Raw genomic sequence first — 57,708 nt, forward strand, 5'->3', positions numbered from 1 at the left:
ATCAACATCTTTTAAAGCGTCAACCTTTTACATATAAAAGATTGAGTGAAAACACTTGGGATTGTATGTTATATGGTATTTATTTAGTCTAGAAACATGGTCACATGAGTGTATTGTTGAGAGGAGGCAGTCTGGGCGTAAAGTGGTGCTCCACAACCAGGAGAAAGGTCATTTACTGTGACTCAATAACAGGATGCCCTGTCCTGTCCTCAACAGGCCCTTTGAATCAAGGAGGGCAGGATGTTGGCACTGGATTCATCGATTGTATTTTAACACAGGGATAAGCCTGCTTGTGTCACTTTGGAGTTCATGTTTTTTCCAATCTATTTTGTATATTACAGAATCAGTTGAATTTGGAAATATTGAAAAATTTAATCGACAAATTCTCTCAGCTGACAGTTGTAGAGACTCAGTAGTTTTTTTTCAGATTGTAAAATAATTCACAACTATTATAATGGCAAGAAATGAAAACAGGAGCAGGGAAAAGCATTAAAAACAGTTCTTTAGTTCTACAGCAGAGGTCTCCCTAAACTACAAATAATAACAGCAAGTCAAGCTTCAAATCAAATCAATCGCATTTTATTTCTCACATGCTTCGTAAACAATAGGTGTAGACTAACAGTGAAATGCTTACTGACGGGCCCTTGCCAACAATGTAGAGAGAAAAATAATAGAAACAATATAATAACACAAGGAATAAATACACAATGAGTAACAATAACTTGGCTATATACACGGGTACCAGTAACGAGTCGATGTGCAGGGGTACGAGGTAATTGAGGTAGATATGTACATATAGGTAGGGGTAAAGTGACTAGGCAACAGGATAGATAATAAACAGTGGCATACGTTATGAGTCAAAAGAGTACGTCCAAAAAGGTTCAATGCAGATTGTACGGATAGCTATTTGGTTAGCTGTTTAGCAGTCTTATGGCTCGGGGGTAGAAGCTCTAAAGGGTCCTGTTGGTTCCAGACTTGGTGCATCGTTACCGCTTGCTGTGCAGTAGCAGAGAAAACAGTCTATGACTTGGGTGGCTGGAGTCTTTGTCAATTTTTAGGGCCTTCCTCTGACACCGTCTGGTATAGAGGTCCTGGATGGCAGGGAGCTCGGCCCCAGTGATGTACTGGGCCGTACACACTTCCCTCTAGTCGGATGCCAATCAGTTACCATACGAAGAGATGATGCAGCCAGTCAAGATGCTCTCAATAGTGCAGCTGTATAACATTTTGAAGATCTGAGGGCCCATGCTAAATCTTTTCAGCCTTCTGAGGGGGAAGGGGCATTGTCGTGCCTTCTTCATGACTGTGTGGATGTGTGTGAACCATGTTAATACCTTAGGGATCTGGACACCGAGGAACTTGAAGCTCTCTACCCGTTCCACATCACCCCCGCCGATGTGGATGGGGTGTGCTCGGCCTTCCGTTTCCTGAAGTCCACAATCAGCTCCTTTGTCTTGCTGATGTTGAAGGAGAGGTTGTTGTCCTGGCAACGCTGCCAGGCAATTAACCTACTCCCTATAGGCTGTCTCATCGTCGTTGGTGATCAGGCCTGCCACTGTTGTGTTGTCAGCAAACTTAATGATGTTGGAGTCATATGCAGTCGTGTGTGAACAGGGAGTACAGGAGTCAAACTTAACTGAAATGACATGTGACTTCAGGTATCAGGCTGATTCAGCTATCAGATATATTGCAAAGTTAGCCGTCAGAATTCTGTTTGACAGAGGTGTATACTCCTCTAGCAGTTTCTTTTACATTTAAAAAGTCACTCTCAATCTGCTTGCTCACCTCTTTTTGATCTCTGACAAGTCAATGTGAGTAAATTGATCACATTTTCTCTGTCTGGTAACAATATTCAGTTCTTCCTGTTTTACTTTGATAGCTTATCTAACGAGATCTCGCTTTGCTTCTTGAAAAAGCTCAGATGATTTAAAAAAAGGAGCGGGCAAAACCTTCAGTTGCACTTTCCCTTTCCCAGTGCATGTGAAGTTACAGAGTTGCATCATGGGGGTAACTTTTGAAAAAGGAGCTTATCAATCACAGTCACTGTCACATAGATATGTGTAAGATGGTTCTCAAAGGGGACAGAAGGGCTCTTGCTCATGCTCACAAGCTGATGCACTCACTCACATGTACAGGAGTGACGTATCAACCCATGAATCAAGATATTGGGGAAAAGTGTGAGCTGAAAATGATGAAAGTTGTTCAAATGCAATACTTGGTGACTAATAATTTAGGGAAGTATTGGAGATTTGAAAGGTGCTACGGGATATGAGCAGTGTGGTACAGATGTAAGATCTTAATTGGATCACTCTTTTGTTGCTGAGAATTTTCCTGCTAAGCAGAAAATGCAAACTTGTAGTGTATTTGAGTTTTTAAAAGGCTTCTAAAGTTTGTAATTTCCACTTTCAAATGTCAGACTTGATTTGCCCTAACAAAAAATGTATCAACCCCTACTAAAACATTCCATTAATTATAATCCACATAATAATTCACATTTCCTGTTGCTGCAAGATAATTTTCCTGCTGGCTTAAATGAAGATCCTACATCTGTGTCCTATTTATAGATCTAAACATAACCCTGTGGGAAGTCATATATACTTCTACTGTAAATGTAAAAAATGTAAATGTACTGACTAACAGGAGGAAGTATTTTTATTATCTGGGAATCAATGAGCATGTAGAGAACCTTCAACAAGTTGAAAAAGGAAAGGATCTAATCAACCCCTAATCAATTGAATGTGTCAGTCTTCCAAAACTAAATGTTCAGCTAGGTGAAATCATTTACTGTATATTTGATTGGTTGAGCATCAAGGTCTAGCAATTTCATGTATGGTACGACTTGTCAAACTTCCTTTTCCAACATTTCGTAGTAAGTTCTTCTATTTAATGTGTGTTCTGTGCTGCTGTGTTTCTTGTGTTCTGTTGTAGTTTGTCTTGTTTACTGGGGCCTCCCCCAATGACCCCTCTCTCACACTGAGTAACTAACTACCTTTGGGTTCTGCAGAGTTAACCATGTGCCAAACCTTGAGATTGCAGACACTTTACAACACCAAACAGACATAAGGAATTTACAGCTCTGCACCACTCTCTAGAGAAATAGGGGGCAAAATACTGTATGTCTGCTTGGTTTAAGACGCATATGTAAAAATTGTGTTCAAACCACATTTTAATGCAACCTTCTTTCAAATGTTGTTCGCCTCATTTGGCTTGTTGGGTGTCTTGTTTGGTGCTGTCAGACACACGGCTGATAAATAAGACTTGATTGCACTGTCTAAGCTGTGTCACTTGGGTCAATGATTAAAAACGACTATAGAGGCTTGGCCCCCTTCTGAATATTAACCCATGGTTTTAAATTGTTCTGTTATATATATTACTGTGTTGCATGTCTGTTGGTGCCTACTCACTGACATCAGCTAAATATATACATTCCATGGATTGACGGAAAAAGAAACTAACTCATTTGCCATTCAGTTTTATTTGGTAACAAGAGAAATATTAAGAAAATAACAAATCTACAAAATGTGCATTGATAAAGCTAAACGTATTACACTAAATAAAAGCTATGGTAGTAGATAGTTATTTCGATTTCCACACACCACATTTGTAATGATTATTTCAAATAAAATAAGATCAGAAAATCATGATTTATGGTTTTAAAAGACACGATGAAAAGTAAAAATTACCTTCTGTGTGTAACTGACAAAAATATGTTAAAACACATGCAGCCAGTGACCCCCATGGGCTAGGTAAGTATGTTTTATGAATAATTCACCAACTCCTGTTGTGTCAAGACAGTCACAGCTTATACAGCTAAAGATCAATAGAGGGTTGAGTTCAAGTGTCATTTACTAGTAGGTGGAGGACTTGGAGGATGAGAGTTCATTGTCATCAAATAGATTGGGTTTATAATCATCAAGCAGACTGTTAACACCCTAATCAATAAGAATTACCATCACAAACACTATCCAGGGAATGTTACAGTGAGGTACAGTATGATACGCACACAGTGAACAGTGCAATGTGGCACAATGACCAGCAGAGGTCACTGAGATGCAATTCATTTCAGCAAGCATAGCGAGAGATGAGACAAGACATCACCGGTGTCTGGACAAAAACTATGCCCAACATGACTTGTTGTATAACTGTGGAAGAGAATGCAACAACAGACAGACCAACCACTGTCTATTCTGTCACCCCCCGCCCTGCCCAAACAAATGATCTTCCAATGGAAACATGTCATAGGGACCTAAAACTAATCAAGGCAAAACACAGGACACATCTGGGGAGAGCAGGGGTTTGTGACAAACAAGAAAATGAGCAGATAGAACTAGGTATAATCTACATGACAGAGTAAGTAGATCACAATGAGAGCCTGAACAAAATATAAACAGTTAAAAAATCTAATCTCATATACAGTAGAATGATCGAAAAAGGACAGTACCTTAGCAACATGGTATAGGCTAAATTACTTAAAGTAACAGCTAATTCTCCCCAAGTCTATAGTTATTGACTTTGTACATATTCAGAAATTATGATCCATTATTTACTATATAATACAGTATAATAATTATACTGGATAAGCTTCAGATCTACGGTAAACTAGTAAGGTTGAAAGGTGAGTCGGAGGGGAACTGTATATCTGTGACAGTACTGGACATGTTGACTGGACGAGCCCAGTCTGGATAAGTCTCCAAACTGAACATGGCACGACCCCAAGTGTTCATGGCCAGAGAAACCGATAAAATGCCCAAAATGTTCATCACAAAGCCTGTTTTCACCTGTAAATAGAGAAACCAAACAGATGTATATGCTAGAATACAGTACCTTTAAGTTTAGGAACAGTCTGACATATGGTCATACAGTATATCGGTGTAAGGATCTTACCATGTCCTTTACCAAAAGATGGCCAGATGCAAAGGCAATGGAGTTGGGAGGGGTGGAGACTGGCAACATGAAGGCAAACGAACATCCTGTTGTCGCAGGTATCATAAAGTAAAGAGGGTTCACCTTGACAAACATAGCCTGTCAAGAGGAGACAAACACATTTGTTGCTATTCTTTTGACAAAATTGTATTAATGCAAAAATAATAACACTTTTAAACACTTTTCTTCAGACAAACACAAGGAGCACACACGTTAGTAAAGAGTGAGTGAGTGAATCCAGCTCTCATTCAATAACTGGCAACGATATTCCAAATTGTTAGTAGTAATTCATTTAGCTTAGGAATTTCACTGAAGATAAGTAAGTATGGTGTACTTGTCATGGTGATACTGGATGATACTGGGTGGGTGATACTATTGCTTAGATTGAACGATACTGCAGGACATTGTCATTCCCAGCCAAAGACAACTGGTTACTGATAACTGTAGTTAATGTCCAACAGACATACAAATAGACCCAACAGCCATGGTGCTACACTGACAGATCTGTTAACCCCATGGCAAACACTAAAAAGGTCAATTGCTGTGGGAGATTAGAGTAGAGAGCACCTATTTCCCCATCATCTCATACTAATCCATGAATTAGTAATCCAATGTAGTTCAAGGCTTTATGGTAGATAACACGGGATATTCAAATACTACACACAAAATACATGTCTTCCTTCAAAATGATTGCCTACTACAGTAGGCCTGTCCTTTTCATACCCACAGGGCACGTCAATCTCAATAATGGAAACATCGAACTAAACGTTGAATGTTGTGGTCATAGATGACAGCTCACCAGTTCAGCGATGACGGGCAGGAATATGATAATGGTGGCGGTGTTGCTGGCAAACTCTGTGAAACAGGCCAGGAAAGCTGTGATGAACATGACGGCCACAGCAGGGGGGACCTGGGCAATAGGCTGGAGGTAGGCTCCTATCCACGCCGCCAGTCCTGACTCCTATATTATACAACAGGGACAGAGCGTCAACAGACAGCCCCCCATCTCAGTAGTAGCAGAAATAGGTAAAAAGTATATAAATCACCACACAATAGACATTTGAATGTGTTAAAGGGATGTGCATCATTGTGTGCATCATTAAACACCAACAGGTTTTACCCATAGGGCATATTGATTCTATATGTAAATTCTATGGTTTTACCTCACATCCCTTGGCCATGGCAAAGCCTCCACCCAGCAACAGAATGATATTCCATGGGACACATTCCTGTGCTTTCTTCCATGATAGGAGAGGAACATATGGAGTATTTGATGCTGTGGAAAACATGACAACATGACAATCAACCTCTGCCCACCAGCCAAATCCAGGTCAACCACTGAAATATCAGAATATCTAACCTGCAAGGGGCCTTGAAAAGGGGTAAGAAAGAAAAGGCTGAAGGTAGGGGTTAGGGGTTAAAATAAGGGTTAAGGGTCAAAATATGGCCATGGCTGGTGTTTTGTTTTTCCCTCGGGTACCGCTGGGCCAGACATTTTTCCATCCCATAGAAAGTTTGTGGGCAGAACTGAAAAAGCGTGTGCGAGCATGGAGGCCTACAAACCTGACTCAGTTACACCAGCTTTGTCAGGAGGAATGGGCCAACTTATTGTGGGAAGCTTGTGGAAGGCTACCTGAAACGTTTGACCCAAGTTAAACTATTTAAAGGCAATGCTACCAAATACTAATTGAGTGTATGTAAACATCTGACCCACTGGGAATGTGATGAAAGAAATAAAAGCTGAAATAAATCATTCTCTCGACTATTATTCTGACATTTCACATTCTTAAAATAAAGTGGTGATCCTAACTGACCTAAGACAGGGAATTTTTACGAGGATTAAATGTCAGGAATTGTGAAAAACTGAGTTTAAATGTATTTGGCTAAGGTGTATGTAAACTTCTGACTTCAACTGTAGAGCAGAGTAAACAGAGCAAACCAAAGTGTGGCGACACACTCTTGAGAGATTAATAATAATCACACAAACAAAGGGGCTACAGTCTTACCTCACAACAGAATGCTGCTCAGACTAATCTACGTCATTAACATTCCTCAGGTGATTTACAGTACCTAACAACAGAGCCAATACAAGTTCTGTACTTCAGAAATGGACTAATGAAAGAAAGAATATTCTACTTTGATAGTAGTCAATGATATAGATGTAGGATCTTAATTGGAGCCAGTTGGCTACAGCAGGAGAATAATCCTGCAGCAACAGGAAATGTGAGTTATTATATGGATTATAATTAATTGTCATTTTTTGTAGAGGTTGATACATTTTTCATTAGGGCAAATCAAGTCTGAAATTTTAAAGTAGAAATTACAAACTTTAAAAGCCTTTTTAAACCTTGAATACAACTACAAGTTAGAATTTCCTGCGGTGCAGGAAAATTCCTGTAACAACAGCGTGATCAAATTAAGATACGACATCTGTACTGTAATTTATTTCTGGTGAGGCATGATGTAAGGGATAATCAACAAAGGCCTCTGCATTCTATGGAAAATAATGAAAGATGCAGAAGGTGTGTTCAACAACGTGCTAGCAGAGTGGAACTGACCTTCCAAGGAGTTTCATTATTTTCCAGAGAATGCATAGAGCCCTAAGTTGATTATCCCTTTTATACCATGGCTATAATTTAAAGAAATATGTTCATTTGCTGGTAGAAATGTGTTCAACATCCATTGAAGTAGCTAGCAAGTGCATTAGTAGTTGCCGTGGTGATCAAACAGGCTCACTAGTTTGGCTAACCAAACCATGAGTTCTAGCTTGCCATTATGAAAATCGAATTCAACAATGCCAATAATGTTTCCAATTCGACTTTTGTTTTCAAAAGCAGCTCAAATATAGAACATGGAAGAATGAACTATAGCCATTGAATTCTACCGTGCAAATAAACCATGCGTTATAGGGAAATAATGCACGCTCTAGAATGCCCTTCAAGCCAATCAGGAACAAGTATTCAACAATGTCATGGTATAATGAATATTATAAACTGGGTGGTTCAAGCCCTGAATGCTGATTGGCTGACAGCCGTGGTAAATCAGACCGTATACCACGGGTATGACAAAATATTGATTTTTACTGCTCTAATTACATTGGTAACCAGTTTATAATAGCAATAAGGCACCGCGGGTTTTTGTGGTATATGGTCAATATACCACGGCTAAGGCCTGTATCCAGGCACTCCGAGTTGCGTCGTGCACAGCCCTTAGCTGTGGAAAATTGGCTATATACCACAATCTTCAGGCATTATTGCTTAAATAATGTGAGTTTAAAACCTTTGATCTACAGTATATGCATACAGCTGCTTCACTCCATCTAATCTTTTGATTCGAAAACATCCAATGTGTCCTCTATATCAGTACAGAAAGGCGATATGACTAGAGGCAGTGGTATTTTCCATCTACATATTCCGAAAACATATTTCTTATTATTTGGGACATGTCCTTTCAAGTACTGACCTCTAGAATCAAACCACCAGCTAAGAGAGGGCTTCTGGGAAGGGAAGAAAAATAGGATTGACACAATGATCACTCCAGTGGTCGCATCTGACACATACCTACAGTAGGAAGAGAATCAGAGAAGAGGAAGTCATGATGCGGCTGGTTTCCTCATGCCTCCAGTGAATTATACAGACATTTCTGAGGTAACGGGCAGTGCCTTGTTAGCTTGTAGCAAGCTTATCTGTCTTACCCTTTGTTGAAAAATGTGGACCATCCAGTTACAAATTTGGGATCTCTTGTGAACAGGAGAACGGCAAACAAAATGAAAAAGAATGCGATGGATCCTTCTGCAAAACTAAAATGGAAGATGGAAATTGTTGTCACTGAGGAATTCTACATTACTCCTGACTAAGTACAGAGGGTCTAGAACAGGGGTCATCCTTAGTCTTGGAGGGTTGTAGCAGGAGTTTGTTCCATCCAACTGATTAAAATAAACAATCTAAAGCATGCGAACAATGTGGCCCTCCTGAACCAGAATTGGCCAACCCTGGTATAGGGCATGATTTAAGATTAGAGCATGTTGCCTGTGATTTAGTCTAGAGATAAGGCTAGAGTCCCTTACTTTATGGGGCCTAGTTTTCTGTAGTCTTCATCAATAACAACCTCTGCTTTTTTCTCTGCTTGTGCTCTTTCGTCCTGTTTCTTCACACATAACCTGAACACAACAAATAGTATTAAAATAGTGTGAATGTATCTGACAGGTAGAAGAATGTATTACTTCAGTTTATTTTAAAAAGTGTACAGGCAAAAATCCTAGAACTCTAGCACAGACTGCCTATGTGATCATCTATGGTCACGTTTTTATATTACACACTTCTGAGGAACTTAGATTTGATTTGACCACCATACCGCGTATTCAAGCCCCCGTAGAGGAAAGAAATCCACAGCCATGCCAAGATGAGGAAGAGCACCATGAGAGGAAAGGCGAATGCAAACCAAGAGCCAAAATTTATCAAGTCGCACTCTGGGAAGTAACTAGGACACAAATAAGCAACTGTCAAAAACGGTACAGCAAACATGAAAAAAGTAGTATTTTATGGTCTAAAACGTAACATGTTCTTCAAACACAGCTATTTGCCAGTAAAATCCTAACTCAGGTTGTCAGGTTGGTGTCATATGCCTTTAAAGGTCCTCAATATCATATCATTTCTGGGTAACAATTAAGTACCTTACTGTAATTTTTTTTCAATTAAAATGGTAGAAAAAGAAACAAAAATAGCCTCTTAGCAAGAGCAATTTCTCAAGAAAGAATTTAGCTAGGACTGTCTGAGTAGGGTGTGGAAAACTGAAAACTAGCTGTTATTGGCAGAGAGGTTTAGAACTCTCTCTCTTATTGGTCTATTGATTAATTTACCACCTGGTGATGTCACCAGGCAGGCCAAAACTCCATCCCACCAAAACCGTCTGAAATTTCCAGCAGTCTTTTCAAACAGCTCTTACACTAAAACTGCAATGCTGCTGAGTTTTTCACACTCAACAGTTTCCCACATGTATCAAGAATGGTCCACCACCCAAAGGACATCCAGCCAACTTGACACAACCGTGGGAAGCATTAGAGTCAACATGGGTCAGCATCCCTGTGGAACGCTTTTAACACCTTGTAGTCTACGCCCGACAAATTGAGGCTGTTCTGAGGGGAAAAGGGGGGGGCTGCAACTCAATATTAGGAAGGTGTTCCTAATGTTTGGTATACTCAGTGTATATATAAAGCACAGGAAAATCTAGTTTTTGACTGCACTGGGGCTTTCAGAGGGACTTCTGAAGTCTGGAACAGAACAGTACTCATCTTTTTCATAATGGTTAAAACCCTTTCATAGACCTTCTCAGGGATACCTTTTCTCCTTACATACCTTTATTGTTCTATCTGATGTGCCTGTGAGGTCTATGAGAGGGTATGTACAGATGCAGTAGGAGAAAGAGAGATCAGTCAAGTCCTTAACTTGGGTACCTCTTAAGTTGTCCAATGAGGATGAGGTTTGGCGCCGTGCCTGTCAGGGTGGCAGTCCCTCCGATACTGGCAGCGTATGGGATACAGATCAGGAAGCCTTTCCACACCTTCATCTGGTACTCTGACTCTGTCCTGATCTCCTGTGCAGTCCTCCCATTTGACCGCACCATCCCATCAGTTCTTAAGATATAATATAGGGAAATGTAACCAAACAGATTGTAACAATGCTAGTAAACAGCTACATGATAACCATGAATCCAACATGAGAGCTAAAATTGTCCTTTCTTACCCATCTATAGACAAGATCTGTTTTTCAGAGGGCAGTGAATGCAGCTTTACTTGTGATTGACCTGATGGATGTTGAAGTTAACAGGTTGTTAGAGTTATTCTCTCCATTGTTCACTCTGCAGTGACAAATGACTAAATATTTTTAAGGACAGGCTTAGACAGAATAATCCCATATCGAATACCCATTTGAAGGAGATTTAGGGGGTTATCTAAGTGTAACTGCCTCTACGGAGGATCAATACGTTTCCCATAAACCAACTAGTTTGATGCTACAATATACATAGCTATAGTATGAATGAGACAACCTATAACAGAGATATTAACAATTTATATGTAATCAAAGCCTGTGAGTTCCAGTTTTCTAACTAGGTTGTCTGTAGACCTCTGTCATATTTAACAAATGACTTGAAAGGCGGCTACTATAATCAATAAATTACCATTTGAATATTGAATAACTTGACATGTCGTGCTCTGAAGGCAATATGATAGAAAAGGTACAGTAGTTGTACGAAGTTCATACCCTGAGTTACTTATTACAGTTTTAATGTGGGAACATTACTCTTAGCTATAGAAAATTAAAGTATAGTCTATTGTATAGGTCTTCATCTTTTCGCTAGATGTGTGTGGGACAGTTGGAGAAACCCTACACAGCAACTCACCCTCTGTCTCCTCTTTCACCTTGCAGTTCTCCTTCAGAGTGGCCAGGTCCCCAAATAGGCTCTCCAGGATGGCGTTAGCAATGGGAAGCATCATGGCCGTTGTTGCTGTGTTGCTGAGCCACATGGACAGGAAGGCAGAGGTGATCATCATTCCCAAAATCAACCTGTATGGGGAGAGAGATGGGCACATGGGTCAGGTGTAAGTGGAGTGGCAAATCAATACTATGATTATCAATAACATTTCTGATAGCAACTGGCCTATGTAAAATGGTAGAGAATCAGCTCGAAGACGCTTAGACCTTCTTTTTTGAAATTTTCAGTGGAATTGTTAACAAACACGCCCCCATAAAGAAAATTTGAATTAAAAAGAGATTTAGCCCCTGGTTCGACCGTGATCTTGCCGAGTTACTCCACCTTAAGAATTGCATTTGGCGAAAGGCTCGGCACACGCATACTCCGGCTGACTGGCTATCATTCAGGCAAATGAGAAATAAGTGCACTCAGGCTATCAGGCCAAAGTTAGTTACTTTAAGGAGCAGTTCTCTCTCTGTGGGTCTAACCCCAAGAAGTTCTGGAAAACGGTTAATGACCTGGAGACTAAACCCTCCTCCTCACAGCTGCCCATGTCCCTTAATGTTGATGATGTGGTTGTTACTGACAAGAAGCACATGGCTGAGCTCTTTAATCACCACTTCATTAAGTCAGGATTCCTATTTGACTCAGCCATGCCTCCTTGCCCGTCCAACATTTCCTCATCTCCCACCCCTTCAATAATCAACTGACTGGCTTTCTTGATGTCTATAGTATTCTCTCGGGAATGCAATCTGGTTTCCGCTCAGGTTATGGATGTGTCACTGCAACCTTAAAGGTCCTCAATGATGTCACCATGCCCTTGATTCTAAGAAATATTGCACTGCTATTTTTATTGACTTGGCCAAAGCTTTTGATACGGTAGACCATTCCATTCTTGTGGGCCGGTTAAGGAGTATTGGTGTCTCTGAGGGGTCTTTGGCCTGGTTTGCTAACTACCTCTCTCAAAGAGTACAGTGCATAAAGTCAGAAAATCTGCTGTCTCAGCCACTGCCTGTCACCAAGGGAGTACCCCAAGGCTCGATCCTAGGCCCCACGCTCTTCTCAATTTACATCAACAGCATAGCTCAGGCAGTAGGAAGCTCTCTCATCCATTTAAATGCAGATGATACAGTCTTACACTCAGCTGGCCCCTCCCCAGATTTTGTGTTAAATGCTCTCCAACAAAGCTTTCTTAGTATCCAACAAGCTATCTCTACCCTTAACCTTGTTCTGAACACCTCCAAAACAAAGGTCATGTGGTTTGATAAGAAGAATGCCCCTCTTCCCACAGGTGTAATTACTACCTCTGAGGGTTTAGAGCTTGAGGTAGTCACCTCATACAAGTACTTGGGAGTATAGCTAGGCGGTACACTGTCCTCCTCTCAGCATATCAAAGCTGCAGGCTAAAGTTATATCTAGACATGGTTTCCTCTATAGTAATCACTCCTCTTTCAGCCCAGCTGCCAAACTAAACCTGATTCAGCTGACCATCCTACCCATGCTAGACTACGGAGACATAATTTATAGATCGGCAGGTAAGGGTGCTCTCGAGCGGCTAGATGTTCTTTACTATTCGGCCATCAGATTTGCCACCAATGCTCCTTATAGGACACATCACTGCACTCTATACTCCTCTGTAAACTGGTCATCTCTGTATACCCTTTGCAATGCTTATTTATAAAACCCTCTTAGGCCTCACTCCCCCCTATCTGAGATACCTACTGCAGCCCTCATCCTCCACATACAACACCCGTTCTGCCAGTCACATTCTGTTAAAGATCCCCAAAGCACACACATCCCTGGGTCTCTTCTCTTTTCAGTTCACTGCAGCTAGCGACTGGAACGAGCTGCAACAAACACTCAAACTGGACAGTTTTATCTCAATAACTTCATTCAAAGACTCAATCATGGACACTCTTACTGACAGTTGTGGCTGCTTTGTGTCATATATTGTTGTCTCTACCTTCTTGCCCCTTGTGCTGTTGTCTGTGCCCAATAATGTTTGTACCATGTTTTGTGCTGCTACAATGCTGTGTTGCTACCATGTTGTTGTTATGTTGTGTTGCTACAATGCTGTGTTGTCATGTGTTGCTGCCTTGCTATGTTGTTGTCTTAGGTCTCTCTTTATGTAGTGTTGTGTTGTCTCTCGTTGTGATGTGTGTTTTGTCCTATATTTATATTGTATTTTTTTTTTTTTTTTAATCCCAGGCCCCCGTCCCCACAGGACACCTTTTGCCTTTTGATAGGCTGTCATTGTAAATACGTATTTGTTCTTAACTGACTTGCCTAGTTAAATAAAGGTTCAATAAAAAAATAAATAATAATAATAAAAATAAAAAAAACATGATTACCGTAATTTCCGGACTATTGAGCGCACCTGCATATAAGCGCACTAAATTAAAAAAATAATATTATTTTGAACATAAATAAGCTGCACATGTCTATAAGCCGCAGGTGCCTACCGGTACAAAAATAAATAGGCTTTAACGAAACACGGCTTGTAACAAAAAATAAAAAATTAGCAGTAAGCTTTAGTTGTCTTTTTGCACTGAGTCAATTCCTCACGCTGCTGTTTCCAACGTCTTATCATCGACTCATTAAGACCAAGCTCCCGTGCAGCAGCTCTATTTCCTTTTCCAACAGCCAGATCAATCGCCTTCAACTTGAAAGCTGCATCATATGCATTTCTCCGTGTCTTTGCCATGATGAGGGTGACAAAATGACTACCGTAATCAGAATGATGGGAAGTTTGAGAGCGCTCGATTTAATCTAAACACTAAACAAAAAAGTTGTTTGACCTTAACCCGTTCGGCAATTTCAGTGGTCTAATGAAAGCTTCATGCCGCCAAAAAACTGAGCACGTCACAGAATGTGTTTTTTTGGAGAAAAGAAATGTGAAAGCGGGAAAAATCCATATATTAGCCGCGTCATTGTTTAAGCCGCGAGGTTCAAAGCGTGGTAAAAAAGTTGCGGTTTATAGTCTGGAAATTACGGTATGTATATTTTGCCATATGCAGTGGATTCATATTAGATCATGGAAAATAATCCGAAAAAATAAATTATGATAAATGTATTACTGTTGTATATATGGCGATATAGACTTCTCACCAGGCTGGTTTGACTCCAACAATCTTAAGAACTTTCAGAGCTATTCTGCGATGCAGACCCCATTCCTCGATAGCTGATGCCATCACAAGACCACTGAGAAAGAGAAAATTTGTATCGAGGAAGTACTGAGGGCACACTTTTTTGGATGGAAGAATTCCCATTGTTGGAAAGAGGCAAACAGGTAGCATGGCAGTGACAGCTAAGGGGAGAGCCTCTGTGCACCAGAACACAGCCATTAACAGCACCACATACAGACATTTCCCCTCCTGAAAAACAGAACAGAAACATGTTGGTGAACATTAAGAGTAAATGCCAAAGGTGATCTATTTCATTAATGTTTTTATCACGCTGTGGAAAGACAAAAGTACAAGGAATGTACTTTTCTGTGGCTGGAATTGCAAAATTAGGGGAGAATTGTAAATAAATAAGCCCATGAAGTTATTAATAGCTGGGTTATGTCTCAGATTGGTTGGTTAGGTCTCCAATTGTGTTATGGCTATGATTAAGAGGGGTGAATGGAGTGAGGGTCGAGTTATTCATGTGAGGATTGATGTTTTAGCAATATGATGAAGCGGGACCATGTCCTGTTTTTAAATCTAATGGCACGTTTTATGATCCTGATTCTAATTTCAGTGAAGTCTTATTCCAACAGATGTTGGTTTAATGGGTGTTCAGATTTAAAGGCAGGTGTGGATATTATTAATCATATCAGTTATAGGCTGTGGCAATACTGTATTTAACCATTGCCTGACTTTCAGTCGTAGGTCATGACAATTTGATGTGGTTCAGCAATTTGGCTTAGTTATATACAGTTATAAAACTACTTTTTCTTGTGAGTTAGAGAAATAAATGGTTAGAGTAGAAAGATTTGTGTTTCTTCCAATAACCACTTACCTTTTCCGGTAGACCAAAAAGTAACGGGAGGAGAATAAGCGGAGTGAGGACGAGAATAAATTGTTTCTTGACGCACCAAAGCTTCTTAGCGAACGTTGATATTGTTTCCATTTCCATGACAAATATTATTTTATTGAAGTGCACCAACGCTTGTTATGTGATGCCGGAGTGCAGAATTTTGAAGCCTCAGTTTTATCACATTGACTCCGTTGTTTTTGCACTCTTGGAGAAGATTAACTATTGGTTTACAGGTTAACTCACAACGCATTGTTCAAGTTATTAGGGATGCGCGCGCAAGTTGAGCTTGCTCTGTGGTTGCACAATTGGTATGTGATTTATTGTGTTTTACTGATAATAACCAACATTTTAACAATTCCAGTAGTCTTGTCTTTCTGGTTCCTCCCTGCAAAATGGATGCCAGCCATGTCAACAGTCAAAAACTGCTTCCATCATCATCCATGGTTGATCACACAAGGGAAGGGGCCACATAGGTAAACCATATAAACGTCATTTTAAGAGGATAGGGACTTGAACCACAGACATGTGCCATAAAGGTCCGAATTTAGCAGAAATCCTATGTTTGGAAACAAATGGAGAACAAATACATGGAGATTACAATGGTAATCTGTAACACATGACTATACACAGTTTAAATAGGCTGCATTTACACCTGGAAGCCCAATTGTCACGGTTGTCGTCAGTGAAAGAGGACCAAAATGCAGCAGGTACGTGTATGCTCATTTTGACTTTTATTTAATTATCAAAAGAACACTCCAAAAACAACAAAACACGAAAACGAACGAACAACAAAACAGTCTGGCAAAGCCTAGGGCTGAACACAGAATAATCACCCACAAATACCAAACACAAACACACCCTACTATATGGGACTCTCAATCAAAGGCAGATAGACAACACCTGCCTTCAACTGAGAGTCCCAACCCCAATTAACCAAACATAGACATACATTCACCAGACTACACATAGAAATACATAAACATAGAACATCAACCCAAAACCCCGGAAATACTAAATCAAACCCCCCTTTGAACAAACACACCACCCTGAACCACATAAAACAAATACCCTCCGTCACGCCCTGACCAAACTACAAAACAATTAACCTTATATACTGGCCAGGACGTGACAGTACCCCCCCCTTAAAGGTGCTACCCCGGAAGCACCTTAACAAAAAAAAAATACCCCCAAACAATACCCAAAAGAAAAATTCCCCCTTACTAAAGGGAGGGAAGGTGGCTGCCGTCAACGACGGCACTGTGCTACACCCCCCCTCCCCAACCCACCTATTTTTGGAGGTGGCTCCGGCTCAGGCCGTTCCAGGCTGTCGGGACAGTCTGGCAACTCGGGACAGTCTGGGCAGTCTGGCCACTCGGGACAGTCTGGGCAGTCTGGCCACTCGGGACAGTTCAGCGCAGTCTGGCCACTCGGGACAGTTCAGCGCAGTCTGGCCACTCGGGGCAGTTCAGCGCAGTCTGGCCACTCGGGGCAGTTCAGCGCAGTCTGGCCACTCGGGGCAGTTCAGCGCAGTCTGGCCACTCGGGGCAGTTCAGCGCAGTCTGGCCACTCGGGGCAGTTCAGCGCAGTCTGGCCACTCGGGGCAGTTCAGCGCAGTCTGGCCACTCGGAGCAGTTCAGCGCAGTCTGGCCACTCGGAGCAGTTCAGCGCAGTCTGGCCACTCGGGGCAGTTCAGCGCAGTCTGGCCACTCCGACGACTGTTGACTGACGGGCAGCTCCGACGACTGTTGACTGACGGGCAGCTCCGACGACTGTTGACTGACGGGCAGCTCCGACGACTGTTGACTGACGGGCAGCTCCGACGACTGTTGACTGGCGGGCAACTCCGACGACTGTTGACTGGCGGGCAACTCCGACGACTGTTGACTGGCGGGCAACTCCGACGACTGTTGACTGGCGGGCAACTCCGACGACTGTTGACTGGCGGGCAACTCCGACGACTGTTGACTGGCGGGCAACTCCGACGACTGTTGACTGGCGGGCAACTCCGACGACTGTTGACTGGCGGGCAACTCCGACGACTGTTGACTGGCGGGCAACTCCGACGACTGTTGAGCGGCGGGCAACTCCGACGACTGTTGACTGGCGGGCAACTCCGACGACTGTTGACTGGCGGGCAACTCCGACGACTGTTGACTGGCGGGCAACTCCGACGACTGTTGACTGGCGAGGCTGGGTTTACGCACTTGCCGTTTAGTGCGGGGAGCGGGAACAGGACGAGTCGGACTGGGTGGACGCACTTCCGGGTCCGCACGAGAGACAGGAGCTGGAAACCCAGGGCTATGGAGGCGCACAGCCGGTCTAGATCTTACCTCCTGCACAACCCGCCTTGGCTGGATGGAACTAGTAGCCCTGTACGAGCGGAGTGCTCGTACAGGGCAGACTGGGCTGTGCAGGGGCCTGATGGTAGCCGTGCGTAGAGCGGGAGTTGGGTAGCCTGGTCCTCGGAGGCGTACCGGCGACCAGATGCGCTGCGCAGGCATCCTCCTACCAGGCTGGATGCCCGCTCTAGCACGGCACCTGCGAGGGGCTGGAATAACTCGCACCGGACTGTGCGTGCGTATGGGTGAGATAGTGCGCTTCTCAGCAAAACATGGCGCTCCCCACCTCATACGCTCCTCCATATAACCACGGGTAGCTGGCTTCCGGCTCTTCCTTTGCCTAGCCAAACTACCCGTGTGCCCCCCCCAAAAAAAAATTATTGGGGTTGCCTCTCGTGCTTCTCCCTCAGCGCGTCTCTGGCCTCGTACCATCGCCTCTCCGCCTTGGCTGCCTCAATTTCCCACTGCGGGCGCTGATAATCCCCAGCCTGATGCCAAGGTCCGGCCCCGTCCAGAATTTCTTCCCAAGTCCACTTCTCCCGCCAGTCCAACTCGAACGCTGTCTGCTCCTTCCTCTGCTGCTTGGCCCTTGAGTGGTGGGTGATTCTGTCACGGTTGTCGTCGGTGAAAGAGGACCAAAATGCAGCAGGTACGTGTATGCTCATTTTGACTTTTATTTAATTATCAAAAGAACACTCCAAAAACAACAAAACACGAAAACGAACGAACAACAAAACAGTCTGGCAAAGCCTAGGGCTGAACACAGAACAATCACCCACAAATACCAAACACACCCTACTATATGGGACTCTCAATCAAAGGCAGATAGACAACACCTGCCTTCAACTGAGAGTCCCAACCCCAATTAACCAAACATAGACATACATTCACCAGACTACACATAGAAATACATAAACATAGAACATCAACCCAAAACCCCGGAAATACTAAATCAAACCCCCCTTTGAACAAACACACCACCCTGAACCACATAAAACAAATACCCTCTGTCACGCCCTGACCAAACTACAAAACAATTAACCTTATATACTGGCCAGGACGTGACACCAATTCTGTTATTTTTCTCACTAATTGGTCTTTTGGCCAATCACATCAGATCTTTTCACATCAGCTCTTTTTCAGAGCTGATTTGATTGGTCAAAAGACCAATAAGTGCAAAAATATAAGAATTGGACTGCCTGTGTAAATGCAGTCTTTAGTTGTTTTTGGAAGATAATTGATAGATATATTCTATTGTTTTAGTGGCTGGTTTAATAAAAAGGTGACTTCAGTTCATTGGTGATTTCAATGGTGGCTCCCGCCATTGCAGATGTTCCTTTAAGCGATAGGCCTAATCGTAAATTCTCCATCTACAAATGTGAAGTGAAGACATAGGCTACTTTAAAAGACATCGGTGTTCAAAGCAGGATAAAAACTTGGTAGCCAACTGTCTGATCTGGCAATGCTCAATAGAAGGCAATGGCAGGCTTGTTTCTCTCCCACAGGACTAGCTGCCTCTCTATTCAGCTTTCTAAAGCCATTTATAACTACCCTGGCCTGAAACGGTCTCTTCACTGCTGGCACAACTCTGGTGGCCTCTTAGAGGTCAGAGCCAACCCTCCATTGCTCTTGGTCACAGGAATAAGCAGAACTTTCCACAGTTGAACTATTATCTGTGATGCAGAGGTGCCCTCTAGTGTCATAACATGTGTCATACATACAAACTGGTTTGGGGTGATTATGTGTGAAAAATACAGTATGTGTGGAAACCTATTAATATTAAAGTTGCTTAAAGGAAGAAAGACTCCTCAGCAACGGTAATAACGAGTTTGTGATCGGCACAAGTGAAGTTTTACTCATATAAATATATTATTAGATATTCTTCCTGCTAAATAACATAATCAGAATAACAGGGTGCATGCAGATTAGGTGAGGAGAAGGTTAGAGACAGACAGTCAGCCATAGCTACAGGCAATGGACTAACCATAACTGTTGTGTATTGGGGTTTTGCCGCAGAGCTTCATGGGAGTTGTGTATGTTGAGATGCCAATAGCTTAACTGATTCCCGTCTCCCATCTGTGGTTATGAAAGCCATGAGTCATAACAATAACCTCATCCCCAGGCTAACTGTGTCTGTTGAACCAGATTAGACCATGACATTGTGGTTTATGCTTAGCAGACAGTACAACTAAGCAACTATGCTCTTAGATGAAATAAATGTCCCCCTGTTTACTTTTTACCTGCTATGACCCTGAATATTGGCATTTCCAGCTTGACTACACATCAACTGTCTTCCCACTTCATTTGTAAAGATCACAACAACAACAAAAAGTCTTAATCCATGCCAGTTGTGTAATGCTATCTTGGATGAAATGCAAACAGACAGAAAAGGTTAGACCTGTTCTTATGCATATATGTTCTGACAAGTCTCATAGAGAGAATAAGGACATATGTCTCAGGTTCTAGCTAGTAGCTACTATAAGAACAAAATGCTAAAATACAATTTTTTTGTGTGCACAACCAAATCTCTTTGTTTTAAATAATTTTGTGCAAAAGAGCTACTTTTGAAACAATGATTCTTCTCTATTTAGATTTTACATGCACCATCGGTCTTGTCAGTTGAATTAACTGTAAGTTTCTCAATTAGCTAGGTTATTTTTACTTTCAAGAAGGCAGTCAAATAGAATTAACCTTTTACTGCAGTGGGCTAGTTTCTTGGTAGTTTTAAACAAATCTACTTTGAAACAAAAGTATACACCTCACACACATGGTTATTGGCCTAGAAAAAAGAAGACACTTGGACCATGTCAGATATTGAGTTGAAATGTATTCAATTTTGAGTTTGCATCCCAATATTACACTTAATATACATCACAGAAGACTGAAATATAACAAAATTGAAATAATGTTTATTAATTATGACATTTAAAAAATATTGCTAACACTTTACTTGACAGCCATTGTCATAACACTTTATGACACAGTCATAACCATGTCATAAAATTTCATAACAACTGACATAACTTGTCATAACCTGTCATAATAATTTGTAACACTGTCATGACACATATATTTACACCTGTTGTGACATATATTGTATTATTTTATGACTGGTTATGACATGTACAAAAGAAAATATGAATAACATTCCACCCATGAGGCCACGAGGTCATTTGACTACAGGAAAGGGCTACTGTCATCGATGAAGTATTATCAGGTCAAGTGAAAATTGCGTAACGTGAAACAACTTAGTCTATGTCAAACTACTGAATGTGTGTGTGTGTGTGCGCACGCACAAGTGTGCTTACATGTATGTGTGTGTATACACAAACACCCATGTTCAGGCTGTCTGTGTGTTCATTGAATTGGACCAAGGGGCTTACAGTGCTCTCAGAGCTCAGGAGCAAAACAGATAACCACAGTTCTCTCTAGCTGTGATCTAAGAGGAGGAGTAAAAACATTCAGCAGCAGGGCTCCAGAAGAGGCTCTTAAGGGGTAGGTGGCTCACTCACTACCTTGTATCCCTGCATTCCTGCATCTCCCTCAGTGAACTGTTGTCCAAATTCCCACCTGGTGAACAACACTTATAGACATCTGCTGCCGCTGGACCTTCGGCTCAATAAAACCACCAGGGAGTCTCTGGCCGGGGAGGACGAACAGGGGAACCTGACCGGCACCGGGACCGGCATCGAGCCTGGTCTGTGTGAGGCAGTCCACATCCAAGCTGAGGTGTTCCTGACACTGGGGATCGTCAGCCTTCTGGAGAATATCTTGGTGATCTTGGCAGTGGTGAAAAACAAGAACCTCCACTCACCCATGTACGCACTCCTGTGTAGTCTTGCTGCTGCTGACATGCTTGTGAGTGTCTCCAACTCACTAGAGACGGTGGTTATCGCTGCGCTGAACAGTCGGTTGATTGTGGCAGATGACCACTTTATTCAACTCATGGACAACTTCTTTGACTCCATCATCTGCATCTCCCTGGTGGCCTCAATCTGTAACCTTCTAGCTATCGCCATTGACCGTTACGTGACCATCTTCGCGACGATGCGGCGGGCTGTCCTGGCCATCGGTGGCATCTGGCTGACATGTGTGGTCTGTGGGATAGTCTTCGTCTACGCAGAGAGCAAGGCAGTCGTGGTGTGTCTGATCATCGTGTTCTTCACCATGCTGGTGCTCATGGCCACTCTGTACGTTCATATGTTCCTGCTGGCGAGGCTTCACATCAAGCGCATCGCTGTTCTGCCCGCGGAGGGTGTGGTGCCCCAGAGGCCCTACATGAAGGGAGCCATCACCATCACCATCCTCCTAGGGGTGTTTGTCTGCTGCTGGGCACCTGTCTTCCTCCACCTCATCTTCCTCATCACCTGTCCCATTTCTTGAAGCTCCCGAAGAACATTTATTGTGCTGACATTGCTTCCAGAAGCAGTTTGGAATACGGTAATTAGTGTTACAACCGAGGACAGATGATTTTTGCGCAGTACTCGCTTCAGCACTCAGCGGTCCCGTTCTGTGAGCTTGTGTGGCCTACCACTTCATGGGTGAAGCTCCAAGTGTAGCTCCAAGACCTTTCCACTTCACAGTAACAACACTTACAGTTGGCCGGGGAAACTCTAGCAGGGCAGAAATTAGACGAACTGACTTGTTGGAAAGGTGGCATTGTGTAACGGTGCCACGTTGAATGTCACTGAGCTCTTCAGTAAGGCCATTCTATTGCCAATTTTTGTCTAGGAAGATTGCATGGCTGTGTGCTCGATTTTATACACCTGTCAGCAACGGTGTGGCTGAAGTAACCAAATCCACTAATTTGAAGGGGTGTCCACATACTTTGTGTATATAGTGTATATTATAATATCTTCTTTGTATCTCAAAATCATTGAAATGTGCTTAACCTTAAAAATCTAAATCAAAATTATTCAATTCTAACGATGAAATTCAGCCGGGGAGTGCCCTTAGACCATGGGAAAAGGCAGCACTTGAATCATTCCCACGGTGAATGGCTAGGCCCACTTCGTTGTGAAACCACACACATAGCAGAGTCTTTGATATTACCGGCTGCAATTGATATGGTGAAAACAATGTGTGGGGAGGCAGAGGCACAGAAACTCACATCAATACCTTTGTCAGATAAAACTGTTAAATGAAGAAGTTATGCTATTGCTAGCAATCAAGAGGAAACTCTGACTGAACTACTCAAACACCCCAGCTTATGCTCTCCAAATGGATATTAGCTGTGAGGGCCGAGTTACCCACGCATTGACTTTTGTTTGCTATATATTTCGGGGGATGCTATTCACGAGGACATATTGTTCTTTCTCACGATTCCTGAGCATGAAACGGCATAGAGGATGTTCAGTGTGCTGCATGGCTATATTGATGAAAACAGATTCCATATGGGATTGAATGGTGGGCTTTTGCACAGATGGGGCTCCATCTATGGCGGGATGGCATGCAGGCCTCTGCACTCTAGTTATGAATGGGTATCCCTCTGCCATATGGACCATTGTATGATATATCGAGAGCAACTGGCGGCAAAAGAGCTGAGCACAGAATTTACTGCAGCAGGTAACTTTGATTGTAAACTACATCAAACCACATGCACTACTTGTACGCCTGTTCTCAAAACTACATGGAGATATTGGATCAGAGCATGACAATGTTCTATTTCACACCGAGGCTTGGTGGTTATTGAGGGGGAATGTTGGAAAGATTTTTCACATTAAGAGAGGGACTGTCATTCACAACGGATCTAAAGAATACAGACTTGGTTGACTTTCTGTGTAATTAAAAGAAAATAACAGAAAACAGCATCAGTAAGTGTCCCACACGAGTGATGACTGCTTACCTCCAATGCTCGAAGAGCACTTTGGGACCTACTGTACTTCCCAATTTGTTTGACTGTGACCCTGGCTCAGTTGACATGCTGGTAAGTGAAATTGAACAGCTGACGAGCTGTCATATGACCGAATGCTGAAGACAATGCGTTCAAGTTCACTACAGAGGAGTTTTGGTTCATGACTCAAAGGGAATACCCTGCCGTCTCCCTCTGAGCATTAATGGTCGCGTTCAAAACAACTGGGAACTCGGAACTGAGAACTCGGAAATGTCCGACTTCCAACTTCAGTGCGTTGAAGACAACTAGGAACTAAGAGGAGACAACTAAGAAAAGTGCTCCAACTGGGAATTCCAATTTTCTAGAGCTCCAACTTTCCAACCTAACAATCACTGACATCATGATTTGACCTCGTACTTTTCTGAGTTCCCAGTTGTCTTGAAAGCACCATAATACTCATGGTAGGCTACTCTTCGCCTCCTCATATGTGTGAAGCTGGATTCAGTGCTCTCGTCTGCATTAAAACCAAATATCTATCCAGGTTGGATGTGACAGCAGAGATGAGGTGTGCACTGTTGGCCACGCCCCCTGACTTTGAGAAGCTCCGACTCGACATGCATCAAGCACATCCATCTCATTATTGGTGGTGAGATAAGATACATTATGTCAGACTAACTTGCAATTGACTGTCAGAGCCCCACATTAAAAGTATGTGATGGTGAGTTGAGAAGACAATCAGAAATACTGTTAGAATGTTATTCAATTGACTGCCAGATCCCCAAGTAAAAAAGTAAACATTGGCTGTTGATTACATCATTTTACATAATTTTTCACATGGTTGGGGTTGCAAGAATTTTCAGATATCAAAATGAGGTTGTGGGCCCAAAAAGTTTGAGAACCCCTGCCCTAAGTTGTCCTCGCAGCATCCTGCTGTTTGAACAGCTTTGAGTTTACTCAATAAGGCATTATCAGCAGGGGCTACTGGCTATTCCGGACATGAATCATACCTCATCAGCATCAAAGTTTTCACAAAGTGGTTGGAAGGAAAATCAAAACAATGCATCTTCACTCATCAACTCCAGTATTGGAAGAATAAAATCGATAAGGTAGTCTGTGTAACGTTCGTCGTAAGGAGTGGACCAAAATGCAGCGGGTATATTGATCATCTTCTTTATTATTAAAGGAAAAACACTTAAACAAAACAAACGACGAAAACACTCCAATAAGGTGCACAGACTATATTGGAAACAACCACCCACAAACACAAGTGAAAACAAACACAACTAAATATGGCCTCCAATTAGAGACAACAACAACCAGCTGCCTCTAATTGGAGGTCATTGACAAAACTAACATAGAAATAGAAAAGCTAGATAACCTAGAACATAAACCAAAAACCCCGAAACACACAAAACAAACACCCCCTGCCACGCCCTAACCAAACTACAATAACAAATAACCCCTTTTACTGGTCAGGACGTGACAGTCTGTGATAAGTAGGGTCAACAATTAGTATACAGAACTGCATTTGCTGGATAACTGCTCAGGGTATTATTGCAAGATTTTAGCAAAACAAAGCAGAACTATATTTGAAGCAGATATTTACACCTTTCATTACATTGTAAGGATTTACTTTAAGTGATTGCATCTGTCACAAATGTAAACTTTTATCCAGGTGTCCTAGTGAACTCTCTAGGGCTGCGTTTACACAGGTTGCCCATTTCTGATATTTTTGACCAATTCAATCAGTGCTCAAAAATATCTGATGTGAAAAGATCTGATGTGATCTGAAAAAAAATCAGAATTGGTCTGCATGTGTTAACGCAGCTTAACAAATGTTTCCAGACACCTAACATCCAGCAGTTCTTGAAACCACTGCGTTCAGAAAGTGGGTTTTTGACTAAGATTTTCTTTACCACTGCTGTTGTTTTTGTCTCCTGCTATGACTCCTCTTGATGTTTCGAACAACCTGTTGATAAAAAAAAAGTGAATATAATGTTTGCACTTTGGAGAGAAAACAAGAGGATGTGGTGGCAGCTGCTGAGAGGTCCCGCTTTGAGAGTAAATGTCACCTCACAGAGTGGATCTCCTGTCTATTGAATCATCTCACCTACAATATTAAAGACCCAATGCAGAAGTTTTTATATCAATATCAAATTATTTATGGGTAGCAATTAAGTACCTTACTTTCCATTAAAATATGAAAAAATATGTTTGTTTTTTTGCAAAAAAACTATTTCTCAAGCAACAATTTTCCTAGTGCTGTCTGGAAGTGGTCTGAGTGGGGAGGGGAACATTTAAAACGAGCTGTTATTGGCAGAGAGGTTCTTTGTTATTGGTCTATTAACCAATTTACAGAATGATGATATCACCATGGAAAGCCAAAACTCCCATCCATGCAAACCGGCTGATTAGAAGGTCCTGTGTAGATTGAATTTTAAACCAGCAACTATCAGGAAATAACACTGATCAAAGGTTTTCATAGTTTTATAGTGTTAGCTTCATCAGCTGTTGTACAATATGATATAAAATACAGAAAAAACTGAATTTTGACTGTACTGGGCCTTTAAAACCCATGCCTTTCTGGAGTTTTGATAGTTATCTGTCATGACAACCACTCGCATTATTAAGTACGATGCCTCAACACTCAGTAGTTTATGTCATTGTACCTATAGTACATTTGAGGAGGTAATATTTGAGAATATCCAGTAATGTAGCCTAACAGCTATATATTATACTACCATGAAACCAAATAGGGCTAATAAAGGCTGTACAGAAAATATATTTGGATGTGAAAAATATTGATTTACCCCCATAGAGATGAGACACAGAGCGATTTTGACAAGGCCCAGTGTCAAGAATCCACATGAAGTCCATATGACAGAGACCTCAACCAATTGTATGGGACACATTGGGGTAGTGTGAGTCACGTTCTGCCATGCTGTCACTGGCACTGTAGTATGGATCACACAATCTGTGGATATATGATGAGTTAATAAGACCAGGAAAGATACAGTATGCTCACTTCCATGAGTTATTCTCTGGCCTGTACTGTCCCATGCAACCTGGATTTTTGCCTGGCCCAGTGGCTTTTATGGTGATTAAAGCAATGTATCCAAACAATCAATGAATCAACCCTCATTGTAACCTAGGTTATAGTACTATCAATTTCCATATCCTACTCTAAGTCAAACCAGAATAGCGAGTAACAGTTTACCTGTAGATATATTGAGGGTGACCTTTGAATCTCTGTTGGTCTGTCCTATGTTGGCCCTGAGGAGACACTGGTATGTCCCTGCATCCTCAGGCCTGACTCTGGGAAGAACTAGACTGTCCATTGGTCCAAACCAAGCAGGTCGGGGAAATCTAAAGGGATATGGCTTCTCACCGTTACTTCTTCTGATAATACCAGTCTGGTTGTTCAGCTAAACATAGAGAAAAAAATTATGTATTTATATTGATCTATTCTGTTATTTTATCAGAGGAATGGATCAAAATTACACACTGGGCAAAAACTGGTTCAATCAACAGGAGGGAGTTGTTTAAGCCTTCTCTCAGTGAAAATAAATGCTCTAACTTAATAACAGTACTGTATTTAATGTGTAATATGTGACACTAGTTAAAACGAATACAAAAATAATATTTGCCATTACAGTACAAAATTATATACATGTTTTTATTTAAAAGAGGAACTACTAACTTGCTCACATCATCAACGAATACCCAAATTAATGTTTTTGAAATAGAGATATTCACTGATGATAAGCTAATAATACAGTACCTATCATGGCATACTGTAGCCTACCTTATACCATGTAACAGATCGATAGCTCTCATCCTGGACAGCTTCACACTTCATAGAGACATCTTCATTGCAGTCAGCTTGGATTATTAGTAGACTATCAGATAGGGCTAAACTGGCCATCACATACACTGCTGTAACAAACAAATAAAAAATAAACACTTAGAAGACAACTTTTAAATCCTAGTGTGAAACAAGTGAGTTTGTTTTGAACTGTAACATTTTTATTTCACAATTATGTCCCACATGTGAAGATTTTATTTAATTGTACATTCTGACGCAAATAACCTTCCAACCTTCTAGTCCTGAGTTTAATGAGGGCATTGTCAAAACCATCGATATGATAATAATGTAGCAAATTCACACTTACCCCAACCCAAATCAGCATAGTGATATCTCTTATGCATCTTCAGCAGAAGTTATGACTTGAAGACCTGCTCTACAGTAGCAGGTAACCATACGATTGTAAAAAGGTAGCGGGAAGTTGTGAGAGGTAGGCTAAGGCTAGGTTATAGCCTATATTTTTAGTTTTTATTTCCAAAGAGCGGTTTAAATCGAAGAAGAGCTTCCTCTTCTCTAAAATGTCACAGATGACTATGCACGCACACACACACACACACACACACACACACACACACACACACACACACACACACACACACACACACACACACACACACACACACACACACACACACACACACACACACACACACACATTCACAAAGACAGAGCCAGAGAGAAAAGTGGCTATATCATGCCATCATGTGGCAGTTATGTGTAAATGGTGTTTGATTCAATTTAATGCTTTTTACAATACTTAAAATACAGACTATGGATGTATTACTTGCTTTGATATACCAGCAAGAAAGCAAGCTAAGCAACCTAACTCCCTCCACCCAGGAGTCATCATGATACAGAGCAGTCAACAGGTTCACTTCAAACACATACAGTAAGAGGCTGTCTCATCCTGTTGTTTTCATCCGGAGGACCTCCCCATTGTCTCTCCTTTTTGGTATGTGTCACTCTTGTTGATGAAAGAGGTAGTGAGATATATGAGTTATTATTAGGAGACTGACTTTATGGAAAAGGGAAGAGTGAGGTCTTTGGATTCCAACCATCTGGATTAAACAATGCCTTCTTCAGGAGATGCTGACACAATGAGCAACAGGGAGGGAGGGAGGTGTAGTAAGCTGCTGCTGAGGACCAAATAAGATCAACGGAAGCTTGGCCGCTTCCTATTGAAAGCTGGTCATGGCAGCTGTGAGTGTTTACACATTTGTAAGAAGTGGTGATCTTGGAGATGATGGCTAAATGCTGGATAGGTTCATTTGGATTTTTAGGCTGATTCCTACTAGAGTTACTAGAGTTAGAGCATGTGTAAAAGGAATGTAATTTCCTTTTTTATGCACGTTTTTCTTTATGCGTATTCTGACCTTGAATTTAAGCATGAGAATAGCATGCTATTCACCCACTACACGTTTTAGGTGGAGATGGAATAAATGAAGGCGTGGCGGGGGTGTGTCTACTGATACGCCGTATTCTGACCATTAATTAGTTCCCTAATAATTCCACCACCTTTACATGCAAGGAACCCATAAATAAGGTGTAGTGAACCTTCCGGTTCCAAGTGGAAAAAACATGTACTTCATTTTTTTCTATATACATCACACCATTCTCCATGCACGGTCATTTACAACTTGATAAGAAGTAGGTAAATGAGTAATCTGTAACAGTTTGAACCCGACTCATGGCGCAATACTTGGTTGTGTCATCACACAGTTCTATGGTTAGTGCAGGCAATAGACAAGGGTATAGCCTACTATTGTACACTATTCTACCTATTATAAATGTATATACACTAATCTTCCAACATTACCATTGGTTAAAGAACTGAATGTGGCAATTTTCAGAATGAACCAAACCACTGTTTTCTTTATTTTCGTGCATAAAGGCTGTCCAAACCAATTTTTTTATGATTCATGAATACCATCCTAACCCTAATCAGAGCTCAGAGTATTTTTTAACACATAGATCCCTTGAATGCAGCTCACTCTCCAGATCCTAATCAACTGAATACTGATCACCTGTTCACACACCTGTATGTCATTTACAGACACTATTTAGTTCAGTTCTTTGCACCCCCTCATTGTGAGGTATTGTTTGTTTTGATACTCATTCTATTCTGAGCTCTGTTTATTTCCATATTAATCCTCCTGTGTATCATAGTTTTTGGCTGTCCTCACTAACAATGTTTTTTGCCTATTCCCTGACTGTACTTTTGCCTATCAGATTTCCTGTCATCAACCCCTTGCCTGATCTCCCGGACTACGTTATTATCCTTTTTCCCTGCCTGTACTGTTACCTTTTTAGATTCCCTGTGTATGACCTTCTGCCTGCCCCTGTGGTCCTTTACTAAATAAACACCTGCTGCACCCTGTGCTTGAAACCAGCACTCTGTCTCCCATCATACTCATTACATTAACCTACCAATTGGTGCTTAAACAGAGACAATATGTATATATTTAGATGGATTTCTTTCATTGATACCTAATATTCTGAACCCGTTCTCGCGATAAATTCTATTGAGTCTGTCAACAAAATTCTAGAACTAAAAGGTACAACGTATTGGCTTAAGATAAATGTATTGAAAATCCTATTGAATGAAAACTTCATGAGAAAATCTGCTGGCCAGGAAGTGGGAGGGATTTCAGAGGTTGAATTACATATTAAGCGCGCGCACAAGGGAACCGTACCTGCGAAGCCCTTTACGCACCTTCATAAGGTAAGTCTGAATACCAACTACCGAGAAGTGCGTAGGAAAGGCATAATTTCCTGAGTCAGAATTGGGCTCTTTGTGATTTAAGTCATTTAAAAGTTATGTCATGTTATGATTGCTTTCATACTGCTCAATGCGTTTAGAAAATGTACTGCTATAAAGTGGAATGGAATATTCTAATCCACTTGGTCTAACAAATATGTTCCCAATTATTTTGATGAGGCTAGTAACACTGTCAAAATAATCTTTCCCTCGTTGGACCATGCCAACGTCCAGGTGTTCTGATGTTGTGGTAAGTAGGACTCATCTTATTCAAGTGCTGTGGAATGTGCTGCAACTGATACAATATTTCAGTGTGTGCAAACAAAGGACATCCTCTCAACTGCTGCGAAGGAGAATTCCCAAATTTTTTACAAATATCGACGTAGTATGTTGCATATAGTCTAAAAACAGTCATTGCTAAATTTCCAGGAGTGACTGTGTTTTTGAGGGGGTGGAAAGTTTTAACCTGAACCTCCATATTCTGTACTGTACTACTTCCAGTGTGTTGCAAACTACAGTAAATCCCCAAGGTTGTTAGGGTGCCCAGCTGCAAGTGTGGGGCTCCATGTTTCTGTCAACGAGGTTGTTCATTGCTCACTCTCTGGCCCCTGATTGAGGATATCCTCTGAGTGTTTGCCTTTGTGCTGAAATGAAATAAGCCAATGGTTCCTCTCTAGGTCTCCAGCAGGCCTAGCACCTAACACAGCTGGGACACTTTCCCATGTGACACACACACACACCATCCTGATCTCACAAGACATGTAAACATTGTCTGACACACATTTCTTGCAGCTCATGCAAAACCTTTACTACATTTTCACATTAGAAGATACAAATTGTTTCATGAAATACTCCAGCCATGTTACTTGTGTGGCAGACAGTATGACATCATCTTGGTCTAAGCCAAGTTCTACTCCCAACTCACCCACTCATCCTTTCGCTGACATGGAAAAGAAACTGCCCCTTTGATAATAGTTCATCATTTGATGATGATTAAATTGCTTCATATTTTTAACAGGTCAGTGTGAGCACACACTAGCCTGTCTCACATTGTGCGATTGTTTTTACAAAAAAGCATTGTCTTGGAGTGGCTGTTGCCAACTTCTCACCTCTGCCTCTGGGCCTGGATACTGAGGGTGGGTCACAGCAACCCGTGCCAGAGTAAAGCAACACTAGGATAGCCTGTATTGTTCCGCAATAACCTTCTCTGGGAATTCCTCTGCTTTTCGACCGCCCCTCCGCCCCCTAAACACACACACACACATACACACACACACACACACACACACACTACAACCCCACCTGCCAAGCTAGCAGCAAATGAAAACAATGATTCCTGTGTGCATGTGCTCATGGGAGGGTAGTGCTACAGACATGACCTGTTATTCAGGCAGCCCATCTCCTGCAAAACCTCATCTGCATGGTCAGACAGAATTCCTCCTTCTCCTCCTTCTTCTCCGGAAAAGTTAGTCGTAAAAGATTAGAAGGGAAGGGGGTACATCCAAGTCTCTGAATGGGAGAGCCAAAACGCGTGTCCGACAGCCATTAATATCTCTGACATGCAGGTTGAGCAAAGGGACATCTCCCCTGTCAATGGGTATTTGAAATATTGTGAAATAGTGTTTATTTCACGCTGCGGGCCTGCTTGGAGAGGATGTGATTAAAATATTAGCCCTGCACACTGTTTTTTCAGCTAGAGCTCTTTAGCAAGGCCCTCTGGACTACACATGTCTGGAGGTAAGCACATGGCAGGGAATTGGGGCAGAGCTCCCTTATGGTGTTGAAATAACCCTGCACTTCCTACCCTTTTCTGGATCAAATGTTTTAGTTTTTCTTGTGGGGGAGAGATGATTATATATCAGAGTGGTTCATACACAAAAAGTTATTTTTGGTTTTAATATACTGGACTCCTACAGATCTTAATTTGATCACTCTGTTGTTGCTGAGAATTTTCCTACGCAACAGGAAATGCAAATGTTTGTGTATTCAAGGATTAAAAAGGCTTTTAATTTTTAGAAGCCTTTAAAAAGCCTTCTAAACTTAATAATTTCCATGTCAGACTTGATTTGCACTAACATAAAATGTATCAACCCTTACAAAAAAATTACCATTAATTATAATCCACATAATAATTCACATTTCCTGTTGTTGCAGGATTATTTTACTGCTGTAGCAAACTGGCTCAAATTAAGATCCTACATCTGGATAATGGTATTCACCAGAACTGATAACACGTCATTGTTTGGGGGGTTACTCTCTTTATCCACCTGATTGTGCATCCTTATGATAATAGTATCTGATTGCATGCTCTGTATTCCGATGTCCTCCTCAGTTCTCCTTCAGTCCTTCAGTCCTAGTTCATAAGTATGATCAAAATTGCTCTCTTCATGAGTGTTAGGTAAAAGCTCTCCATTCCAGCCCTATGATGTGTGCCACCCATGCAATTCTGGTCTTTTTCACATAAGTGCTGCCATATCGGCTTTCATAGAAAGGTTGATTAACTGACGATCCTATGACATGCTTGAACCCAAGCTCCACCAATAGGAGAAAGCTGTGTCTGGTTTTAGTCAAGTCTTCTGTGCCCCTTGCTTTTGTGGAGATCCCACTGTAGTTATGCATGATGAGTAAAGTGTTTGAGTTGACATAAGTTATATCTAAACAAATCAACTGCAAAAATAATCACTTCTTACAGTAAAATCACTGAAAAAGATGTTGCTGAAAGTGACTGAGTTTGCTTTTCTACAGTTTTTCCCCCTCTCCTTCACAAACAATAGAACACATATGCAGGCCATTTTTCATCTCAGTTGTCAAAGCGAGAGGAGGTGGAAGTGCTGTCTAGCTCCATTTCACCCCTGCTGAAAGTCTTCCTGTAGGAATTTTTTTGGGGGCAGTGGGGAGATACAAGCTTCCGAGGCAGAAAACCCCCCCAACACAAAATAAAATATAAGACTTCCCCTGTTGGTCCCCAAGGCAGGTACATCCTTGCCTGTTTTTCATACAAATTAAACCACATCCACAGTGGACTTTCTTATTCTGCTGCCTATGCTTTTCTCCTGTTCCCTCTTATGTGTTAACATCAATTTCTCCCTGTCATCCCTGGAAAAGCCTGCTGAATTTGTTGGTTTGAAAACACACTTTTTCGTTCATTCAGGCATTACTGCAGGGAGCCGTACATCTGGGTCCCACCGCCGGATGATGTCAAGACTGCTGCTGACCCAAGGCCTGCCGCACAGAGAGTAGTTCCAAGAGGTCAGCTGTGCGTGTTTTTCCTTCCTGTGCCTCTGTGACATCTTCCTGCCGGAGGGAGCCTCAGGGGAGCCATTTGGGGAGGCCTGGGCCCAGAGCACGAGGGGCTGAGCACAGCAGATTCTAATTAGTCACTGACAGGGCAGGTGGGGGGAGGAGGAGAGGAGATGGACTTGGACCCGGACCCCTGCCTGGACCGTTTACTGGCTAGAAATGTACTTTCCATGTACCCTGTCTAACACCAGGGATCATTCCTTAACCATAGGAGGATCTGCTGCACTCTGATCCATCTGCAATCTCATTCAAAGTGATCCTAGATAGGAGAAAGTGTGAGCACTGAGTTTGTGTGTCTATGTGTCTAGTCTCTGCCTGCTGAAATCAACACATGGAACAGTCCTTGGAAATGTCTCTCTTGATAGCCTAAAGTTTAGAGCTCAACAGATTCAAACAGGGCACGGAATTAGGGTAGAATATCCAAATACCACGTGAAGACTATTCCTATATTTCAACAGCATGGTCTCCTTCCACTTCTTTATCCTCTTGCTCCACAAAGACCTCCAACCTCTCAACCTCCCTCTTCCTCCATTGGGTTCACTGCAGTGATTTATACCTCTGACATCCCAACAGCTGTGTCAGTGTCTCGGAGCAGAGTGCAGGCTACTATTTGTTGTGACTAATTGATAGCAGACTTCAAATAAAGCAACCGTGAGATTTGCAAGAACACACCAGTCAATGACACAAGAAACCCTGATCCTTAGCCAAGGCTCTGCAGAATTCACGAACAACTTCTTGGAAAACCTATTGCAAACAATGGAATGAGAATCACAAGAGAGAGAGAGAGTGTGTGAGAGAGAAAGAGTGAGGGAGAGAGAGAGAGAGAAAGAGAGAGTGAGAGAAATAATTTTTTGATTGAGTGCCTGATTTTTAAGCTCTCTTTATACTTGCCGCTAACATGCGTCCTTAATCCTGATCTTGTCCTGATCTTGTCTGTTTACACTTAAAAGATCTGATCAAAATCAGTTCACAATATGTCTTTTAATCGTCTACACCTGTCTGAAAATGTGGGCACAATCAGAAAGTTGACAAGATCAGGACACAAGACGCGTGTCACCCAGGTCATAGACTATTCTCTCTGCTACCGTACGGCAAGCTTTACCCGAGTGTCAAGTCTAGGACCAAAAGGCTCCTTAACAGCTTCTACCCTCAAGCCATAAGACTGCTGAACAATTAATCGTATGGCCACCCCCCATTTGTTTTTACACTGCTGCTACTCACTGTTTATTATCGCTTTACCCCTACCTACATGTACAAAATAACTCGACTAACCTGGATCTCCGCACATTGACTCGGTACCAGTACCCCCTGTAGCCTCGTCATTGTTACTTTTATTTTGTTACTTTTATTTTTATTTTACTATTTTTACTTTAGTTTATTTAGTATATATTTTCTTAACTCTTTCTTGAACTGCATTGACGGTTACAAGTAAGCATTTCACTGTAAGGTCTACATCTGTTGTATTCGGAGCATGTGACAAATAACATTTCAGTTGATGTTAGCACAAGGTATAAGCAGGGCTTACGACTAAGACTGAAATACAACTTGGATTAAAATCTTATTAAGGATATCCAGATAAAAGTTTACTGTATGTCTGTATGTTATGACACTTTCATATACCATAGGTACTTTAGAGTAAATGATCTTGTATTTTAAGATGTAGACGGCTCCTTTCTCCTTCTCTTTCTTGTTTAACTGTCAAGACAAAATAAACCTGCCTCTTGGACATGCCATCCAGCTTGAGAATCATGGCTCCCAGCTTCATCCTCTTGAGGATATTTAAATGTATTTTGCACTCTCAAGCTTTTGGACAGCTTTTCCCATTGTTTTGAATGCAGCAAATGTTCTTAGACCATACAGTACACACACATACATGCATTTTCCTTATATGGTTACTTTTACTCTTACTACATTTGCACACACTGTATATAGATTGTTCTATTGTGTTATTGACTGTATGTTTGTTTATCCCATGTGTAACTCTGTGTTTGTGCTATTGCTTTATCTTGGCCAAGTCACAGTTGTAAATGAGAACTTGTTCTCAACTGGCCTACCTGGTTAAATAAAGGTGAAATAAAAATGAATAAAAATACAGATGTAGGATCTTAATTTTATCACCCTGTTGCAGGAGAACTTTCCTGCAATGCAGCAAATGTAATACTTGTAGTGTAGTTGAGGTTTAACAAGGCTTCTGAAGTTGATTTTCCCTTACGAAAAATGTGTCAACCCCTACAAAAATGTAAATTAATTATAATCCACATAATATTTCACATTTCCTGTTGCTGCAGGATTATTGTCCTGCTGTAGCAAACTGGCTCAAATGAAGATGTTACATCTGTACCACCTCAAAATGTTTTATATTGTAGTTTAACACATATATATATATATATATATATATATATATATACCCTATGCTTTAATACCCTAATGCTTTAATTGTAAATGTTGTTTCAGTTAAGTAACATTTTCTTCTAACATTTTAGCAGTGTGTCCTGACTGACTGCCTGTTCTCTGCTCTGGCACAGAGGTTGCCATGAGAAAATTCTTAGCAACAGAAATAAGAAACACTGAAAAATCCTCCAATCTGTCTCTAATCTCTAATCCTTTCTTTCTGTGGCTGGGCATGAACTAGACAAGGAATCAACTGATTTGGTATGCCATATGATTGAGTGTCTTTTAATTAACTTTTGATTGAAAATATACAAAACTGCAACGATAGAGAATAAATCGACATATATGAAGTTCAAAGGAAAGAAAACTAACCCTTAGTAGGGGAAATTTAATTTAGATAAAAAATATATTTTATTTCAAAATGTAATACATGTACAACACAAATATCACACAGATATAAAAATCTATAAATTCTCTATCAATAAATGCACTGCATTTTTTAAAGGCTTCACATATTGGGCCCTGTTTAGTTCCATGGCCTTTCCCTCAAGTATAAATAGTCTCTGATAACATATTCTCCAGGATGATGAATATGGTTCTGTTATGACCGGCTTTTAGTGTTCCCTGAGTTGTGGATGGGGAGTTGTGGTTCTGGTTGCTGTGGTTTATTGTCTGGTCTTCTATCTGCGGCTCATCCTCACTGAACCAATACCTCGCATCTCTTTGCCATCATTAATCTGGAAAAAATAAAGAACATTTTAGGGGACAATGGATAAGTGAACAATTTCCACTTGGCACTGTATATCAGTACAACTCCAAGTAGCAGAAGTAACAACAACAACCGCAACAACAATATTATGATGTATAAAGTATATGACAATAATAATAATAATGATGATGATGATATAGTACAAGCTACAATAACATGGTTTATAACTAGTACATTACATAAATGTAATAATAATCTGTAATAAAGGTGTATTGAATATTGCATTATACATACATTTACATCCACTTAAAAACATGCAAACAATGAAGGTTTTCTTTTTTTTAAATAATAGACCATCCTATATTCTAAATATTTTGTTCTTCAAAAATTATATTACTTGAAAAATTAGCAGTGGGAGAAACAGGCGTCATCTTAGCACACTGAATAACACATGTAATTAAAATACATTGTAAAAAACAAAGGACTATAACTCTTGGCCTCTCAATTTGAAATTCATCAATGCGCCCCTGAGAAAATGCGCATAAAAGTTTCCTTTTATCCGCGCGCTACGAGCACATCTCGAGACAGAATATATAGCACATTATATTTATTCCTTTGACTTCGGAATGTCATTCAAAACAAATAATTGCAAAATAAGACAACAACAACGCGATAGCCGTGTGCCTAGAGTCACTAATTGATCGCGTATTTGGCTCACTTTTGGTCATGTTTTCAAAGTATTATTTTCTACGCTGACCTAAACTTTTTTCGCTTGTGCAGAATAGGATTTAAGAAATGCATAAAATTACCCGCTTTCTTTGGTTGCTCAAACAGAAGGTACAGATTGTGCGAGGCTGCTTTCGACCGCTCTCTCCTTGCGCGTAAATCGCGCCAAGACAAGGTTGTCCATCTCCATTCCCGTCTCCGAGCAGCAGGGTGTTGGCGAGGTGGGAGATATAGCTGGATGCCAAGTGAAGCGTCTCAATCTTGGAGAGCTTTCTGTCCACCGGCTCAGTGGGTATAAGAGTCCGGAGTGCAGTAAATGCCGTGTTGACGCTTTGTGTACGGTCGCGCTCCCTGGCATTGGCTGCGTTCCGCTGTTTCACTATTACAACACCGCTGCCTCCCGATTTTCTGGAAATCCTCCGACGTTTGTCAGCGGAGACGCAGCATTCATAGCTCTGATCCGAGCTACCGTCGCTCTCACTGCGGTTATCCTCGGCCTCGGACATCATACCCAGGTGTGGGTAGCTGATCATATGAGTCGCCATTGGCCGCAGCATGGCAAAGGTCATCATCGAAATGTTTTGGTTCTGGGCCTCTAAAACGATGGCCCAAGAAGAAATAAGAGGAGAAACACCAAACGAGGGACTGTTCTATGCATGCATGTTGGTGACCTAATGTAGACGAGGCCTATGTCTCTAATATGTAGGCCTAATTATAGTTTGAAGGAGTTGTTGATTTTGAAATGTCTCGTTTTCGTCAGGCCACGTGTTTGTTCAATGTCTTGAGCATCTCTCCATAGTGTACTGGCCCACCGAGCTCTTATAGCTGGATGGGAGGAGTTGTTCAAGCCATACAATGTTCAGCCTCCAATCGAGATGTAGGCTGCAGCCTGGGCTATACAGTAAAAGCGAATAGTTCATAATACATTTTTCAATTGCCTGTACTTTTTATGAGTATTTAATTGTATTTTAGTTGTATATTAAAATAAAAAATAACAGGCCTAGTAATGGTAATAACGAGAGGCTATTATTATTTATGAAAAATAAAGTATGAATATTATTATATCATAAGACCGTCATGTTAATTATTATTAAGCTATTACATGTTATTATTGCATATGCATATCACATTTTAAAGTTAGTGATTTATTTTTATTTTTTACTTTACATGATCACTAATGGGGCTTGAGAAGGGTTTACAAGTAGTTTAGACAGTTAATCTCTGAAACCAAGAACTCAAAACTCCCTTAATTATGTTAAGTGTGTCTGTCCACGAAAGATTGATAGACAGTAATGTATATGCTAAATGTGTGATCATGTTGTTGCTTGCCAAATAGTGAATGTATAACATGATAAATAATTGTTTATTTATATTTATTGATTCATTGCTTATCTCCAGAATTTATTACAAACAGAATTTTGGAGGCTTAGAATTTTGAGAGAGTAGGCCTACTGTTTCTCTCAGTTCAAACAGCTTCTGTTAGCCCATTGAATACTGGAGCTGTAGTCCATAAGGTGGAGAGGTTTTACTAACACTGCATCGCCTAAATGCCAATGTGCACCCACAGAAACACTTCAAATTTGAGTAAAACAATTGGCTAACATTGCTGACAGACAATAGGCATATAATTTCATAAAACAATATAGGCTTAACAATAATATAATATATAATTAACAATTCATCCATTTATTAATGAATAATTAACATAAATATGTACTGTATAAGCTGTCAGATGAGCTATGCCCTAGTATATCAAGGACAGAAATACAATTTTTACGCTTTTTTTGTAAAATGAAAATTCTCAATGTGACTGGGCCTCCACCTATTCATAAACAACATCACCCTCAGTAGCTAACCTACTCTCGCCCCATGCTGAGAGGGTTTTCTTGGGGGGTGGGAGAAAGTGAAGTGCTGAGTAAATAAACGTTGAGCAGATGTCCGTGGGTGAACCAGGGACACTCGTCCACTTTCTGGGTCCAGCTTTGACAGTCACCTAAGGGCAGCTTTCACAAACATGTGTCCACCACCCCCTGCCTGCCAACCAACACATCAAACCAGCACTATATTCCTCAGCTGCATCAACAATGCTAACCCACCAGACCAGACATCCAAGCCCACTTTATAAACTCTTAGAAAAAAATGTACTATCTAGAACCTAAAATGGTTCTTCGGCTGTCCCCATAGAACCTTTTGAATAACCCTTTTGGGTTCCATGAAGTACCCTTTCCAAAGAGTTTCTATATTGAACCCAAAAGGGTTTTACCTAAAACCAAAATGAGTTCTACCTGGAACCAAAAAGGGTTCTCTTATGGGGAAAGCCGAAGAACCGTTTTGAAACCTTTTTTTCTGAGAGCGTAATGAAGTACTGACTGAGGCCCTTTGAGGAGTTATTAGGAGGACAGGGCATGACAAGGACAATGACCCAAAATACTTTCTTTAGTAAGGCCTTATCGCGCCAAGTGGTGCCCTCTGTTGACCCACAATAAGTACATTTTATGTTTAAAGTTAATGTAAATTACTCCAGAAATGTCATAATATGCTGTATACAAGCATGTAAATACAGACTCTTCTCCCTACGGACATTTGAAGCAGGGAACTGTACAGGGAGAACTAATTAATGGAGTAATTTCATCTCTGTGGAAAAAATCTGTGGGAATAAATAAATATATTTTAAATATGCCGTAATTGTCAGGATGTGCAATCCAAACTAGTGTGTCACTAGCGTTACAATCTTACAGAGCCATATGGTGAAAAACCACTTGATGGTTTCATTTCAGAGAGATAAAAACAAAGAGAGTTGGACACTCCATATGTATAATCTCCCAGTAATTTATTGGATAAAAAAACACCAACGTTTCAGCATCACTGTGCCTTCTTCAGGGTCATTTCAAAGACAAAATGCTATATATCTGCCTCACTCTCAGAGAAATAAGAAGTACTGCTAGGATTTACACAGTCAAATGTAAAAAATAACTACATTTTTAATAAAGAAAAGTACAAATGATACATTTTTGACATTAATATTAAAAATAATAATAATAATGCAATTCAGTAAAATGAGATCTGAATATAAAATATTTTTATTTTACATTTTTGTCATTTAGCTGATGCTCTTATCTAGAGTGACTTACAGTAAGTGCATTCATCTTAAGATAGCTAGGTGAGACAAATATACAGACAAATATAATGTATGCAAACATCCCTTTCCAGCTATGAAATGGATATATAGTGTTGTGTACCGTCGCTCTCACTGCGGTTATCCATGACCAACATACATATTTTAGAGAGCGTCCCTCACTGAGTCTCACTGAACCCTATAGAAAGGGTCAGGCGTAGGAACATACTAAAGATGGACAAAAAGCACATTCATGTGTGGTGTGGATGTTTTCCCATGACTATGTTGTTGTTGTTGTTGCAGATAAGGCAAGACTATTTGACACATATGTCTTGCTCAAAATAACATGGCATGGGCATAGCAATTTAAGTATTTAACTACAGTAGACACCATCTACTTAGTATACGTTTTAAGCCGACTAGATTAAAAATCTGTAGATGTGTCCTTGAGCAAGTGACTTAACCCTAATTGCTCCTGTAAAAATCTCTGGATTAGACCGTCTGCTAATTGACTAAAACTGAAATGCAAGACAGAGAAGTGACTTATCTTGCACAGTTTGCAAATTTTGCTGGCTTAAAATTAAATAAAAAAAGGTTGGTTAGGAATGATTGATGGACAGATTCTAAATAAGATTCTACTCTTAGGGCAAGAACTCTTAGGGCAACATACTGTAGATCCATTGTGTTTGTCAAAATTGCTCAAGCTCAGTAAATTTGGTTGGGAATCATTGATGGACAGCAATATTCAAATTAATGTCAAGACTGAGACTGGACCATTCAGGAACACTCAACACCTATTGGAAAGCCATTCTGGTGTGCCTTTGGCATTACATTTGTGTAATTGTCCTGCTGAAAATGTTAACTATATCCCAGGGTTAGGTATTCAGAAGACTGAGGCAGGCTTCCCTCTAACTTTTCATCTGGGCTTTGATACTTTCATATTTATTTTGATCCTGACAAACTCCCCAGTCCCTTCCAGTAACAAGCATACCCATAACATGATGCTGCCATCACAATACTTGAAAATACAGAGGATCAACAACTTTGCATTCACTCCACATGACTGGCCTGTATAACAAAGTGAAAAGAAGGAAGCTTGTGTTAAAGTAACTGTCAATTGTTTCCATATTTGTATGAAACATGATCTGTAATAATTACAATATGAATGAAATATTTTTTCTTATTAAGTACAGTACCAGTCAAAAGTTTGGACACGCCTACTCATTCAAGGGTTTTTCTTTATTTTTACTATTTTCTACATTGTAGAATAACGGTGAAGACATCAAAACTATGAAAGTACACATATGGAATAATGTAGTAACCAAAAAAGTGTTAAACAAATCCAAATATATTTTATATTTGAGATTCTTCACCCTTTGCCTTGATGACAGCTTCGAACACTCTTGGCATTCTCTCAGCCAGCTTCATGAGGAATGCTTTTCCAACAGTCTTGAAGGAGTTCCCACATAAGCTGAGCTCTTGTTGGCTGCTTTTCCTTCACTCTGCAGTCCAACTCATCCCAAACCATCTCAATTGGCTTGAGGTCAGGTGATTGAGGAGGCCAGGTCATCTGATGCAGCACTCCATCACTCTCCTTCTTGATCAAATAGCCCTTACACAGCCTGGAGGTGTGATTTGGATCATTGTCCTGTTGAAAAACAAATGACAGTCCCACTAAGCACAAACCAGATGGGATGGCGTATCGCTGCAGAATGCTGTGGTAGCCATGCTGGTTAAGTGTGCCTTAAATTCTCAATAAATCAGACTGTCAACAGCAAAGCACCTCCACACCATCACACCTCCTCCTCTATGCTTCACGGTGGGAACCACACATGCGGTGATACTCCGTTCACCTACTCTGTGTCTCACAAAGACACAGCGGTTGGAACCAAAAATCTAAAATTTGGACTCATCAGACCAAAGGACAGATTTCCACTGGTCTAATGTCCATTGATTGTGTTTCTTGGCCCAAGCAAGTCTCTTCTTCGTATTGGAGTCCTTTAGTAGGGGTTTCTTTGCAGCAATTCGACCATGAAGGCCTGATTGATGCAATCTCCTCTGAACAGTTGATGTTGAGATGTGTCTGTTACTTGAACTCTGTGAAGTATTTATTTGGGCTGCAATCTGAGGTGCAGTTAACTCTAACTTAACTCTGGGTGTTCCTTTCCTGTGGCGGTCCTCATGAGAGCCAGTTTCATCATAATGCTTGATGGTTTTTGCAACTACACTTGAAGAAACGTTCAAAGTTCTTGACATTTTCCGAATTGACTTACCTTCATGTATTAAAGTAATGATAGACTGTCATCTCTCTGCTTATTTGATCTGTTCTTGCCATAATATGGACTTAGTGTTTTACCAAATAGGGCTATCTTCTGTATACCACCCCTACCTTGTCAAAACACCACTGATTGGCTCAAACGCATTAAGGAAAGAAATTCCACAAACTAACTTTTAACAAGGCACACCTGTTAATTGAAATGCATTCCAGGTGACTATCTCATGAAGCTGGTTGAGAGAATGCCAAGCGTGTGCAAAGCTGTCATCAGGGACTGGGGAGTTTGTCAGCATCAAAAGAAATACCAAAGGAGCAAAGTGTTATGTATGGTACGACGTGCTGTACGTCATACTATACGTTGTTATGGTTTACGACAGTGTGCTGCTTTACGGATGAATGGGTTGTCAGGATGAGTGGCACATGTCATTAAACGTCAGAGTGATGTACAATGTGAAACCGTGCAGACGTGTGTTCTTCTACAACTAGGCTAGATATAACATTGGCGACGAAGATGGCTGAATTCAATTTACCACCGCCGGCACCATTCCTCGCCGTGCCTGGCGAACCTCCAGTCCCGTGGAATAACTGGCTTGATAGCTTTAACACTTATATCGAAGCTATGGACCTTTCTACAATCTCCGACAAGCGGAGGACAGCACTGCTCCGTCACTGCCTTGGTACAGAGGGACAAAGGATTTTCAGAGCGCTTGGATCGGCTCCTACATTCACTGCCGCAGTCAGCCTCCTACGGAACCACTTCGCCGGGAAAGAGCGAGTGCTCCTCCGACGCTACCGGCTACGGAAGAGACACCAACGGCCGGGTGAGTCCATTCAAAGCTACGTGGCTAATCTGAGGGATTTGGCTAGCTCTTGTAACTATGGGACACTTCAGGACGAGATCATCAGGGATCAGTTGATAGAGGGGACGTTATGTGAAAAGACAAGGGAGAAACGGAAATTCGAACTGTCTCCACCAACCATGTGTCATTCAGGACATGCACTGTGCAGCTGGGTGAGGTGGGTTTGCCTTTACTGCTGGATACTGGCGCTGCGGTGTCATTGCTCAACCTTGCAACTTACTACAAGTTTTTCAGTCACCTACCACTCCAACAGCCCTCCACTGCCCTGTGTGGGTACGGTAGATCCAAGATAGACATTGTAGGCACCCTCCAGGTCCCAGTACACTACGGCACCAAGCATCTGCCATCATTCACATTTCATGTTGCAAAGCGGGGTGCCAACCTCTTGGGCCTCGACCTCTTCACAGGCTTGGGATTCACGCTGAGAGATGACAGTGGGTCAGCTATCCACCAGGTTACCTGCACATGGCAACAGAACTGGCCAACTCTGTTTGATGGACTGGGCTGCCTCACAGCCTTTACTCACAGGCCCCTAGTGAATCCGGAAGTGACCCCAGTCATGCAGCCCCTGCGGCGCATTCCCTTTGCACTGCGTGATGACGTCACAAAAGATCTCCAGGCACAGTTGGATGCAGGCATCATTGAGCCAGTCAACGCTGCCCCCTGGATTTCAAACTTAGTCATTGCAACCAAAAAGTCAGGTGGAATCCGGACCTGCGTGGATCTTCGTGCTGTGAACAAGGCCGTTGTCCCGGATAAGTACCCCTTGCCTACAGCTGAGGAGCTGACCGCACAATTCCATGGCTCCACGATCTTCACGAAGCTTGACCTTCGTCAGGGTTATCTTCAGGTACCCCTGCACGCAGCTAGCAGAGATCTCACTACCTTTGTCACACATGCTGGCGTGTTCAGATATACACGCATGCCTTTTGGACTTAACTCCGCCCCCAGCTGCTTCCAGAAGGTGATGAGCACCATCCTCGCTGGAATACCTGGGGTGGCGGTTTATCTGGATGACATCGTGGTCCACGGTCCTGACCTCCACATCCATGATTGTCGACTCCACAGAGTATTCAGCGCTCTACTGCAGAACAACCTGACCCTTAACGGTGGAAAGTGCACCTTTGCAGCTCCAGCCGTCGAGTTTGTGGGGTTCCGCCTGTCGGCCAAAGGCATTGCCCCACTCATGTCGAACATTGAAGCCGTCCACAGGATCCCGGAACCGACCTCAGCCTCTCAGGTGGCGTCATTCTTGGGCATGACAGCCTACTACCTCCGGTTTCTGCCCCACTACTCCCAGACCACAGCGCCCCTTCGCCAGCTCCTCAAGAAGGATGAGCCATGGGCCTGGACGGCAGCCTGCTCAGACGCGGTCCGCTCACTGAAGAGCCAGCTCTCCACAGCCCCAGTCTTGGCTCACTTTGACCCCGTCTGCCCCACCATTGTCACATGTGACGCCTCAGCTGGAGCACTAGGAGCTGTCCTCTCACAGCTCCAGAATGGCATTGAGAGGCCCGTCGCCTTCGCCTCAAGGGCCCTGAGCCCCACAGAACAACGGTACTCTGTGGGCGAACGAGAAGCACTGGCCTGTGTCTGGGCGTGCGAAAGGTGGCACCTCTACCTCTATGGCCGTCTGTTCACGCTCCGAACCGACCACCAGTCCCTCACAACGCTACTGTCGGCATCAGGAACTGGCCACAAGCCACTTCGGCTGCACAGATGGGCCGACCGCCTCAGACAGTACGACTATCAACTGAAGTTCACTCCAGGGAGGGATAACGTGGTGGCAGACCTCCTCTCACGCTCCTTTGACGCTCCTACTCCGACCGTCTTGCCAGACGACAATGAAACAGACCTCGTACAAATGCTTTACGCTCCTCTTCAGTCAGTCGTCTCACTGGAAGAGCTGAAGCAAGCATCGGAACAGGATCCCACACTGTCTACCCTGCGCACCTACATACGCACTGGATGGCCAGCACACGTGCCGGAAGAGCTTGCGACTTTCGCCAGGGTGAAGCACGAACTGTCTTGCTGGGAAGAAGTCTGTGTCTCTCGAGGGTTTTGCACTGTGGTCCCAAGTGGTCTGCGTGCGCGTGTTCTATCCATGGCGCACGAGGGGCACTTGGGCATAGTGAAGGTCAAACAGAGATGTCGAGACCTTGTGTGGTGGCCAGGCATCGACCACGACATTGAAGCCCTGGTCAGGGATTGTGCTGCATGCCTCCTCAGTGGGAAAACAGGACAGTCCGCCCCACCCCCCCTGCAGCCTCTCGCATGGCCGTCCCGCCCCTGGGAGCACATCCAACTGGACATCTGTGGCGAGATCCATGGTCACGCAGTCCCTCACCATCAGCGCTTCCTGGTGGTGGTGTATGACCTCCACTCTAAGTGGCCAGAAGTGGTTCCTGTCGGAACTGTCACAGCACAGGCCATCGTGGACATCCTAGACAGCCTGTTCACAAGGTGGGGCCTGCCCCTCACCCTTACCACGGACAATGGGCCCCAGCTAATCTCTGCCGAGTTCTCCTCATATCTCAGCAACAAGGGAATCAAACACATCCGCACGGCCTACTACAACCCACAAGCTAACGGAGGGGTGGAACGCTTCAACCAAACGCTGAAGAATGGCATCAGAGCGCACCTGGTCCAGGGGTGCACGTTCCAAACTGCTTTGAATCAAACGCTAATGCACTACAGAGCAAGCAAACACACAACAACACAGGCCTCCCCGGCATCTCTCATGCTAGGTCGTGAGATGGAACTGCCACTGGACAGACTCAGAACACAGAGAGTTGCAGAACCGGCGACTAGGTGCACCCAAGAAAAACAGGCAGTGACTAGGCACCAAAGAGAAATGAAACAGCGTTTCGACAAGGCACACAGGGTGAAGAAGTCGATCATCCAAGTGTCTGACTGGGTCCGAGCCCGACGGCCTCAGCGGTGCAACAAAATGGCCTCATTCTGGTCGGACCCCCTGCAGGTCAGTCGACAACTGGGGCCCGCCACATTCATGTTGAGCAATGGATCACGCTGGCACGCCAGCCGCCTCAGGAAAGTCCCTGCTCCTCAAGGAATACGAATGCACACAGAACAGACACGCAGGCCAGAGACGCCACCGGATGGACCTCCCCCACCACTACCACCCGAGCCCCAGCCTCTGTGGGCTCCCCAAGGGCCAGAGCCACAAGCGGTGGCGGTTGAAGAAAGGCCTATGCGGGCACGAACTCGCCCTGCTCATCTGGGGGACTACTTAACCTCTTTTCATTCTTAGGCTCCGATAGGGGTCTTAGTCAACCTCCAGGTTAATGGACTGAACTGGTTAGTTTGGAGGGTCCTTCCGTTTTAAAGGTTAATGTTTTATTTCTTACAGTTATCACTCTAGGTTCTTGCCCTATGGACATTTTATATATGGTACCAGTCCCTGGTTTTGGAAAGGGGGGGGAAATGTTATGTATGGTACGACGTGCTGTACGTCATACTATACGTTGTTATGGTTTACGACAGTGTGCTGCTTTACGGATGAATGGGTTGTCAGGATGAGTGGCACATGTCATTAAACGTCAGAGTGATGTACAATGTGAAACCGTGCAGACGTGTGTTCTTCTACAACTAGGCTAGATATAACACAAAGCCCTGGTAAAAAGTGAGAGGAAACCCTGCCTCAGTCTTCCCGAATACCTAACCCTGGGATAGAGTTGTATTTTCCAGCGGGACACTACCACTATGTTGCTGTTACTACCACTATGCTGCTGTTCATTGATTGCCATTACCATTAGTATCTAACTATTCATCCTGCTACTGGTCACTATTACTCCTGTTTACATGTCTATAATGACTTTGTGATTTTGCAATTGCAAATGTTTGTAGGCTTATGTAGCCAAATTGTATTTATTATCGTACGGTATCCATTTGTATTTTTTGTATGCTATTTTAATATATGAGTATTAACCAATGATATCAAGCCATACCCGGCCATGATTACAGACACCTGTGTGTCTTTTGACACTGTATAAATGAGTCATCCTGCAGTGTTTGTCATTATTCTCTGAAGAAGACAGCTTGTCTGTCGAAATGTTGGACATAAATATTTTTGTATCTGAGCTCCTAGAGTGTGCGGATCTCCTTTATTTTTTTTTTTACATGTATATATTACCATTAGTATATTACCATAAATATTTAAATATTCCTGATACCAGTTACTTTTCAGCCCTGTTTACATGTATATCCACCTATCACTTCTAAACTAACACTCTAGCACACACACCCACCACTTATTCTGTTGTCATACTGTTAAATATATTACTATTATTTATCCTGTTACCAGTCACTTTCTCCTAAATCCCTGCCTACATGTACATCTCTACCTCAAATACTCCAGTATAACTACATATTGTAGATTTGGTACTGACACTAACAATGTATATAGCTTCCTCTTATTTCTCGTGTTTAAAAAAAAAAGTATTAGTTATACTATTTTGATATTGAATTCTGCACTGTTGGGTAGGGCTTGCATGTTAAGAATTTCACTGTACTTGTGCATGTGACAAGTTAAACTTGAATTACACAAATTGTAATGCCAAAGACACACCAGAATGGCTTTCCAAGAGGTGTTGAGTGTTCCTGACTGGTCCATTTGCTTGAAAATCAGAGACAAGGTTTGAATATTGCTGTCCATCAATGATTCCCAACCAAATGTACTGAGCTTGAGCAATTTTGACAAACACAATGGATCTACAGTATGTTGCCCTAAGAGTAGAATCTTATTCAAAACGATTTTGAGCTGTAACAGCTGCCAAAGGTGCTTCCACCAAGTATTAACTCTGGGGTGTGAAGACATTCACAATAAAGACATCTTTGTTTATAAAATTTGTATTAATTAGGATTTAAAAAATAATTTCTCTTTCACTTGAAAGATCAGTAGAAAAAAATTAAAGACTCCTGTTTGGAGTTGGGTACTGGGAGGAATATATAAATGATATAGGGTTCTTAGGTTGCGTTTTTACATGGAGCCCGAATCTGATATTTTGCCCCAAACTGGTCTGACCAATCAGATCAAATCTTTTGGGCAAAAGATAAGAATTGCGGCTGTGAGGTCATGTTTTTATTTCACAACTGGACTGAATCATGTTGCAGACTCACCAGTGATGAAGAGCCAGCCATAAACATATATCCAAAGAAATGTGTTCTCTCTCTGCATACTATGTTTTCATTCAAAATGAACTGTTAGCTACTCAGTAGCAGCAACAGATAGAGCAAGAATGTGATCACTATGCAACTTTGTCTCCAAATAAAACACGTCCACGTTCTTTGAATGGTGGGAAAGTAACCGAACAAAAAAGGTTGTAAAGCAAAAAGAAGCAGTCGAGTGGACACAACGGTACTGCTAAACTTGGAAGAGAAATTGCCAACCAGAGTACAGCTAGGAATGCTAAGCTATCATGTTAGAGAATATGTGCGATCTCCAGTTCTGTGATTTAAGTGCCCAAGGACGGGGCATGTTGCTAATGTGTTCAAAGGTAAAATTAGATGTGCAAGGTGTGGTGGGGATCATGAGTGTGGAAAATGTGGATATAATACTGAAGTTAAATGTTGCAACTGTGATGGTTAGCATAGTGCAGCATACGTTTAAAAAAAATGGAAGCGCAGAGGTACAAACAAATAATGTATCATATGCAGAGGCTGTTTGGGCAGTGAACAAGCCTTTTGATCTAAACGCGCTAAGATTTACATATTGGCCTCAGCCTAGTGTCAATGTGACATGAGCGTAAATGCTTGGTTACAGAGAAATCCATAGTTGTAAATCGTACAGACTTCATAGCCTTCTTGTATAGAGCAATCAATATGGGCCATATGAAAAAAAGGACTACACAAATAATGGAAGTAGTGAATGCTGCCCAAGAAATACAGAACATTACTGAAGTTTTAGTACCCTTGATACATTGGATGTAGAATCATAATCCAAATGATCATCAGGAACAGAAGTACACTAAAACTTCTCCCTGTAAATGTATAGCATTATACAGGCACCACAGTTGCCAATTTAATGCTGTAATATTGTTTACAGTACTATTTTCCTTACTGTAAAAAATAATACAGCATTCCTGCTGTAAATTTACAGCAAGGATGCTGTAATATGTTTTACAGTAAGGAAAAATCATACTGTAAACTATATTACAGCATCACTGCTGTAAAGCAAAATTACAGTATTTAACTGGCAACTGTGGTGCCAGTATAATGCTGTAAATTTACAGGGAAATACCTACAGTAATATACAATTATTTTACAGTACTAAGCAGCATTGCAGGTTGTTTTAAGACAGCTCCCTGAAATGTAATATTGTAAGAAAAACAATACGTGTACAAATAAATATATTTATTCAAATTCATAACATGAATTGCACTTTAACCACAAAGAACAACATTTGAAAAGAGCAACATTACAACTCCAGATAGTAGGGGAGAGAAAGAGACAGCGATAGTGATAAGAACATTGACAAATACTGGTCAATAATGTACTTCACCATACACAAACCAAGACATCAGAATAGGTCACTCTTGAAAATACAGGATTATGTAAAAAATAATATATATATATATATATATATATTACATAATCCTGTATTTTCAAGAGATATATATATATATATATATTCTAAACAGATCTATGAAAAATAGTAAAACAGTTTAAAAAGGGAGACATTTTCACCAAAAACTATAACAAGAACTGCTTGCCTGCCTGTCTTTGAGAGAGAAATGAGAGAGAGAGAAAGGGGCTGAGAGAGAAGGATGATAGAGAGGAGCGAGCATGGGTAGACTGGAGCCAGAGAAGCACACTACCGCAAGCCAACACAGGCTCTGGGATGGCGCAAGCAGATCATTTGCTGACCCAAACCACATGGCAGGATTTCTGAGAGAATGAGGGATGCAAACAAGTCTTGAATAAATCTCGGTGGCGGGCAGATTATCACCCCAACCTTTGAAACTCCGATCCTCCTTAGCTCTGATACATCAACTAGGACAAACATGGAAATTGAAAGAATAGAAAGAGAGATTGCTATCACTACTATTACTCACTGGGTAAAAAGGCAGATGACAACTGACAAATAAAATTTGTGTTCATCAGGTGTGTGTGTTTGTGTACTTATCATGTTGGAGTTTTTCCACTCAAACTCCTTTAGGTCTGCGAGAAAGCGCGTAACACGTGGGTCAATTGGCAATGGCTTCCTCTGAATAACCTTTCCGGTTTTGCGGCTCACTCCTGCTTTCGCTGTGCATTTGGTTCCTTAACATAGAATATATATTAAAATCAGTTGAGGCATTGAAAAAAATAACAGTAAGAAATATAATTGCAATGTAACTAACAGATGCTAAATGTAACATCCATGAATGTTCAATGCTTACCTCTATCAGCTCCAAGGTTGCAGAGGCCGACTCCTGGTATTCTATGTTAAATACATAGAAAGTGCTGAGGAGCACAGAGGGCAGCAGCAAAGTTGGACTCACGGTCCATAACACAGACAGACCACTCTCCCCTCGATCGACAGCATCCATTTTGAGGAACCCAATAGAGTATTTCCTGAAATACAAAGTAAGGGTTTTAGTGACTTACTAGACATCTCTAGATAGCTACCACAATACTATATCTATATATCTATATATCTATATATCTATATATATATATCTATATATATATATATATATATATATATATATATATTTCTGTTCCACCTTAAATCAAATAAATGTATTACCAAGCATGATCAGCCTTGGTGTGTCTGGCAATGGAATTTGCGCCTCGACATCAACTTGAGTTGAAGTGACCTAAAATCACAAAACATAAAAAATATTCAAATCATGTGTAAAAATAGTACAGTATAAACAATTAATCATATAAACTTTATAAGTGTAAAAACACTATTCCTTACATCTGCCAAGAGGAACAGAGACTCGTTCATCAACAAACGAATGGCAGCAGTGGCTGTTAGATTGTCACTGCCTTTGACGTAACCGTCGATTTCATTCAGCAGGCACTGGATCCCTCTCCTCAACTTGCTCTTTTGACCTTTAAAAAAGTTGACAATTCTCTTACCCTTGTTCAGGAGAGCTTAAGTCAGGCGACTGTCTATCACGATGCCAGTAAGGGTATTGAAGTGGTCGCATAGTCATAACTTGGTGAAAAGGAAAGGCGACTGTTCCTGGAGGTCACTGATGCTTGGAGGAGGACAAGTGTACTATCCATTGTTACAGATCCTATCCATTCTTCATTTTCTTAAAAAAATAAATAATAAATGTTAGGCTATGCGCTGCACTCCATACCAGCACAAGAGGACAAACAATTTACAGAAACATTTGTATATTTTTGTACTTGTCATTTCCGTCCCTTTTATTGCATATGACTAGCTCCATCATAGCATAAACCATTTATTTTGAGGGCAAACAAACTAACTATTTTCAGAACCTTTTTAACCGTGTGTGTGTGTATTTGCACTCTTAGAAAAAAGGGTTTCGAAAGGGTTCTTTAGCTGTCCCCCATAAGATAACCCTTGTTGGTTCCAGGTAGAACCGTTTTGAGTTCCATGTAGAACCCTCTGTGGAAAGGGTTCTACATAGAACCCAGAAGAGTTCTACCTGGAACCAATGGGTTATACATGTACCTGGAATCAAAAAGGGATCGTCAAAGGGTTTTCTTATGGGGACAGCCAAATAACCATTTTAGGTTCTAGATAGCACCTTTTTTCATAACAATCACATAAATATGTTACATTTATCAATCATGATCTCACCTTTTTGGTTGAAGGACTGAAGCAATTTCAGGCACTATATTGGCATCAAACGGTATTTTATGTCCTCCGGCTGAACATATTCAAGGTTGTTAATATTCTCCACTCCAACATTTGCCCTCAGATGCTCCGACAAAGATCTCACCATCTCGGTCTCCAACTCGGGCAATTGGTGTTTAATTGCATCTTGAAGACCCTCCATGCCTACACTGGTTTAAGGAGAACACACTGAGTGATGCAGGGAAACAGAGAAACCTGACACTTTATAAATTGGTAGTGGGTAATAATTACTCAGATTATCTTCATTAACACACACATAATTAATCTGAGAATCTGGTATAAAATGAACCAGAGATCAACCACTGACACGGACTGATACACCCCAACAATTAAATGGACCTGTGATCAGAATCAGTGAGATCTTTCCAAATGTGTATCCGTCATCATTTTCCAGCATTACAATAAGGCCTTTAGTGTATGTTGTTACTTTGTATACAATTTTAGACACCTCTGCAGTGCTTTGCGAACCCTTTTGACTGTCCAGCTCCCTGAATGGCGTTGTTATATAACTGCTCCTCAAATTAATTCATGACACCAACAATGTCAATGCTATGTGGAAACAATTGGCCGCTGCATAAGTAAGATTGGAGTAACTGGTGGCTCTCAGACAAGTTTTCTGGCACACTCCTTGAAGTAGGAGTGCTTGCTCTCAAACCTCAGTGTCCACAAACGAATGAGTCGCCCAAATTGCTGGATGAGGTCGGGGTAGGATAACAAGTAGTGATGCTTTGGTGCAAGGGCACTCTCTCCCACAAGCAAAACTGTAGTTCGCAACATTTGTTTTTTTACGAGCAATGAATGCTTTAATATTTAGGAAGCAGAAATTGCAGGACTTACACCTGTAAATTCCCAATAGTTACTTCCAGCCAGCCTGAAATATGAAAATGAACTACCCCCAGCCACCAAATTGCATGCACACACCAAAAGAGCTATATGTTACTATGCAACTCATGCCAACCACACAATAATTATAGACTACAAGGCAAAATAAAATAGTCTGTGCCTGATGTTTCAGATATAATTATTTTATTTAACTTTGCCTAATTAATAGTTGGATAAGAATCACTTCTGAAAGATTAGCAAAAGCACGAGGAAAATTAAACTCACGCGGGAAAATGCCACGACCATCTCCCTGGATAATGGCTGCTAGCAAGCTAACCACACAATCTGAAGAAAATGAAAATAAAATATAACTTTAATATCCTGCAGGGTAAAATATCAGTCTGTGCCTGTTGTTGCCGAATTGATTCCTTTAATGGACTAATAAGGATAACAAAAGCATAGGGGGAATATTCCACTACACTTTTGCTAAATCACACGCACCCGGAGACTGCATAGAGCTAAAGTTAACCAGAGATATTTAGTGAAGTGTCCAATGGAGTTCGCCATCTCTGAGCTATAGCTAACGTTAGCAAGCACCTGTCATCTGAGAGCTTCCATTCCCCTCATTCCAACTACAGAATCACCCCAAAAGTATACATCCCAAGACAAAACGTCAGTCCGTGCCTGCTGACAAACTAAAGGTGTATTCGACATAGGTAAACTCTGTATTTTTGTCCGGTGAAGCCTACGACCACTTTGCCACTAATAGCGTTAGCACCATGTCACCCATGTCATGCATCCACCGGTTAAGTAGCCTATCCAAAGAAACACACATATGGATTTCTGCACGTTGTTAATACTGACATGACTCGCTCTATAGCTACAATATCACTGATTATTTTACCCACAAGAAAGATCAACGCAACAGACCGACATGTCAATTTGGCTATAGTAACGTTATACGGTTAGCTAACCCAATCCAAACGAATTAACGTTAGTAGCTTAGTTAAGAAAACCTGCAGTAGGTATATGGAATTAGTACATACCTAGCAGCTGCTCAAAAATATTTAGGCGACTTTTCCACGAAAATACAAAATAAAATAGCTCGAGTAGAACAGAAAGCACATTTCCTCATGAGTCTCCCTCACAGACCGTTTGTACCGGAGCATCGCATTAGTGGAAATCAAGTCTGTTCTCAGGGCAGGCATGGTTGTACATAGAGTCGGGGACATTGTTAGCATTTTACCTTTACCTAATCATCCTAACCTGCTGCGTTAATTATCGTAGCCTTCTAAGAAAAGGAACTTCTGCTAGTCAAAACTGGCAGACCTGCCATGAGAACAGTCTTGGTTTCAACTATGAGATACAACTCACTTTTCTCTCACACTCACACACCACAGACCGTTTGGCACCGCCCACTACAGCACTGTTCGGGTACTACTGTAAAGAAATACAGTAAGTTAGAGTACTTTTTACAGGAGACTTACAATTACAGTTAATAACAGTATTTTTCAGCATTTTACCCATAATGCTGTGCAATCTACAGCATTAATGCTGTAAAACACATTTAAGGTATTTACTGTGCATTCCACAGTGTTTTACTGTTGAAATTACAGAAAAGTCTTACAGTGTAGTTGTATTATGGTTTTTATCATCCTTCAATGGAGTGCTAGAAGCCTTATTGTCAATGGTCAAGAGTTTAAGAAATGTTTAATTGATTTAGAGATGAAACCTGATGTGATATGTGTTCAAGAAACGTGGCTTAGATCACATCTTGATTATACTATTCCTGGTTATTGTTTATACAGGTCTGATAGAACAACTGGTCAGGGTGGAGGATGCGCTACGTTCATAAAATAAGTTTTTTCATATCGTAAAATATCTGTTCCACCTGAATATGAATGTGTGATTGTTGAAATCTACCGTACAGGTGGTAATATTAAGCTGTTAAATTTCTACAATCCTTGTTGACAACCATCTGTAGCGATGTTTGATGAAATATCAGGATACTTGGGGACTTTGCCTCCGGAAATTCTATTTAATTTCCAAAGGAAGAGAGCTTTGGTGTGTAGGGTCGTTAAGTCTGCCAAGAGAAATGCATGGAGACAGTTCTGTTCTACAATAGGCAGGGGTACAGGACTGGGAGATGTTTGGTCAAAGTGGAAGAAGCAGGACTCTATTTCCGGTTTTGGTTGATGGTATGAACTGTAGCTCAGTAAAATCCATCAAATTGTTACATGTTGCGTTTATATTTTTTTCAGTATACATAGTGGGATTACATTGAACAAAGTGTACAAGAAATGCAAGAGTGAGATTTTAAATGCTCGTACTAACGTGCATAAGAAAATTAATATTGTTGACTCTTCCTTGGATGCTGATTTTACATTGCCTGAGATGCAATTAGCTCTAATAGGCTGTGGATATACAGCCCTGGGCCATGATAAATTGTCTTATCTAATGTTAAGCATCGTCCTGATGAGGTTATAAATATTCACCTGGGATTATTTAATAAAATCTGGAGTGCAAGGGTTATTTATACATTCTGGATGGAAACGTGCAGTTCTATTATCTTTTGTAACGCCTGGGAAGTATCCTTCATGTGCTGGTAGTTCTAGACCAATGGCACTGACCTCTAACCCATATAAACTGATGGAAAAGATGATTGTCAACAGACTGTCCTATTTCCTGGAACAATTGAGTCAACGTCAAAGTGGATTCCTTAAAGGTAGATCAATCTTGGTTCATGCATTAGTAAAGGTGAAGAATGAAGTGGAATAAACTCTGGTCATGAAAGAAGTAATTGTCACACACTGATCTGTGTCACGTCTTTGTGATTGTCTCCACCCCCCAGGTGTCGCCCATCTTCCCCATTATCCTGTGTATTTATACCTGTGTTCTCTGTTTGTCTGTTGCCAGTTCGTTTTGTTTCGTGAAGCCAGTGGTTTTCCCTCTGGTCCTGTCTCGCAATTGTTCCTGGTTTCCCAGTTTTGACCTTTTCCGCCTGCCTGCCGTCCTGTACCTTTGCCCCACCTATCTGGATTACTGACCCCTGTCTGCTCTTGACCTGTCTTTTCCCTGCCCCTGTTGGATTAATAAACTGTTGTTAATTTGACGTTGTCTGCATCTGGGTCTTACCTTGAAACACGATAGTAATGGCTACTGTCTTTTTTTTACATAAAAAAAACCTATGACACTATGTGGAGAGAAGGCCTACTGATTAAGATGGCAAGACTGGGTATTGGTGGGTATTTACCTGATGATTATGGAGTTGATAATGGTATTCCTCAAGGCAGTGCTCAGTCCTATTCTGTTCAACCTTATGATTAACAATGTGTTTAGCCATGTGGGTGGGGCATTGGGGTTTCCTTATATGGATGATGGAGCTTTTTGGAAGAGGGAAAGGTTTGTCTCTCATGAGATCAAATCAATTCAACAAGCTACTGTAGATTGGCTGTTGAAAGACGGTCGATTGACTGCAGATTAAGATTATCAGTGTTGAAGTCTTGCTGTATGTTCTTCTCAAAGAAGAAAGTTGTTGATAATAAACAGTTGTTTTTGTATCAGGGTTCGTACAGACAGTGGCAAGTCAAATTCAAGGACTTTCAAGTACTTTTTCAAGCACTAATATTTATTTTCAAGAACCATCAATTTGTAACAGTTCATATTATGCAATTGTTTCTAGTCACCACGAGATGGCAGTACATCGCCACAACCTCATGTGGCTCTTCAGGGCCGATTCATGCTGGCAATGTCAAAGTTTGACACATTTCTTGGCACGTTACACAATGCCGGTTGGTTAGGTACAGTTATGTAGTGGTAAAAAAAGTTGGGTAAACTATACTGAACAAAAATATAAAACACAACATGCAACATCTTGGTCCCATGTTTTATGAGCTGAAATAAAATATCTCAGAAATGTTCCATAAGCACAAAAGGCAGACTTGAATCTACATTTCCCGTCATTTTAGCTATCAATGTGACGTTAGGCGGTGCCTAATCAGTCAGTTCTGTACCTGATTGGCTAAGTGGCAGTGTTGGTGGAATGAGCGAGCTCGCCTGGAAACCACAGCGCGAAGCGTGAGGAAATAAAACTCGGTACTCTGCCTGGAAATTAATTTGCAAGACCAATACGTTTTATAATATTTTTCATAAAAATATTTGATCATTATCTATTCTCCTCTCATTTTATTTCAAGTACTTTTCAAGTACCAACTTGAGAAAATCTCAGATTTTCAAGGTATTCACGTACGTGAATATTAGAGTGCGAAATGTAAGCACTTTAAGCACCTCAAGCACCTTGTGTGAACCCTGTTGTACAGACAGCCTATGTGTAGGGTTTTACATTCAAATATTTGGGTCTATGGTTCAACAAGAGATATACATGGAAAGAGCATGTAATAAATGTTGAAACAAAGTGTAAGAAGTTGTTAAATCTTCTGTGCTCGGTCTTTGGTTGTGAATGG

The 57,708-nt window shown here is 41.5% G+C and overlaps 3 protein-coding genes and 1 long non-coding RNA gene across 8 annotated transcripts; 1 reads left to right on the forward strand and 3 right to left on the reverse strand.

Annotated features, from left to right (window-relative positions):
• Positions 1 to 3,456: 3,456 nt before the first annotated feature.
• Positions 3,457 to 15,756, reverse strand: LOC115165680 (solute carrier family 13 member 3). Of its 2 annotated transcripts, XM_029718961.1 has the most exons (13): positions 15,397 to 15,756; positions 14,503 to 14,768; positions 11,323 to 11,486; positions 10,665 to 10,725; positions 10,376 to 10,555; positions 9,277 to 9,402; positions 8,990 to 9,082; positions 8,618 to 8,722; positions 8,386 to 8,483; positions 6,087 to 6,199; positions 5,723 to 5,884; positions 4,885 to 5,022; positions 3,457 to 4,778 (listed from the first exon to the last, which is right to left on the reverse strand). In XM_029718961.1, the coding sequence occupies exons 1-13, from the start codon at positions 15,511 to 15,513 to the stop codon at positions 4,590 to 4,592; spliced, it is 1,812 nt and encodes a 603-aa protein (XP_029574821.1). In that variant the 5' UTR covers positions 15,514 to 15,756; the 3' UTR covers positions 3,457 to 4,589. The 2 variants fall into 2 exon arrangements, with proteins under 2 accessions (XP_029574821.1, XP_029574822.1); XM_029718962.1 differs by lacking the exons at positions 8,990 to 9,082; positions 9,277 to 9,402 and having other exon boundaries at positions 15,397 to 15,755.
• A 5,134-nt stretch (positions 15,757 to 20,890) lies between these two features.
• LOC115166482 (melanocortin receptor 3-like) lies at positions 20,891 to 22,185 on the forward strand. The gene is made up of 2 exons (XM_029720377.1): positions 20,891 to 20,921; positions 21,301 to 22,185. The coding sequence occupies exons 1-2, from the start codon at positions 20,891 to 20,893 to the stop codon at positions 22,134 to 22,136; spliced, it is 867 nt and encodes a 288-aa protein (XP_029576237.1). The 3' UTR covers positions 22,137 to 22,185.
• A 14,104-nt stretch (positions 22,186 to 36,289) lies between these two features.
• LOC115166417 (transcription factor 15-like) lies at positions 36,290 to 38,291 on the reverse strand. Its single transcript, XM_029720318.1, has 2 exons — positions 37,419 to 38,291; positions 36,290 to 36,637 (listed from the first exon to the last, which is right to left on the reverse strand). The coding sequence occupies exons 1-2, from the start codon at positions 37,905 to 37,907 to the stop codon at positions 36,581 to 36,583; spliced, it is 546 nt and encodes a 181-aa protein (XP_029576178.1). The 5' UTR covers positions 37,908 to 38,291; the 3' UTR covers positions 36,290 to 36,580.
• An 11,650-nt stretch (positions 38,292 to 49,941) lies between these two features.
• LOC115165681 (uncharacterized) lies at positions 49,942 to 54,619 on the reverse strand. Of its 4 annotated transcripts, none has more exons than XR_003870221.1 (7): positions 54,292 to 54,619; positions 53,531 to 53,590; positions 52,367 to 52,567; positions 51,509 to 51,851; positions 51,335 to 51,404; positions 50,985 to 51,159; positions 49,942 to 50,865 (listed from the first exon to the last, which is right to left on the reverse strand). It is a non-coding gene; the product is annotated as an uncharacterized LOC115165681 (long non-coding RNA). The 4 variants fall into 4 exon arrangements; XR_003870220.1 differs by having other exon boundaries at positions 52,367 to 52,572; XR_003870222.1 differs by lacking the exon at positions 53,531 to 53,590 and having other exon boundaries at positions 54,292 to 54,618.
• Between the last annotated feature and the right edge of the window lie 3,089 nt (positions 54,620 to 57,708).

The sequence above is a fragment of the Salmo trutta genome, chromosome 28 (genome assembly GCF_901001165.1).
Source record: "Salmo trutta chromosome 28, fSalTru1.1, whole genome shotgun sequence".
NCBI lineage: Eukaryota > Metazoa > Chordata > Actinopteri > Salmoniformes > Salmonidae > Salmo > Salmo trutta.

Excerpts from the sequence above, each read along its gene's own strand:
- LOC115166482 (XM_029720377.1), top strand. The coding sequence starts at position 20,891 with ATGAATAACATTCCACCCATGAGGCCACGAG. Across the intron at positions 20,922-21,300 it reads TCCACCCATGAGGCCACGAG|TGAACTGTTGTCCAAATTCC; the intron begins GTCATTTGACTA and ends CATCTCCCTCAG.
- LOC115166417 (XM_029720318.1), bottom strand. The coding sequence starts at position 37,907 with ATGATGACCTTTGCCATGCTGCGGCCAATGGCGACTCATATGATCAGC. Across the intron at positions 36,638-37,418 it reads TGAGCAACCAAAGAAAGCGG|ATTAATGATGGCAAAGAGAT; the intron begins GTAATTTTATGC and ends TATTTTTTCCAG.
- LOC115165680 (XM_029718961.1), bottom strand. The coding sequence starts at position 15,513 with ATGGAAATGGAAACAATATCAACGTTCGCTAAGAAGCTTTGGTGCGTC. Across the intron at positions 5,885-6,086 it reads CCATGGCCAAGGGATGTGAG|GAGTCAGGACTGGCGGCGTG; the intron begins GTAAAACCATAG and ends TGTATAATATAG. Across the intron at positions 5,023-5,722 it reads TGCCCGTCATCGCTGAACTG|GCTATGTTTGTCAAGGTGAA; the intron begins GTGAGCTGTCAT and ends TCCTCTTGACAG.